This window comes from Malus sylvestris, chromosome 5, assembly GCF_916048215.2.
Source record: "Malus sylvestris chromosome 5, drMalSylv7.2, whole genome shotgun sequence".
Lineage (NCBI taxonomy): Eukaryota > Viridiplantae > Streptophyta > Magnoliopsida > Rosales > Rosaceae > Malus > Malus sylvestris.
Window position 1 is genome coordinate 16545181 of NC_062264.1, and position 70981 is coordinate 16616161.

The 70981-nt window shown below is 39.0% G+C and overlaps 6 protein-coding genes, 2 long non-coding RNA genes and 2 other non-coding genes across 11 annotated transcripts; 4 read left to right on the top strand and 6 right to left on the bottom strand.

The window, feature by feature from the left end:
* The first annotated feature begins 3255 nt into the window (after positions 1-3255).
* Positions 3256-5527, top strand: LOC126623217 (pentatricopeptide repeat-containing protein At2g15690, mitochondrial). Its single transcript, XM_050292013.1, has one exon. It carries the CDS (start codon positions 3329-3331, stop codon positions 5189-5191), a length of 1863 nt encoding a protein of 620 aa, XP_050147970.1. The 5' UTR covers positions 3256-3328; the 3' UTR covers positions 5192-5527.
* Positions 5528-5856: 329 nt separating this feature from the next.
* Positions 5857-6644, bottom strand: LOC126623218 (calmodulin-like protein 30). Its single transcript, XM_050292014.1, has one exon. The coding sequence runs from the start codon at positions 6548-6550 to the stop codon at positions 5996-5998; it is 555 nt and encodes a 184-aa protein (XP_050147971.1). The 5' UTR covers positions 6551-6644; the 3' UTR covers positions 5857-5995.
* Positions 6645-17448: 10804 nt separating this feature from the next.
* Positions 17449-22091, bottom strand: LOC126621060 (putative leucine-rich repeat receptor-like serine/threonine-protein kinase At2g14440). Its single transcript, XM_050289422.1, has 9 exons — positions 21932-22091; positions 20812-21370; positions 19810-20273; positions 19447-19582; positions 19241-19312; positions 19069-19137; positions 18912-18983; positions 18731-18799; positions 17449-17795 (listed from the first exon to the last, which is right to left on the bottom strand). The coding sequence occupies exons 1-9, from the start codon at positions 22005-22007 to the stop codon at positions 17747-17749; spliced, it is 1566 nt and encodes a 521-aa protein (XP_050145379.1). The 5' UTR covers positions 22008-22091; the 3' UTR covers positions 17449-17746.
* A 530-nt stretch (positions 22092-22621) lies between these two features.
* TRNAR-CCU (transfer RNA arginine (anticodon CCU)) lies at positions 22622-22694 on the top strand. The gene has a single exon. It is a non-coding gene; the product is annotated as a tRNA-Arg (tRNA).
* Positions 22667-24513, top strand: LOC126620672 (uncharacterized). The gene is made up of 8 exons (XM_050288897.1): positions 22667-22803; positions 22893-22999; positions 23275-23341; positions 23461-23583; positions 23673-23756; positions 23865-23957; positions 24056-24149; positions 24250-24513. Exons 2-7 carry the CDS (start codon positions 22932-22934, stop codon positions 24140-24142), a joined length of 522 nt encoding a protein of 173 aa, XP_050144854.1. The 5' UTR covers positions 22667-22803; positions 22893-22931; the 3' UTR covers positions 24143-24149; positions 24250-24513.
* A 7949-nt stretch (positions 24514-32462) lies between these two features.
* On the bottom strand, positions 32463-32567 carry LOC126624865 (small nucleolar RNA R71). Its single transcript, XR_007624249.1, has one exon. It is a non-coding gene; the product is annotated as a small nucleolar RNA R71 (small nucleolar RNA).
* Positions 32568-37842: 5275 nt separating this feature from the next.
* On the bottom strand, positions 37843-38847 carry LOC126621188 (uncharacterized). The gene is made up of 3 exons (XR_007622822.1): positions 38753-38847; positions 38106-38180; positions 37843-38018 (listed from the first exon to the last, which is right to left on the bottom strand). It is a non-coding gene; the product is annotated as an uncharacterized LOC126621188 (long non-coding RNA).
* Positions 38848-46512: 7665 nt separating this feature from the next.
* Positions 46513-50618, top strand: LOC126622398 (protein CYPRO4-like). The gene is made up of 2 exons (XM_050291117.1): positions 46513-48287; positions 50031-50618. The coding sequence occupies exons 1-2, from the start codon at positions 46641-46643 to the stop codon at positions 50307-50309; spliced, it is 1926 nt and encodes a 641-aa protein (XP_050147074.1). The 5' UTR covers positions 46513-46640; the 3' UTR covers positions 50310-50618.
* A 16629-nt stretch (positions 50619-67247) lies between these two features.
* On the bottom strand, positions 67248-68955 carry LOC126622401 (uncharacterized). Of its 2 annotated transcripts, none has more exons than XR_007623438.1 (4): positions 68728-68955; positions 68248-68520; positions 67779-67856; positions 67248-67547 (listed from the first exon to the last, which is right to left on the bottom strand). It is a non-coding gene; the product is annotated as an uncharacterized LOC126622401 (long non-coding RNA). The 2 variants fall into 2 exon arrangements; XR_007623439.1 differs by having other exon boundaries at positions 68608-68740.
* Positions 68956-69324: 369 nt separating this feature from the next.
* Positions 69325-69930, bottom strand: LOC126622400 (uncharacterized). Its single transcript, XM_050291118.1, has 2 exons — positions 69742-69930; positions 69325-69653 (listed from the first exon to the last, which is right to left on the bottom strand). The coding sequence occupies exons 1-2, from the start codon at positions 69907-69909 to the stop codon at positions 69483-69485; spliced, it is 339 nt and encodes a 112-aa protein (XP_050147075.1). The 5' UTR covers positions 69910-69930; the 3' UTR covers positions 69325-69482.
* Positions 69931-70981: the final 1051 nt, after the last annotated feature.

The following is a 70981-nucleotide window of genomic DNA, read 5'->3' on the forward strand; positions in this document are numbered from 1 at the left end:
TCGAAAATGCTTACATCACGCGTGTGATGAACGCAATATTGCCCAAACTTATGCTCTGATACCAAACTGACACACCCCGACCCAAAACGTCCACCTGGACTCCAAATCGAGCTGTGCTGGTCAACACCTAGAGGGTGACAAAGCCATAAAGTGTAGTGATGTAGAAATGTGAATAAATTTAAACCTAAAAGTGCCTAAATACAAGAGTGTGCTGTGAGCAGGAATGAACCCAATTCACATGTGATAACAGAGCATAAGTACAGTACAGTACAATAAGGTGAGAAATTATACAATCGAAGGTAACCGTCTACCCCAAGATTTGCCAAGAATCCTTGTCGATATGAAAGCTCAGCTACTAAAACCTAGAGGGGCAAAAAACAAGGGTGAGTGGGCCTGAAAATAAAGTTTTAATAAAAACCTTTGAAAATGTTATAACCCCTCGCCGTAAAACATGTATAGTTTCCAAAATATACATACTATGTATAGTATGAAAATATTTACTGTAGCCTGCAAAACGTAAATAAGGATGACATCCCAAAATTACAAAATCTCAACAGTAATATAAGTAAAATCAGGTGCTCAACAAACTATGTTAGCACAACAGTCAGATTCGCCTAAAGCGACCTGTACGGCTGAACTAATGCTCATCAATCTATGTTAGCACACGAGTCGGAGTCGCCTAATGCGACATGTACAACAGGATTGGATGTAATCATAATATACTCTCTAGTGCTACGATCACGTGAAGACTGGCGATAAATTGCGGTCACCTACGAATTAGAGTCGCCTAATGCGACCTGTACGACAAGACTGGCATCTACTTGGATCCAAGGCGAGCGTGCGGTGCGGAGGTGAACATATACGTGAAGGACTGATCCTGGCTTGGGGCGAGCACTAACACCGGGGTGCATTAATGATGAACAGACTACGTAAATATAAGCATGCCATAACAATTCAATAATTCTAATCAACATAATAAACTTACCTACGCATCTCGTAGGATTATTTAGGCAACATTTCTTATAACATTATTTAATCATGGCATAAAAGATTATAAGCATAATTGTGCATCCCGTAGGATTTATGATAACTTCATAATTTTCAGTAATTTCGCTAATTCTTATATACTTTAGTCTAAACTAGGCGTACATAAGAAATTATTTTCCAAATGCATAAATGGAAACTATCAATCATATATATATATACACTATAAAAAGGGAAAGACCCACACAACTGAAGTCTGCGCTACAACTCCCTAGCACAAATATCGAGACGTCATTAACGATCGTCGCCTATAATAAATATCAAATCATGTCTCATAATTCTTATCGATAGAACACGTAACTTACATAAAACACATCCCCAAGGACGTTCTAGAATGATTTGAAATTTGTTCTAGGCGACGATCGTTAGTGACGCCTCGATATTTGTGCTAAGGAGTTGTAGCACGGATTTCAAGTGAGTGGGTCTTTCCCTTTTTATAGTGTGTATATATATATATATATATATGATTGATAGTTTCCATTTATGCATTTGGAAAAGAATTTCTTACCTACGCCTGGTTTAGACTAAAGTTTATAAGAATTAGCGAAATAATGGAAAATTATGAAGTTATCATAAATCATACGGGATGCACATGTATGCTTATAATCCTTGATGCCATGATTAAATAATGTTATAAGAAATGTTGCACTGTTGCAAAATGCCTAAATAATCCTACGGGATGCGTAGGTAAGTTTATTATGTTGATAAGAATTATTAAATTGTTATGGCATGCTTATATTTACGTAGTCTGCTCATCATTGCTGCACCCCGGTGTTAGTGCTCGCCCCGGGTTAGAGCCAGTTCTTCACGTGTATGTTCACCTCCGCACCGCACACTCGCCTTGGATCCAAGTAGGTGCCAGTCCTGTTGTACAGGTTGTATTAGGCGACTCCGATTCGTAGGTGACCATGATTTATTGCCAGTATTCACGTGATCGTAGCACTAGAGCATATGTTATGATTACACTCAGTCCTATCATACAGGGTCACATTAGGCGATTCCGACTCGTGTGCTAGCCTAGATTGATGAACATTAGTTCTGTTTATACCATATTTAGGGCCTCGTATTTAGATATCGTACAAATACTCGAGGGACTTAAATGTAATTATGTAATAAAGGAATGGGCAAATATGTAATAAGTGAGGAGTCCTTATTCTATAAAAAGGACTCCTCACCCTCACAATGAGGGGATGCCAATTCCTAGGCCCTCTCATCCTCAGAAACTCTCTCATCCTCAATACTTTCAGAAATACATAATCAGTGTGAACGTAGCCCAAACCTTAGGGTGAACCACGATACATCTTGTGTTATTTACATTTCTTGCAGATTCACGATCGGATTTACGTTGTTCCAAGACCTCCGGTTTTGTGCATCAACAAGTTTAGTCGTACATGTCACATTAGGCGACTCTGACTAGTGTGCTAGCATAGTTTGTTGAGCACCTGATTTTACTTATATTACTATTGAGATTTTGTAATTTTGGGATGTCATGCCTTATTTACGTTTTGCAAGCTACGGTAAGTATTTTCATACTATACGTAGTATGTATAATTTGGAAATTATACATGTTTTACGGTGAGGGGTTATAACGTTTTCAAAGGTTTTTATTAAAACTTTATTTTTAGGCCCACTCACCTTTGTGTTTTGCTCCTCCAGGTTTTAGTAGCTGAGCTTGCATATCGATGAAGATTCTTGGGCAAATTTTGGGTAGACGGTTACCTTCGATGGTATAATTTTTTATCATATTTTAGTGTACTGTACTTATGCTTTGTCATCACGTGTGAATTTGGTTCATTCCCGCTCACAGCGTACTCTTGTATTTAGGCACTTTTCGGTTTAAATTTATTCACATTTCTACATTTTAGGTTTAAATTTATTCACAGTTCTACATCACTTTACTTTATGACTTCGTCACCCTCCAAGTGTTGGCCAGCACAATTCGATTCGGAGTCCAGGTAGACATTTCGGGTCGGGGTGTGTTAGAATTTGCTATCCACCAGATTTGAACCTAAGACATCTCACTTCCAAGTAAGGATGAATATCATTAGACCGTAGTACTGAGTGATTTAAAACAAAAAAAAAAAAAAAAAAAAAGATTGAGCAGAGCATTTGTGAAAATAGGTGGCTTAATCTCAACAGTAGGATGATATTGGACTGTCAAGATTAAAAAGGCTTGTATGTACAGTCGAGCACAAACCGAGTCTTATTTAATAAGTTGCGGGTTTTACACACGAGGATTGAGCAGAGCATTTCATTAGGGTTTAAGCTAAAATCTCCCTCAGAAATGGCGTCTCTCATGGCGATTCGACGCGCACGAAGCCCTTTGCTGTCTCCTTTCTTAAAGTTACGGCCTCTTCACCCTTCTCATTTCTCCTCCTTTCACGGCAACAACACCACCGCCATCCCAACCCTAACATCAGCGAAAACCCTAAGCACCTCCGCCGTCCCAAATGAGCACCCGAGGCCTCCTCAGCAACAACCCCCGCCGTCCGATCCTAGGTATTTCAATGACCAGGCGAACCTTAACCAGTGGAGCCCAGAAGGTCAGGGATACGGCAACCCGAACCAGTGGAATTCGCAGACCCAGGGGCCTGGGAATCAGTTCAATTATCAGGGTCAGAACCAGAGCTATTCCAATCGGGGATATCCTAATCAGGGTTCGGACTATCCCAATCGCGGATATCCTAACCAGATTAACCAGAATCAGAGCTACCCACAACGCGGAAACTCGAATCAGTGGAGTCCGGCTCAGGGGCAGGGGAAGGGCACTCCTCAGTATCAAAACCCTAACCAGGTGAATCCTCCCCCTCCGAGCCCCAATTTTCAGCAACCCAGAAGCCCAAATCAGTGGAACAATCCCAATCAAGGATACCCACAACCTGGAAACCGTAATCAGTGGAGCCCACCAGCTCAAAACCCTAACCAGTGGAGCCCCCAATCTCAAAACCCTAATCGGTGGAGCCCACAACCTCAAAACCCTGCTCAGGCTGTGAATCAAACCCCGGAAGTTGTGCCCCGTTCGATCGATGATTTGAGGAGGTTGTGCCAAGAGGGAAAGGCTAAAGAAGCCCTTGAATTGATGGATAAGGAAGGGGTCAAGGCTGATGCTGATTGCTTTCGTTCTTTGTTTGAGTTGTGCGGGAGATTGAAGTCGCTCGAGGACGCAAAAAAGGCTCATGATTTCTTTTTGCAGTCTACCTGCAGGGGTAATCGTGAGTTAATCCATAAAATCATTGAAATGTATAGAAAGTGTGCGAGCATGACTGATGCACGGAGAGTGTTCGATCATATGCTTGAGAAGAATATTGATTCTTGGCATTTAATGATTAATGGGTATGCGGATAATGGGTTAGGAGATGATGGATTGCAGATGTTTGAGATGATGAGGGAGAAAGGGTTGCAACCCAATTCCGAAACTTTCCTTGCAGTATTCTCAGCTTGCGCTAGTGCAGATGCGGTGGAAGAAGCATTTATACATTTTGAGTCGATGAAAACTGAGTATGGAATTTCTCCAGGTGTGGAGCATTATATGGGAGTTTTAGATGTGCTTGGAAAATGTGGTCATCTTTACGAAGCAATTGATTATATTGAGAAGCTCCCATTTGAGCCTACAGCGCCAGTTTGGGAGGCATTGAAAAGTTATGCTCGGATTCATGGAGATATTGATCTTGAAGATCATGCTGAGGAGTTAATGGTTGCTCTTGACCCGTCAAAGGCTGTTGTGAATAAGATCCCAACTCCACCACCGAAAAAGCATACTGCTATTAGCATGCTTGATGGGAAGAGCAGAATTAGTGAGTTTAAAAATCCGACACTCTACAAGGATGATGAGAAGTTAAAGGCTCTTGCTGCGATGAAAGGAGGAGGTTATGTGCCAGACACAAGATATGTCCTTCATGACATTGATCAGGAGGCCAAGGAGCAGGCCTTGCTTTATCACAGTGAGCGATTGGCAATCGCGTATGGTCTCATCAGTACTCCGCCAAGGCAAACTCTTAGGATCATCAAGAACCTCCGCGTGTGCGGTGACTGCCATAATGCCATTAAGATCATGTCGAAGATTGTTGGAAGGGAATTGATCGTCAGGGACAACAAACGATTCCATCATTTCAAGGACGGAAAATGCTCGTGTGGGGATTATTGGTGAAGAGCATATGTCACCTCAGAGCTGTCTAAAGAGTTCTTCCCAGTTGCAGTTTGGTTTGTAAAAATTTCGAACAATGCCGAGCTATATACGGGATCCTTTGCAGACCAGTACCCGTGCTTCTAGTTGGTAGGAGATTAACCATCCACTGCTTGTTTCGACATACGTACTGAGCTATATATGCATTGCATTATCTATTTGTCAAAATGCCAAATCACATTTGCTTATCCTTTTTCGGCCTTCTGATTGCTTTCTTCCTATGAGATGCTATTGGGTTAATGATGTTTTGAAGCTATTAGAACATACTTTCAAAATATGTCAGGATGGTTGTTTCTCTAATTTTATGGTGCACAGATGGTGTTTTGGTATTTAGTTAAATTGCATGAATTTTTTTGGTCTAGCGGTACTTTTTCTGCTCAATATTAGAAGACGTCCCGAATTCGAATTTACCGTCCCCATTTATAAAACAAGAAAAGAGGGACTATGGCATGATAGATGACCAGTGTCCAATTTAGATGATGTTCGTAAGACTTTATTTTTATGAGATTCTTAGCTCTCTCTAGTTGTATATCCCCTTGTGTCTTGATCATGTGATGAGCGAGATAAACACCAGGCAAATTATACCACCAGTTACAGGGCATATTATCTCGAAGAAAATAAGAGAAGCGTTTGTTGTCTTTGGGAAACAACGTAATCTCACATTATGCTACTACCATTCACCATACAAGGCCAATTACACACTAAAATGCTTCACATGGATTTACATAAACACGCACAAACACAAATGAAAATTAGGTCACTATTGCTCTATGCTGGTCTCATGGAACGAGTCATCATGGTCATGAACTCATCTAGGTCAACCATACCATCCCCATCAGTGTCAACCGCTCTCACCATCCGCCGGCAGTCTTCAAGGTTGCACCTCTCCTCCAACCCCCTCAGCACTTCCATAACTTCTTCTGCACTTATCTTTCCATCGCCGTTCAAATCAAACATCCGAAAAGCATTCTGGATGTCCATCGTTCGAATCCCTCCCTTCTTGTGTACTTCCATGAACTCCTTGAAATTGATAAAGCCATCCTCATCCAGATCAACAAACTTGAAAATCTTCGGCACTTCTCCAATCATGTTTCCCTTTCCCAATGCTCTCAGTATCGCCTTGTACTCCGCCTGAGATATCTTCCCGTCTTTGTTGGAGTCAAACTTTTCAAATACTTTCTTCATCTCATTGGGATTTGGCTCGAAAGTAGGTGCTATGCCGGAGTATTGCCTGTCTCGAAAGGAAAACATCTGAGATGGTTTGCGCAGAAACTTCCTCTTTGATAGGTTGTACTGGAAGTCGAGGAAGTTTGCATTCGCCATATCCGCCACAGCTGATCAAGAAGAACTACGAAAATTGAACTTCGATACAACAGTCCAGGTAGCCGTCAATACGAGATTGCGGAAACCGGGTGTCTCCGATCTTTATATACTGAACACAACAATTTGATTCCTTTACCAATTTGTGGTAACTCAAGAACAAAAGATTCCAAGGTGATAACTGACGGAAAAAGCTAGGAATAGATAAGAAAGAATACATTCTTTAGAAAAGCTACAAGCAACTACAATCTCCTTTCTCCTCCTCAAAACTCTCCTTTTGAAGAGTGGTTTACTTTTTTCCCGGTATACCAAACTAATCGTAAAATATTTCCTGGTATACCAAAAAATCTCGTAAGAAATAACTCCGTTTAGCTCATGGTGGTTTTCCGTTATCCAAATCCTCCATCACTTCAATGTCCTTGCGAGCTGTTATCTTCTGTACATATCCTGCAATGGTGAATGTCTCGGTAAGAAGTCGTAGGGTTGTGATTCAAAGCCACAAGGGTTCCGAAAGAATCAGTAAAGTTACAAAGCACGCATTAAACGCAAAAATGAGGACCCGAAGGAATAAGTAAAGTTTCCTTTCGAGCTTTGAACAATCTTTCAAGCCCTTTAAGCATCCTACCCATAAAGGCTTCCTTCATAAAGTAAATATCAAAGTTAACGTTTACACATCATCAAATATCCCCTCATATATCTTCCCTTTTACATTGCAACAAAGAATGGCGCTCAACTGGTTGCCAAACATTGTCCTTGATTCTAGTTTTAGCACTAAACCACCATCCAATAGAAAAGAAAGTTGGCAAAAAAGAGAGGACGACAACAACAACAAAGCCTTATCCCACTAAGTAGTGTCGGTTATATGAATCCTAAAACGTCATTGCCTTCGGTTTTGTGCCATGTCTTCCGTTAGATCCAAGTAGTCCAAGTCTTTTTTAAGAGTCTCTGTCCAATTCTTCCTAAGTCTTCCTCTACCTCTTTGGTCCTGAGCCTCTGTCTCGTAATCGCATCTTTTAACCGCAGCATTTGTAGGTTTTAGTGCAGAAAAAGAGAGAATTGAAAGAAAAAAAAAATTGTACAGACATGCTTATGTTAGTTAATTTAATTCCGTAAATCTTGAGATGATATATTTTGTCCTTCACCTAAGTTGCAAACTTAACTTAAAGAAACATTTGAACGAGAACCTAATTTGAGGACCGGACTCAAAAACTTACACATCAACCAATACTACTCATGATTACTAGAGGAAAATCTCAACCAGCCAACAGGAACTGGTTTCTCGCTTCTAATTGTCTCTATAAATTCTATTGAATATAGTCACAGATGTATAGGTGGTTGAGATTTTCCTTGATTTTCGTGGGATTTTATCACTTATCACTTCTAGAGTTGTTTTTCACTGTTTTTAAGTGTTTTTAGTGTGTTTTGAAAGAAAAATACGAAAATTTGAAAAAAAAAATTAGAAAAAGTTTTGAAAAACCCAAAAAGAGTCGTTTTAGAGTGTTTGTATCTTAGGGTACCTTCCAACACAATGATGAGGATTTGATTTTTAATTGCATGACTGTTAAAGAAAGCTGCAAACATGGGTGAAAGTTTGATATGCTCTTTGGTTAATGCTTAGTTGTAGTTGTCATTAACGAATTCGCATGTAATCACAAAGGAAAAAGATCAGTTTTTGTAACATGCTTGAAGGAAGGAACTCAAATTAGTGCTACAACCCTGAGAGACTTGAGCCTATTCCTTGTTTGGAGAGTTATTAATCTGTGATGTTTTTGTTTTCTAAAGTCGGTGCATGATCTCATTATTTCTTTGCTTGGTTGCTACTTAGAATGCGTTTTCATCATTTTAGTTCCAAATACTAGAAATGATGCCCGTTTCATTCAAAGCTTAAAATTGAGTGCATAACATATAACAAGATGAAGTTGTTTAGTAGTTACCACCAGAGCCAAAAAGCCTTAATCCCTTGCATATGTTTTGTAGGTTTAACCCCTTTGAGCCTAATTTCTTTGTTAGCCACATTATTCTTACCTAGCCTAGAATATGACTATCCATACCCTTGTTCTTGAAGTATAGTGGAGCATGACTTAGAGGGAATTCCTTTTGATCAAACATATTGCAGAAAACAAGTGTGGGGGAAGGTTGTTTCCAACGAAAAAAAAAACGTGAAAAAAGAAGAAAGAAAAAAAAAAGAAGAAGAAGAAGTTGAGAAAAGAAAGGAGAAGAGTTCTAAATAAGTGAGAATGAACTCACAAGTATTTGTTGTTGAAGAAAGGGTTCAAAAGTTTGAATCTGGCCCTAAGTGTTTTGTGAATCTCCCTTGTGTTTAAAGTTGGTTGCTGCATTCAAAAGTGAATTCTAAGTGTCAATTCCATTACTTTGCTTACTATTGCTTTAAGAACCTTTGTTTATCCTTGACCATTCTTTGTTAGCCAATACCTTAGCCCCGTTACAACCCTTAGACTTCAATCTTGATGGTTGTGTGTTCGATAATGTGGAGGTTGGGATTGGTATGAGCATATGGAATCCCTGGTTCTCACGTCTAAGTAGTGATATTCCGTTCATGAGATCATATATATACATGCATTAATAATTCCAGAAAGTGCCTTCTTTGATTATAACATATGTGAGTGCTAGTCTACATGTTTACATCAATCTTCTCACATATACTTAGTATAGGGAGTGTAGTCAGAAAATCTGTGTGAAAATAGAGAGTATATCCGGTGAGGAATTGAGGGAATTCTCTAAGGCATGTTACTACATTCAAAACATTGTTTTAAGTGATTAAATGCGAGCTAGTGAGTAGTGACTGCAATTAAGTGTGTGCTCGAGGGTAAGGATGACTGAAATCTATGTGAGTAGTGATTTTTAATGTGTCATGTTTCATTGGAAATCCCTGAGGCGAATGTTGGAAGGTTTAGGTTATGTTTTGTTTGTTTTGTTTTGCTCGAGGACTAGCAAAAGCTAAGTGTGGGGGAATTTGATAGGAGCATATTTATACGACTTAGTTAGCGTGTTTTCTTGCATTTTCATAGCTATTTTCTATTTATTAGAGTGTTTTAAGCTATTTTCGTGTGTTTTCAGGTTCAAATGACAAAGTTGGCAAGAAAATGCAATTTGGAGCATTTTAGAGCAGTTTTGGGCCAAGAATGGATAGAACATGTATGGAGCAAGGTGGATGAACGTTTTTTGAGTTCAAAAGGCTAGGAATATGCTAAGGAGATGAAGAAAATAAATTCAAGACAAAGAAGATAAGGAATCAGCGAAAAGGAAGGAACATTATCCAAAACATTATCCAACCTTATCTTATCCAAACTAACCTTATCTTATCTTATCCTAACCTAATCTTTTGCTACCTTAATTCCAGCTGCAAGGGGGGATCAATTGCACATTAAATCACCTAAATACCCCTTTCCTATTCCTGATCCTAAGTGATGCCGCACCTTTTATTGTTTTTCTTCTAGAAATCTGCCAGATATCCCCTTCTAGAAGTTTTGTGCGAATTTCCTAGTCCTTTTTCCTTAGGATTGTGTAATCCTTCTCCTCCACAACTTTTGTGCTGAAACCCTAGCCTATAAATACATATTTTCTAACCCTATTTTCGCACCACACACACAAGAGCCAAAACATCAGAAAAATACAATTGTGCCGCAGCATTGCAAGGAAGGAAGGAGAGGAGACCTTTGGAGCCGTGCCTGCCATTCAACGCTTTGGATTGTTGGAGCGTTTCTAGATGTATTCTATCTATTGTTTCAATGTTTAAATTTAATTGTCTTTGTTTAATTGTGAACATGAGGAACTAAATTTGTTTTAGTTAGAGGTGAATTCAAAGCCATGAACATATATGTGATATGAATTGATTTCTTCTAGTTATGATTTCATAAATCATGAATGCAATTTACTTATCTATTTGATTGATAACTTATCTTGTGTGTTGATTGAGGATGCATACTTAGTTTGCATGCATGAATTTGATACTAGGATATAAGGGAATTTCACCTAATCGCTATGAACTTATATTCACGAGTAGTAAAAGTCACTAGTCATGATTGTGTTAAGTGAATTCTTGGTAGGAGTATCATGTAGTTCATAGTTACAAATGCCTTGTCAATACTTATGATTTTCATATAACTTAATGATCTTTGATATGTATCTCTATTATGCTATTCATGTAGGGAACTTGATAAGAATAATTTGGTTGTGTCACTGAGTCCAATTCAATGAATTTACGAAAATCTGAAAGTTAATTTGTGCTTCTCACGATTAATTTGGGGCATTTCATTCATGGTTTATCGGAAGAATAACTGGAAATCGATTTGTATGCATGTGTGTCATGTGTGGAGAAGGACCCTCTAACTAGCCTTACACCCTTAATTCACCCAATTTCATATTATCTTTAATTTGTTTCTGCAAAGTACTTAGTTTTACTTCAAATTCGTCAAAAACCAATTCCCCTTTATATTTCATGTCTTTAGGTTAGAATCTGTCCAAACTAGGTTCTTTTTAGTGTTTTGAGTCTTTCTAGTTCAATTTTGGTCCAAATCACCCTCTAGTTCTTGTTTTGAGTCAATTTAACTTAGTTTTGTGCTATTTGAGTCAGTTTAGTCTATTCTGAGTAGTTTGAGTTTAGTTTTCTGTTTTAGAGTCTAGTTTTGTGTTTTTGAGTTTAATTTGTGTTGATTAGCATCCCTAACTAATCCCCGGCCTAGAATGATCCCTACTTATGCGTACTACAACTATCTTAATAGGGTTTAATTTGTGTGTTAGTTTATATCACATTAATCGCATGGACTCGAATTTAATCGCCAAGAATTTGGGAGCAATGGTAATTAGCAGTTTCAGTCTTCGTTCTTGAAATTGGATTTTCCTAGATTTAGTGAAGGAGATGATCCTTTGAGGTAGATATACAAAGAAGAACATTATTTCGATTTCTTTAACATCGAAGAATCCAATAAAGTGAAAATAGCTTCATTTCACATGGAGGAAGAAGCTTTACAATGGCTTCAATGGGCTCGTTGCTTGAGTAATTACACAAATTTGGAAGGATTTACGATGGTTCTGTATCAAAAAATTTGGTCCTTCTATAACATCTCACATCGCCCAGAGGAGTGAATCCTTTAAGCCTTATATGCATATTCCCATTTCTACCTAGCATGAGGCATTTTCACTGGTTTCGGGTTCCATCGGAACTCTAAAGTTAAGTGAGTTCGCACGAGAGCAATCCCATGATGGGTGACCCATTGGGAAGTTCTGCTCACGTGAGTTCCCAGAAACAAACTGTGAGGACGTGGTCAGGGCCCAAAGCGGACAATATTGTGCTACGATGGAGTCGAGCCCGGGATGTGGTGGGGGTCCGGGCCGGGATGTGACAATTTGGTATCAGAGCCTATCCTTAGCCGGATGTGTGCCAACGAGGACGTCGAGCCCCTAAGGAGGGTGGATTGTAACATCCCACATCGCCCAGGGGAGTGGATCCTATAAGCCTTATATGTATATATTCCCATCTCTACCTAGCACGAGGCCTTTTGGGAGCTCACTAGCTTCGAGTTCCATCAGAACTCTGAAGTTAAGCGAGTTTGCTCGAGAACAATCCAATGATAGGTGACCCACTGGGAAGTTCTGCTCATGTGAGTTTCCAGAAACAAAACCGTGAGGGCGTGGTCGGGGCCCAAAGTGGAAAATATCGTATTACGGCGAAGTCGAGCCCAGGATGTGATGGGGGCACGGGTCGTTATGTGAAACCATTTGGACTTGAAGATTCAGCTGAGAATCTGGTAAAGTTGAAGCAGTTAGGAACTCTCAAGGATTATGTGATCGATTTAAGAAGATTAGCTAATCGAACAAAAGATATCAATCTTGCATTACTAAAATCGTGTTTCATTGGAGGATAAAAGCTAAATTATGACATGATGTAAAGTTAGTGAAACCCAAAAATGTTCTTGAAGCTACAACTTTTGCTCATCAAATTGATGCAAAACTCATAGATCTTAAGGTGAAATCTAAACCTCCATTTTTGCAATCAAATTTTTTATCTCCTCTACAAAACTTGAATACTAATGTTGTGAGTAAAAATCGTCCTAAACCTCCTAATATTAGGCAAGTAACTCTTGAAGAAGTAGATCATTGTAGAAAAAATGGCCTATGTTTTCATTGTAAAGAAAGATTTGTAAAAATGCATACTTGTGAAAGGAAGCAACTTCTTTTGATTGATGTGCAAGAATTTGAGTTTTGTGAAACTGATGACATGGAAAATGAAGAACCAGAGATTACTGCTTGCACCTCCAACAATTCAAACCATGAAGGTTTCTGGTTACTTTAAGAACTGTCATGTGACTATTTTAATTGATTTAGAAAGCTCTCACAATTTCATAGATGTGGGATTAGTCAAGAGGTTGAAAGGTTTTTTAGATAAATGTCATGTTTTTAATGTCAATATAGCTGATGGTGAGAAAGTAGCTACTCAAGGTACATTAGCTCAAGCCCCTATTACCATCCAGAAATTCACTTGTAACTCAGATTTATATGTCATTTCTTTTGGAGGGTGTGATGTTGTATTGGGATTTTTATAAGCTTTATATCCAATTCACAAAATGGTCTGAAACCTTTTGTATCACCAATCCTAATTTTAGACCACATTTAAGAAAATTTATTTTAGTTTTCTTTGATGACATCTTGGTCTATAGCTCTACATGGCAGTTGCATTTAGATCATCTTAGAGTGTATTTGATACATTAAATGAGCATAGTTTGTTTGTCAAGCAATCTATGTGTATATTTAGCAAATCTCAAGTGGAATATTTAGGTCACATTGTATCTAAACAAGGAGTTTCTGCAAATCCTACCAAGTTGGAATCAATTGCAAAATGGCCTATACCAAATTTTGTGAAAGTATTAAGGTAAGATAAGTAGTCCATTGACTGCTTTGACTAAAAAAGATGGTTTAAGTGGTCTTCAGCAGCTATCGAAGCTTTGCTTACTTTGAAAGAGGCAATGTTATCTCCATAAGTGCTTGCATTACCAGATTTTAGTAAACCATTTGTAATTGAGACTGATGCATCTGGTCATGGTATTAGTGCAGTACTCCAGCAAAAGGGTAAACCAATTGCTTTCATTAGCAAGACCTTTTGTCCAAGAAATCAGGTGTTGTCAGCTTATGAGAGGGAAATATTAGCAATTCTTCATGCCATTCATAAGTGGCAGTCATACTTAGTTGGCAACCACTTCATTATTCAAACTGATCATCACAATCTGAAGTATTTTCTTCAAGGAAAAGCACACACTCCCTTTCAATAGAAATGGGTGACTAAACTTCTAGGATTTGACTATGACATCTAGTTTAAGCAAGGGTGCAATAACTCTTCTCTGCAATCTATACAAGAGTTGGAACTTCATGGTATTTCATATCTTTACTCAGAGTGGATGGATGATCTCATAAGGGATTAGAGAATGATCTTAGGGTAATTTAAAAAATCCTTACAATTTTGGTTGTTGATGACAATAATCTCACTGTTTCCAATTTGAAGTTCCAGGTTGATAATGGACTTTTTACGTATAAAAATAGAATTATACTAAGTCTTACTAGTACTTGGAGAGATAAGATCTTCACATAACATCATGCTACTCCTACAGTAGGCCATGAAGGTTTCTTGAAGACATATAAAAGAATTTCTAAGTGCTTTTATTGGGAAGGGATGAAAAAATTTGTTAAAAATTTGGTTGCGTGTTGTCCTACCTGTCAACAAAACAAGTATGAGACACTAGCTCCTCCAAGATTGTTGCAACATTTTCCTATACCAACCAAAATTTGGACTGATATATCCATGAATTTCATTGTAAGTCTTCCTTCTTGCAAGGGTAAGACTATGGTTTGGGTGGTGGTTGATAGACTATCTAAATATGCCCACTTTATTGCTTTGAGTCATCCCTATTTTGAATCTATGGTTGCTCAACTTTTTGTTGACAACATCTTCAAATTACACAGCATGCCTAAGTCAATAAGAAGTGATAAGGATCTAGTTTTCTTAAGCAAAATTTGGAAGGAATTCTTTCACTTTTAGGGCTCTTCTCTTTGTTATAGTTTTGGTTATCACCCACAATCAGATGGTCAAGTAGAAGTATTAAACAAGTGTCTTGAGACATAATTGAGATATTTTTGTAACTTGCAACCCAAGAAATTGGCTCTTTGGCTTTCATGGGCTAAATGGTCTTATAATACCAATTTTCATTTTGCAACAAAGATGACATCTTTTGAGATTATGTATGGTCAAGATCCACCAACAGTTCATGCATATGAAAATGGGTGGATCAATCTTTAAAAGACAAAGATAAAGTTATGGCAATACTTAACAGCAATTTAAAAAATGCTCAGTGCAGGATGAAGGTACAATCTGATAAGCACATGTCTGAAAGAGTATTGAATGCTGGTGACCGGGTTTACTTGAGATTAGTTATATACTAGCACATGTCATTAGCTTCATCCATTCCACAAACTTCAACCAAGATTTTATGGCCTATTCCAAATTTTGTCTAAGGTGGGATTTGTAGCTTACAAATTACAGCTGCTTGAGCATTTTAAAATGCATCATATCTTTCATATATCTTGCCTCATCACATATTCTGGAATTGTGTAGGATGTCCCAATGGCAATTTTAGACCATAGAATGATTAAGAAGAACAATACTGCAATTATCGAGGTGCTAGTCCAATGGCAGAATCATTCGAAGGAGGATGCCATTGAGAAATTGTACTAGGATCTAAAGCTCAAGTTTCTAGAAGTGGTGCATTTGTAATTGTAATGTTGTTCTGTGCTGCATAAATTTTCTCTTAGTTGTATTACTTGTCAATAGTTTTGCACTGCAATTTCTGTTGTTGTTTATTGTTGTTTGTTTTGTTGAGAGGGTACAACTTGTGTTTCAAGCAGGGGGGGTATTGTTAAATGCCAGCTAACATCATCTATTTGTGACAAGTGTACAATGGATATGAATTGGTCATCGGTTGTTAGAGGTAGTTATTTGGTAGTTACTACAAGTAGTGCATTGTAATAGAAGTTGAACGGTTAATGAAAATGTTGTTAGCATTCTATTAAACCATTCTCTGTGCAATTACGAAGATGTAGAGCAATGAATCTATCATATTTCATCATACATAAGGATAATTAGAACATTTCATTCTCTTTGAAAACTATTTTTTCATTCATATGTATCAAAAAACTCGACAATTATGGTAACAAGTGATGAACTCTCAATTCATATGAATGATGAAAAGATCACAAAAACAAGGGCTGTATGAAGACTTGCCCAAAATCTAAGGCGCCAATGTAAGGAAATTGAAACTTCATGGCCTATTTTAAAAATCACAACAAACATAGAGAGTGCAAAATGTGGTTAACCTAAACGATATAGCCCAAGAAAAGAAAAAAAAAAATGAGAGCTCGTTGGATTGGAATTTCCATATTTGCCATTAAAAATTTCGATCTGAAATTGAAATTTTTTTTGAAAAGATTAAATAGAAATTTGAATGCATATAGAGATTAAGAAAAATTACTAATATTCCAACTAAATTTTTCGAAATATTTCAAACTTATTTCGATTGAATATTATATTTTTTTAATTGCTATTTACTAAATTATGTAATTTCTAATTAACTTTGTATTTTATCATGGTCATTGTTAGTTTTAGTTGCATTTAATTCATTGTGTTTATACACTTAAATAAATTAAGAGGATGAGAGGAGGGGATTGAGTTAAGCTGCACAATGGGCTAGCCACTAAGTAGGAATCGAATTCAACACATTATATAATAATACGTCATTACCATTTATGTAAGTCGAACCTGAGACCTCACTCATAAGTGAAAAAATATTGTTAGACTAGATATATAGTACAAGTACAAATATTAGTAAAGAACAATAAATTGTACATAATAAAGTATATGAGAACATGCTTGCTCTTTAGACCTACCACATGGAGATAATAACTACAGAAATATATTCTTCAATAGTAAACGAAGATATATATAATCCATTATATATATTCTCTCTCTAGTTCTTCACATTCTGCTTACACCTAGCAAATCTAATAGAGAGATATATTAAGGATGAAGCGACTGGCTATGCCTCCGCGTTCATATTATGCAGGTTTATAGAAGAGTAACACTTGTGTTCAAACTTCAAAATAGCAAATGACAAGGGAAAAAAAAAAGGAATCTGGATTTTAATGTGATAGAATATGTAAGCTGGTTGTAAGTTGTCTTAGACAGCTTTATTTTAACTATTTGCAAACTTTATATATACTAATCCAATCACTTAACGAGTTATTAGATTACATGTTTAATGCATTGTTTGTTCAAGTTTTACTGTGATGATAGTCAAATTGCACCTTTCTTAAGTTTGAGTTATTTGTTTGTTTAGTTGATTTTCGGAAGATAATGACATCGTGCCTGATCAACAAGATAAAGTGTGAAAGGATTTTGTCTTTACATTTGACATGATTAACAACGCGATGCACGCATGAACTTAAGCTTTTGGAATCCAATGATTTTCAAACATGATTAGCATGCATAGTAATGTTGTTATTCTACTATTCCATCGATATGCCTCTTCATGCACATGACGTCATTGCACATGAAAGAGGGTGTTCGTAGATTCCCTGGCTCTATTAACATTTAACAGCAGCTCTTTTATTTAGTGTTCCAACAGAGTCCCCCGAGATCCTTTGCAACTCTAACATCAATTCATATGATAATTATTCTCATAGTTGTCTCTCCAAGGCCCGACTTTTGGCTGAATCGAATCAGAAATAGGTGTTTCCAATTTCAATCCAAAAAATTTCGGAATGAAATATCATATCCCCGATTTTTTTAAACAATGTAATTTAACAGAACAAAATAAGACTAGCTATCGGGATATCAATAGTTATGCACTTTGCCTTTCATAACGTTCTCATTAGTAATTAAGTAAATTCTGTTCAACATGTTAGTGGTGAATATGTTACTCATATCGCATATGCTGCACTTGGTTTGTTTGTTTTACAATTATGGTCTGACATTTTGAGAAATTAGATGCATGTATAAACATGAAGACCTTCCTCCAACCACATTAGTATTGAAGCGGGGCTCATACATCTCACTCTGCCGTCTCTCCACGTTATGGTGATCCGTTCCTGTCATTCGACTCTTGTAGTCTGATTCCAGCGGCTAATACTTCCCAGTCACATGTTAACTGGAGATTCTGGTTCACTGTCAACCTCATTCTTCAACCTGAAATATTAACCACCATAAGTTGCAAAAGAACCATAGCCTTTTCTTTTAGCAGAATAGAAAATAGGAAAAATTAGTATCCGGTCCCTAGTTTTTATTGTTCATTGACTAACACCTTATTAGTTTTCAAATTTTGATTCAAGTCCTTAGCATTAATGTGATAATGAATTTACATGTTTATTATATAATTTTTTTAATATAAAAATTAGTAATTAATTTAGGGTTTAATACTCACACCTCTATCAAACTTCTAATTAATTTTCAATTCAAACATTTCCAAAATAATAAAAAATTAAATTAAATTAAGTTTGTACCTATTAGTGTTTTTTTATATATAAAAAGATTCTCAATTTTTTAATCTTAAATGTACCCATTCATATAATTTTTCAATTTTTTTAATCTTAAATGTACCCATTCTCAAATATATCAATTTGTTATATGTAAAATGTACCTTTTTTTAATATAAAATCCATTCAAATTTTTTAATCCATGTTTAAACTTATATGGGTACATTCTTTTTCGTTGATTTGAGAATGTATCCATGTTTTGGTACAATAACTTTTTTTGTTAATTTTGGTTAATGTACCCATACATATATATACACACACACACACAATATAATAGAGAGAATAATTTAAATTTTATTATTTTTAATCCCATAAATTATGGGTTTTATTTAAAATCTCATTAATATAAACAATTAAAATTTTCAATTTTTAATTTTTAATTAAAAAAATATAGTAACTTACATTATTACATTAATATCAGGGACCTCAATCAAAAACTAAAAACTAACAAGGTTTCAATCAAAGAATATTGATAGATAGGGACCGCATCCAAAGTGTCCCTTCTTATATGTTCTGAAGATGATAGAATGCATAGAAATTGACCCATTTTGGGGGAAAGAACTAGAGATTAAGGTTGTTGTTTCTTACTGAATGTTTATCTTTGTATTCTGCAGCGTCTCAGGGACATCACCCTCAAGCTTGTTATCCTGAAGGAAACTGTAAAACCAAAGCAGGTCACCAAAGTAGTTAGTTGCTGCCGTAGAATGTCCCGAAAATTGAATGATTTATTATTGGGTAACTATTTGATGATGGAAGACCATATACTCACATCTCGCGCAGTTTTGGAAGTCGGCCTAATGATTCAGGAATTGATCCTTCAAGCTGGTTTTTCTCCAAATGCCTTTATCATAACAACAAAAAACCAGAGTTAAGGTTTAGCTATCTAAAAGAATGAAGAATGAGATAGAACTTTAAATATAACATACAAACTCTGCAACTCCTTCAATGAGCCCATTTCTGGGATGTTGCCTAAAAGTTTGTTCCCCCCAAGCCAACTGTAAGGAAATCATTCCATTAAACACGCAAGTTAGGAAGCGATCGTGACAAGGCAAGCCAGTGAACACTGTTAGTGCGACTAACAAGTGCATGGTTACTTACATATGGTGGAGTGCAGTTAAATTTGCTATGTTTGGTGCCAGTGACCCGGATATTCCAGCGCCGGTTAGATTCCTTCACATAATAGGAAAACATTCGACTGCGAATCAAATTTAAATCCCCTAGCATTAATCATTATCTAGGAAACATCTAATAATTATATTATTATATCTATACTCAGTCGTGCCATAAATCCTTGTGATACTCACAAAGTTAATACTCGAAAAAACTTCCCGCGATCACATGTAACACCAGTCCACGAATTCCCTTCAGGCAGACAAGGATCGCCACTCCAATCGGGAGGTGGGTTGTCAAAGTTTCTTCTCAACTCATTCATTGCCATAACTAAGGAACACCAAAATTAAGGGTCAAAATCAACAAGTGAAGATGGAGTGTTTGATAAAAATGGGTTAGCGATTTTCGCACTCCCGTTTCACCTCCTGCACTCTGCCCTTTGATTCTTTATTCATTTATTCAATCCTAAGGCTATAAAAGGAGGGAGGAGTGCAAGAAGAGAGAAAGGGAGTGCGTAATGACTTCCCTAAAAATAATCTTAGGCTTGAATGAGATACCATCTCTAGGGAGAGTCATTCCTCCAAGAGGCAAGACCTGCAAGATCTCACCAGCACTGATGACAGGCCCGACAGGTACCCCCTGACCTGGAGTCATGACAATCTCAGTCTGCCCGGATAGAGGCCATTTTGGGGCGTAAACTGTCAAACCCCTGGTGGTAACATTGACATTGGAATAGAAGTTCTTGCCGTTGATAGAAACATTGAAGACTCTCCAACTAAATGGACTTGGGTTTCGGTTGTCCTGGAAGTATAATGCAATGTAGTAAGCTGCACTGGGGAGTGGCCAGGATGGCCATTTGACATGCAATTGCTTCCCTCGGCTTGTTGTGATAGAATTGTGGAATGCTTTTGCTGGTGGGACGTTCCAGAAATCGGAGGGAGTTACATTGGCCTTGCATCTCACAATAGGGTTCTGGTCCATTTGTGGTTGCCATAACCGGTTGAACTTGTCATCTGGAAAGCTAAGTTCATATTTTACATATTCAACATCAGACAGTTCAAATTCTTCAGCATGTATATAATTTTCTGGTTAGTTCTTCATTTATATATATATATATCCTACCACTTAGTTCAAAATCCAACATGTAAACTTAGGTTGGTGTAGGATATGTGAGTCACTTATGAATACATGAATCACATTGTAGATTATGTCACTGACATAGGTATCACTCGCCTATATACAATTATTAGACATGTAATCTACAACGCCGATCCATGAAAATGTTGGAACTTCAGACAATTTTATCAGCAAATGTGACACGAGCAGTATCACAAGTACCATATAATTCCAATGAATTTTTTTCGGATAACTTTTTTTTGCCGCATTATCTCTATTAAAGGTGAAACGTGACTCCCAAACTCTCTCACTAGTACGTACCTACACCTAGTCACACTTCCATAAGAGATCTAGTTTACTACGTATAGTCGAATTGCATAGCTCTTAAATCGTAAAAATGCAGCAAAGGAGAGTACTAATTAAATAGGGAGTCGAGTTCCTACCCAATTATGTCACCTTCAGACGTTCCAAAGCTACTCCTAACCACCGTGCTAAGTGCATACTTGCTAAAATCTGTGGTATTGTACACTGAATCATCCAAGTACTCCAGCTCAAGAGCCGAGATAAAGGGGCTAGAATCCGACCCCGTCATGTTATTCCTCGCAAGGCACACACTAAATGTCTTCGACTTGGCATGCACCACAATTTCATAATACGAGCTCAACCCATTGGCATAGTCCTCCGTGGTGTTAACCACACTCCATTTAGTCCCCTCCACAATCTGATCAAATACCGGAGGCTCCTTCCCGCCATCAAAATTGCCATAATAGTACGTGGTGCGCACGAGGTACTTCCCACCTTTGATAACAGGGATAGAGTAGCAGTACTTACGCGCGGACTTGTTGGGGAAATAGCGCAATGTGGCGAGTATGGGGACAAGGTCTTCCTGTTTGATGGTGCTGGTGTTTCCTACCAATATAAAGCCCTCGTCCGTGGTGTACTTTAGGTTCCCTACTGTTACGCTCTCAGACGTCGGCCCAGCTCCACAGTTTAGGAGGTAACCTGCATTTAAAGACATTAATTTGCATGTATAGCTCATAATTTGGGTACTTCAAGTGTATAGTAAGGGTGTGCTTGTTTTATAAAATGTGTGGGATAAAAAGTGTCAACTGCTCTTTTTTCCACATATACAAAAATCTGTTGAATTAGTCGTGTTTAAAATCTGCGGATGTTTTATTTCACTCACATTTTCAATAATACGAAACCAACATACCACTGAAGAAGTAATAAATAAAACATATCAAATTGCATTACCAGAAGTGGGAGTGAAATAAAACCTTAGAAAATATTGAGTTTTGGTTACGTCCAAAAACGTGAGTGAAGAGAGATGATAAAAAATATTTGCAATTCAAAACAACTCCACCCTACAAAAAATTGGATTATGCTTGTTTATAGAGACAATTAATCCTAGCAAAACCCTAATTCTGTCCAATCAACAAGATCACAAAAATGGTAGAGTTGGTTATGTTTGGGATAAAATAATGAACAAGCAAGAACCCTAAAGCCAAAATTAATGAGGAAAATATAGGGTTTCATTAAAAAAGGAGGATGTGTGGTACCAACCTCTAGGGTTAGGTTGAGAGTGGGCGAGGAGAGGGATGGAGACTAGCCATAGGAGGAAGAGGAGGCAGAGGGACATGTTGTCCGGGCAAAACTTTTCACCCAGAAAATAACACAGGACACAAAATTTTGCAAAACGTTTGCCAATTTTTTTTCTTCCTGCTAAAATTGACGAATGGGCGCCAATGGGGGGAGGTTGGGGATTGCCTGGTTTTGGTTGCCACGTGGAAGGCTGTGCTTGAAGATAGACACACAAATGTTGACCAGGTCAACAATTTTCATTTAAAGGTCCGCTTTGACCGTTAAGAGTAAATAATGTGTTCCTTGAGTTTTTGTTTCTATTGGATTCTATCTCATCGTATCATATTCTGATCTACGATATTTGAGAATCATCGTCGACACTTTGACGTAGGTTCGTGATAATCTTTTGTTCCACAGTCTGAGGTTATTTACAACTATCAAATTAAGAATTCTCAAATGTACTAGCAAGTGCATCAAAGATACAATCATCGATTCGCCTGAGAGGCCACGATTAGCGCGAACAAACATATTAATGACGAGGAACACATTTTTGCTATGTTACCAATACTTGTACTTTGTTATTCTGCCCCAGCCTGGCTGAGGAAGAATTATGGGCGTACTATACTTAATTAATTCGTGATAATATAGTTTAGTGGATAGATTGACAAACAAGCGCCTGTAGCTCAGTGGATAGAGCGTCTGTTTCCTAAGCAGAAAGTCGAAGGTTCGACCCCTTCCTGGCGCGCTATTCATATGTTTTGCTCTTTATTTTTTGTTTGTCCTCAATCGAAATCTGGTGCCTCTAAAACCCTAGGAAGTGGCAGAGCAGCAGCCAGGAAATATATCAACTGCTGGTAAAAATCCATCTGCTGATTTTCTTTTTGATTTTTTGTATTCAATTCAGATAAGAAATTTAAGCTTCAATTCAATTGTTGTGTTGCAGATTTGCAGTGCAGAAAGTCCGGAGCTTGAAGACGCAACAATGAAGGAGTTTCAGGTCAATGGGAACACCCTCTCTCTTGCTCTCTTCACTGAAGTCACCAACTCCAAGTACTCTCTCTCTCACTCTCTCTCTCAAGTTTTTAAACTGGCTTAACTGGGTTTTACTTTCTCATGCAAAATTCTCCAACCCCAATTTTGTTCCCCTGGATTTTCCCACCAAAACCTTGTTTAGCTTGAGGGTAAAATTGGGTATTTCGTTACCAAATGCCAGCAGGAAAATTTTGTTTCTTTTTCGGGATCGATGACGGTTTTCATAAACAATTTGAATATGATATCGAATTATCGATGCTATGCCAGGGCCTAATAGAGTCGTTATCCTGCAGGGAGCTTCTTGATTTGATGCAATCAGGGACACTAAACCCGGAAGTTGCATTCCTGAATGCTTCACTTGTATGATTCCGTGTACTTTAACCGCCTTTTGTTTTGCCTTCAATGTTGTGTACTTCTTTCTGCTGAGATGCTTGTTATTGCGTTTCTCTAATGTTTGCCATTGTCCGCAATGGAAGCAGATCCCGGATGTTTTCCCTTTGCTTGCAGCTGCACATAAGACGCTCGTATCTAAGTCTCGAGAGTCACTGACGACGCGCACTCTTCATTCTGAGCTTGTTTACAATTACTCGGGATCCAAGCATGTAATTCTCTACCAATTAACTAGTTTGCTTTATGGTCCATTGCTTCTATTGCTGCAAATATGTAACCCCTAGCTTTGATCGTGGCTTAGATCACAGAGTCCTTGAAAAGATGTGGCATCTCTGAAAGCTCGACTTATGTGCTTGCCGCTCGTTTCAATGCTTCTTCTGAGGAGGTAAGATCGCTGTCTCATGGAAAGCCTGGTAGATCAAGCGTTGCATTGCTTCAGTATGTCAGAAGATTGTTAGCCATTCCGATTTTAATATTGTTCGTGTTATAATAGATAGAACAAAAGGCAGTAGAGAAACTTGTCAATGGAAAAGAGATTGACTTGGAGGAGTTAGCAGCGAGAGCAGATCAAGCCCAAATACAAAAGGTATACATGTATGTTGGTCTCTTTTTATAGTGGCAATGAGTTCCATTGCGATGGTGTTTCTAGTTAGTGATCATCGAAACTATTTTTTTTTCTTCTAGCACTATAAGATAACAAGCGTGGAGCTAGGGATATCGTCACTTGCCGATGCTATTACGTGCAGGATTGCTTCTCGCGATGCCTTGTGAGAAGAAGGTCGAAACTTGTTTATGTTCTATCTGTTTTCCCTCAAGTTTTCTTGTGCCCGACTACTTTGATAGATTACATCTCTGACTAGAATGAGGTTGATGTTCAGGGAATCGAGGGCAGAATCGCAGAGCTATGTTTGTAAGGTGGCAAAGGAAACAGAAAAGCTGTAGCTTATTATTTCTGTTTGGGCAAATTCAACTGTCTGCTGTAATATGTAGAATACTTTTAGGCAAAGCCGAAATTTGGAAGACGTGATTATGATATAGCCTTCATCCGGTAATGTAATCTATGATTAATTTAACCTTAAATTGCAGTGATAATGTGGTTGTAAGTTTTGTGACCTTCTATTAAGTCGCCTGATATTATCAAATGGAAACCTGCAACCAATGGTTCCTTTATGCCGCTTCTACTTGAAACGAGTCAATGAGATTCGTTGTTGCAAGCCTCTCATGATTTGGTCTAGGTTTGTGCAGTTGCCACAATCCGTCCAAGAACGAGTTTTATTCTGCCTATGGCGATTAGAGCTCGACCAACTGCTATAAGATGCAAAGGTAATCTCCCCCTGAATGTCGGCAGTTAGCCCATCTGTGTTCTTTCTTCGTTATTATCATGTTAATGATACTATGGGTACTTGTTTTTCATGTGCTCTAACACACTGAAGGAAATGGTGTCGTCTTATACAATACTCCGCACTCTCTACTCATTCATATGGCTTCTGCTAAGTCGTGGAAATAAAAACATAAAACAATCGTTGGTTGTCAAAGAAATTGGATTGGATAACTCACTAGATTCAATACGTAGTAAGTACATTCGCCTCAGCACTCAAAAGTCATATGTTCAACTTCATCCATCCTGAATATCTCACAAAGTTAAAGTGAGAGATTACGAGGTTCGTCATTCGATCTTTTACATATTTTAAAATTTGAATTTTATTGTCGTGCCAAAACTAGCTTGAACTTGTGTGCAAGGGCCAACACATTACTACGACAAACTATCATGATCCACACTTACCAAGTGTATGATTCTTTATCATTACCGTAACTCATTACTCCACGTTCTCTCAAACTGTAACAACTTCGAGAAGTACCCTTGTCTTCTTTGGCAAACAAATAATAATATATGTTGCTGGACATTTGTGTCCGTTCACGGGTGCGTTTGGTACGTGGGACGGGACGGGACGGAACGGGACGAGGCGTTCCGTCCCGCGTTTGGTGCGCCAAAAATGGGTGGAACGGGCTGTTCCACGGGACAGATTTTGGGTGTTTTTGCGTTCCACCTCCCCCCCTGGGACGGGTTTGTTCTACGTCTGTGGAACACAATGTTTTATCATTTTAAGACAAATATACCCCATGTCTTTTTCAAAAATTACACCTTCGTTCCGTCCCGTTCCGTCCCGTCCCGTCCCGTCTACGTACCAAACGCACCCTAATTGGTATAATTGTTAGGTCATTGATTAAAATTCAAGTTCATGTCAACCCGTAATTGTGCGTAATATCCCATGAAAGTTATGATATTTTCTAATTGCTTATGTGATTTTTATATTTATCATATCGTTTAATTTTTTGCTATTTTGCGAAACCATCACGTTAAGAAGAATCACCATGGTGCATGAACCCCCTTAAATCTAAACTTATGCATATTAAATCGAAAATAGTTGTTTGTGATTTTTGGTGATAAACATGTCTATATCATATGGAGGCTCCAATGATGCCTCAATCTCTATTGCGCAAAATCCTAGCAGCTTTGTTGCAATTGGGCTTCCAGAAGTAAGCCCAACCCGACGGCCAGAAGGGCATCCCCATGCATTCCAGTCAAATGCCAAATTGCCTTTTCTGTCAAGAGCCCAACTCATATTTTAGTCGAATATAAAACCCGCATTCCAGTTGAACGCACAATTTTTTTACTTTCCAGTCAAAACTAAATTCATATTCTAGTCGATTATGTGAATAGCCCAAATAATTCATTCAAGCTACATGAATTGAGTTAATTTGTTTTGAGTTTCAAACTCACTTGACTTTTTACAAATATTTCCAAGTCAAGAAGAAACAAAACACGAGCCCAGTTAAACCCATTAACATGTGCCTCATTATGAGTTCACATCTTTAATCCAAGTTCACACCCTTAAGCTCATATTCACCGAATGAAAATCCGAAATTTTTTTTCCAAACCAAACATTTAATCCGGTTTTTACATCTATTTTGATTAAACTTAAAGTTTTAATCCACCTATTTACTGGCAGAAAAGATGTCAAAATTGAACAAGTTGGACTTTACTACTCTTCATATCTCTGGCACTAATTACCTCAAATGGGCCCAAGATGTCAAGATACACTTCAAGGTGAAGAAGTTGTCAGAAGCAATCCTAGATGATGCAGCTGATGAGTCTTCGAAAGCTAGGGCCCTCATCTTCATTCGGAAACACATTGCAAAAGCCCTGCAAACCAAATTTTTGGTTGAGGAAGACCCGAAGTCCTTATGGGAAGGCCTAATGGACTGTTTGATCACCATAAGCTGTATTCTTGCCTCAATCAAGAAACAATTCGTATAATCTCTGCTTCCATGACTTTAAGATTGTTGACAAGTATGTCTCTGAAGTCTGCCGAATCCAGTCGATTATGAAGTTTTGTGGTAAAAAACTCATTGATTTCAACCTGCTGGAAAAGATCTATTCCATCTTTAGTGCCTCGAATATTGTGCTACAACAATATTATAGAGAGCAGAACAATTAAAGGTTCTCAAACCTCACAACAATTTTTTTCTAGTTGAGAAGGACAACTTGCTGGTGCAAAACTATAACTCTCGACCTACTTGTTCCAATGGTGTTCCATTGCTTGAAGTCAGTGCGAATATTTCCAACGGAAGGACAAGGAATCGAGTCAATGAGAAGGGCTAATTATCCTAAGGTTTGAATAATAACAAGGGGAAAGGCAAGCAAGATTCGAACCAAGGGTCCCAAGCTTGCAAGAAGTCTAGAACATCATCGATAAGGTTAATCGTCTTGAACCAAAGAACAAGCCGAATCTTTAATTTTGTTGTGGTTGAACTGATCACTAGCTAGCACTTGTTGTGCTCTACTGATGTTGTTGATCTCCATAACAACTGTCGTAAAAAAAAACCAAACTTGCTGAGCATGACAACTTGGAAGCCGAAGCTGTGTAAAATGACACGGTTGTAGTCGTTTCAGATTTCATTGAGCAACATGACTGCTAATGAATGTGATTGGCATGTTGCCAACTTAGAGTTTTCCTTAATGTTTTTGGATAATCTCTATTTTACTTTTGGATTATTGGCCCATTTTGGGAAACTATTGGTTTCTTAAGCCCTTTATGGTTATTGTTTTGTTTCTTTTGAAATTTTTATTCTCAAATAGTTTAAGCTGATAAAGTTTACCTTGGAAAACTTGTTGTGTGACTTAACTTAAATTTTCATAGGAATGTCCCACGAAGTTGATTGTTTGGCAGTTAAACAACACACACTGGTTTATGTAACCGCGTTTATTTCCTCAATTTCACGCCTACTGTATCCTGATGACAACAATTGGTGGCCCTATGTAACTAATAGAGGGGCATGGCAAGACCCAACTCATGTTGCCCAATGGTACTTTGCTTACCATTAACGAGGCCTTATATCCTTCCCGTTGCGATCGAACATTGTTGAGTTTTAAGGACATCTGAGCGAAAAATTTCATTGTGAAACAATGGAAGAAAATGGCGTTCTTTATCTTTGCCTCACTTTCACTTCATGCAACCAAAACCTAATCTTAGAGAAGTTGAAAGCACTCTCATTGGGTCTCTATAGGACAACTATCCAAAAGATCGAGGCAAACCTAGTCATTCACCTGAAGCCAATTGATTCGAACACTTTCCAACTCTAGCATGATTGGACACCCTGAAAGGGAGTATGACGTGTCCCATAATTCGTGCATCATCCATTGGTAAAGATGAAATACGTGATCCTGTCAATTACATTATGTGAAGCTTGAAGCCATCTTATGAAAATAGCTATAAAGAGCACACCACTTTCTTAGAAAGGATCCAAGGAGATATTTATGGACCAATGCAACTGCCATGTGGACCTTTCCTCTACTTTATGGTTTTAGTTGATTATCCACAAGGAATGCTGCATTTGCAAGATTTGTTGCCGAGATCATTAAGTTGAGGGCACATCACTTGGATTATCCGATAAAATCTATAAGACTAGATAATGCCATGAAGTTTACATGGAAAACGTTTGACGATTATTGCAAGAGTTTGGATATTGAAGTTGAACATGTAATCACTTCTGTCCACACCCAGAATGGCCTAGCAGAAGCGTTTATCAAACATATCTAGACGATAGGCCAAACCTTGGTAATTGAGGTCCAAGCTTTTGAGTTTTGCTTGGGGTTATGCAATAATGCATGTAGCGAATTTGGTTAGATTGAGGTCCACTAGTACCCAACCTTTTTCTGCGCAATAGTTTGTGATAAGGTACATGCCAAATGTATAATGCGTGTTTGGGTGTCATATATGTGCCAATTGCGCTGACATAACATTCCGAAGTGGGCCCTCAACGGAGGAAATTGATTTATGTTGGTTATGTGTCCCCTTCCATTATCCATTACTTAGAACCCTTAACATTAGATTTAATTACTTCCTAATTGACTAATTGTGACTTTGATGCTTCAATTTCTGTTAGGAGGAGAAGGTCACACTCGTGTTCTAAAAAAACGTCACCAAGCCTACCATAACCACTACCACCACCACAAATGCACAATCCCACCTTACACACCATCCTTACTGTTGCCACAACCAACAAAAATCTAAATTGAAAAATTAATTAAATTGAGGACCTAATAACTAAAATCCCCAAAATGGCAAATCGGGTGACTAACAAGCATAAAAAAGAAATAAAAAAGAAAACAAATTGGGGGATGTTGTAAATATGATGGGTGTCCACACTTGCCGTTAATCCACTAAGCTACAAGTGGGAATAATGTTTGCCAAAGCTTGCCTCATACGATTCTCATTTTCTATAAATACAATCCCACACAACATCAAAAAAGGTGGTGAGGTTTACGGGTGAGAAAGGAAGGAAAAGAAAGAAAGAAAAGAGAGGAAGGAAGAGGAAGAGAGAAAAGAGAGGAAGAGGAAGGGAGATAATAGAGAGAGTTATCTTAATACTCTTATTATTTCAGATTATAATGAAAGCACCACTACTGCCCCGATGACGTACTCCAGTCACACTGACTGTAGAGGAACCTCGTAAATTTTGTGTCTTGTTTCATTTATTCCACTGCACCCACTGTCGATTTTACAACACGTTATCAGCACGAGAAGCTCTCATATCAGTGGAAAGCACAACGCCACAAATCCTGTTCACCTCCTTTAGCTGGAATCTCACAGATAAGAAAACTTTTTCATTTCATCTTCAAATATCAGTACAATTGATTTTCTTGAAGCAACTATATATATTTTTGTATGACTGTATATCATCCTTTGTAGAAGCAAAAGAGTACAGACTCAAAATTCGTAGAGAATTTGACAGCCATGTAAACAGCATTGGAACTCTAACTTACGGACCTCAGATTGAAATACTTTCTTCTTGAAAGTTGTTTGTTTGCTCAGTATCTACAACATATCAAAATTTCAGAAAACTTTAACGGTGCGATCGTCGCAGATGTCTGAAATACCAAACCAATTTCCAATTTTCGGCAGAAAACTGGACAGCCACCTTATGAGTACCAAAACTCCATTTCAGTAGCTCAAATCGAAATTGTTTTTTCACGAAAGTTATTTGGTATCTTCTTATCCATATCATACTAAAATTTGAGCTAAATCTAACGGTTTGATCTTCTCATAAGTTGCAGACACTCTTGACTCCAAAACTTATGGGAACCGTTTCGACTTTTTTGAAACTCACCGGAGGAGGAACACCAATTGGAATATATTGTTACTATTATTTCCTGAATAATCAAAATGACTTCAGAACTGTGAAATAAAAATAAAAATAAAAGGAATAAGACAAAAGAAGTGGCAGACCAAGAAAAAGAAAAAGCAAAAGATGAGGACTTAATCATTGCATTTTCTGTTTTGGCATATTTATGTGCATGGTGTTGGTTTAAATCCCATGTCACAAGTTCTATTTATTTAAAGCAATTTATTTACAGTGGGTAGAATTATTACCCTTTGCTTTAAAGCTTTGATATTTATGTGCATGGTGTTGGTTTAAAGCCCATGTCACAAGTTCTATTTATTTAAAGCAGTTTATTTACAGTGAGTAGAATTATTACCCTTTGCTTTAAAACTTTGATATTTATGTGAATGGTGCTGAATCAAAGCCCTTGTCACAAGCTTTATTTATTTTAAAGAAATTTATTTACCATGGACAGTTTTACTGCTTATTGCTTTAAGTTTTGATGGTACTGAATTAAAGTCTTTGTCACAAGCTTTATTTACTTAAATGCAATTTATTCATTATGGCTGGAATTACCGCCTATTGCTTTAATTTATTTATTGTACTTACCTTTTGTTACGATAAGTATATATAAGGCTCAAACTTCCTTGATCAGATCAGAACCTGAAGTTTCTTAATCCTCGTCATATAAAATGATCGGAAGTTCCATCACGCAAAAAGATCAGGTATGAAGTCCCTTCATCCTGAAGATCAGGACATGAAATTCCTTGATGAGTATCGTAAGTTTGATGTGACGCAGTGCCTCACCTTAATTCTAATAAAAGCCATAAGAGTCTCAATCTACAGACTATTTAATAAGGACCAGAAGTTCCTTATGTCCATACTCTTTGCAGAAGCATTTATTAAGAGGATGAAATTGATTACCCGCGCTCTGCTCATGAAAACAATATTGCCAGTTTTGACATGGGGACATGTCATTTTACATAATTCATTATTAAGTTTGGTTGAGACCAGTTACCAACCATCGATATTTCTCAGTACAACTCGTGTTTAGGCACCAGCCAAACATTACACATTTACGAGTTTTTGATTGTGTTATCTATGTGCCTATTGCACTACCACAACGTACTAAAATGAGGAATCATCGCTGATTGGGCATTGATGTTGATCACCATCTATCATTCAATATTTGGAACCCTTGACTAGGGATATGTTTACCGCATGGTTTGCGAACTGTCAGTTTGATAAGACAATATTCCCGCCGTTAGGGGGAGAAAATATCGTTCCAAAAGAATGATAAGAAAATATCATTCCAGAAGAATGATGAGAAAATATCATTCCAGAAGAATGATGAGAAAAGACCGATCTAGAAGAACAAAGAGAATTTGTCTTTTGATTCACGAAGCAATCAATGAGAAAATGAAATTTGAATAATTGAATGATGCAACGAAAGTGATGAAATCATATATACTTGCTGCAAATGTGCCTACAAGAATTGATGTCTCTGTTGGACAAAATAATGAGACAATAAATGATTTATCTGTTGCACGCCTGAAGTGTGGCAGACTTTTAGACTCAAAAGGTTTAGTCATTTGAAAGAAGAAGAATATGGCACTACTATACTATTACATTCCCGAAGCATAATTGTTGCATGCCAGAAGCATGACAGTCGCCACATGGATACACGTCCTAGATAGGACAATCCACAGACATGGGAATATTGATGTCTCATGCATGGAGCATGATAGACGTATAGGTTCCAATGACTCAACTCCCGAAAGTGGAGATTAAAATCCAAGCTCTATAACGCTCTAGAAGAGGTTATGATCCGCATTCTCTAAATTACGACTATCCTGGAAGAGATAGTGTAATGCCCTTAAAGAGGCAATGGATATCCAAAGAAATAAAAAGCTTTTATGCATGCGCATTGATGAGTAGATTTTATATTATATATTGTACCCTAATCTGAGTATATTTTGGTTAATATATTGGAAGAATTTTGATACTTTGAATTGTATTTTCAATATAGGACTTTCGACTTCCTCTGGAGCAAAACAGGACCAAATGGACGAATTTTGGAGTAATTCCAGTTGGAGGACGTTCGTTAGTCACTTAGCGTGATCGTATCAAAATTTGGGATTTTTCCACCAAACGGTTATTTTCTGGTATGTTGAATATTCTACCTACATTTCATGGGTTATCATCTGATGATCCTAACATGCACGTTGCAGAATTTTTAATGGGGTGCAAAAACATTTTGGCGAGGGGATTTTCAGCCGAATCTATTAAGCTGCGTTTATTTCCATACACCCTAAAAGATCAAGCAAGGAGATGGCTCCTCACACTCCCATCTGGAAGCATTAGTACTTGGGCCCAACTCAGTGAAATTTTTTTAAACAAGTATTATCCGGCTTCTAAGACTCTTGACATGAGAACTCAGATTTTATCTTTTGCCAAAAAACCAAATGAGGAGTTTCATGAGGCGTGGGAGCGGTTTAAAGAGTTGATTAGAAAATGTCCACATTCGGGTATTAACACTACTGATCAAATGCATATATTTTTCAGAAGGTTGAATATGACTACAAAAACTCTTGTCAACGCTTCATGCGGAGGTTCGTACAAAGACAAAAATGCACAAGAGGTTTGTTTGTTATTTGAAAAAATGGCAGCAGATACACAGCAGTGGGCAGTTGAGCAGCCACAATCTAGGTCAGCTTTTGAGATGTCTACTGGTTCTTCGTATGTTACAGCACAAATTGAAAAAATGGAGAAAAGGCTTGATGCAAAATTTGACATGTTATTACAGAGAATACCAAGTTCCCAGGTTGCTGTATAGCAGCCCTTACAAGCTGCCTGCAACATTGCAACATGATAACTCAGGATTTTATGAGCTGCCCACATAAAGATGTTTCTCCAGATTTTACAGCAGAGCAGGTTAATGCATTTAACAATTTCTAGCGCCCCCGATATGACCTGTATTCTAATTTCTACAACCCAGGTTGGAGAGATCATCCTAATCTAAGGTGGGACAAGGAACAGCACACTAGGCCTCAATTTCAACAGCAGGTACAACAATCTGCTGCACCTAAGGCTGCTTGGGAGGTTGCAATTGAAAAATTGGCAAATACTACCACTCAAGAAATTCAAAATCTACAGTCAACAGTGAAAAACATGGAAAAACAGATGGGGCAGATTGCTTTGCAAGTTTCTGGAAGGGCACCAAGTACATTTCCCAGCCAAACCGAATCAAATCCAAGGGGAGGTGCAGATTGCAAGGTAGTTAGAGTTCTACGTTCCGGTAAAAGTTTTGATAACAGGGATGAAAATTGCGTTCAAAATTCGCGGGTGGCTTCGCAGCCAAAAACAGATTCAGGGAATGTTGAAAAATCTGCCAATTCGAAAGATTCTGAACACTCCTTGAACAGTTCCGAAAATGGTGCAAATATTGTTGCGGATCGCGTGTATGAGCCACCTATGCCTTATCCCGAAAGGTTGAAGCCTAAAGTTAAAGATCAACAATTGACAGATTTTATGAAGACTTTGTCTAAGGTTCAGATTAATCTACCGTTAATTGATGCCATCAAGAACATTCCATCTTATGCCAAGTTTTTAAAGGATGTTTGCACAAAGAAAAAGAAGCTCTTTGATTTTGAGAAAGTGATTCTTACAGAACATGCATCGCTGTTCTACTACACAAGTTGCCCCCAAAGAAACAAGATCCAGGGAGTTTTACAATTTTATACACAATTGAAAATTCTAATTTTAAACGTGCTTTAATTGATTTAGGTGCTAGTATTAATTTAATGCCTTTTTCTGTTTTTCAGAGATTGGGACAAGGAGAAATCAAGCCTACATTAGTTATTCTACAACTAGCGGACCGTTCAGTTGCTTATCCTAGGGGAATTATTGAAGACCTAATTATTAAAGTGGAGAATCTTTATCTTCCTGCAGATTTTGTGATTTTGGATATGGATAAAGATATGCAAACACCAATTATTTTGGGACGTCCCTTCAAGGCAACAGCTAGAACATTAATTGATGTAGATGCTGGAACACTTACACTTAGAGTGCAAGATCAATCTGTTGTGTTCAGTTTATTTGAAGCTACTAAAAGGCCAGGTGATGTGCAAGACTGTATGCGTGTTGATGTGCTTGACAACATATTACATGCTGAAATTATGCCACGTTTGACATTTGATCCACTGTTAAATGTGTTGCATGGGTTTGAGAATAAAAATACAGAAGATGAAGAAGTTTTTGAGTATGTTTCAGCTTTGGAAAGTGTTCCTTTTCAACCCCCACGTTGGAGGCATGTTTTTGAGAGTTTGGGGGAACCCAAAAAGCTGTTGCAGCCTTTTAAGGTACAGCCACCTAAACTGGAGTTAAAGGTGCTTCCAAAACACTTGAAATATGCTTATTTGGGTGCATATTCTTCGCTGCCAGTTATTATAGTTGCTGATTTATCATCAACAGAAGAAGATAAATTGTTGCGCATTTTAAGGAGTCATCAAGATGCAATTGGCTGGACTATAGCTGACATTAAGGGGATCAGCCCTACAATTTGTATGCACAAAAATTTGATGGAGGATGGAGTAAAACCTGCTATTGACGCTCAACGTCGTTTGAATCCAATTATGAAAGAAGTTGTTCGTAATGAAGTTATGAAGCTTTTAGATGCTGGGATGATCTATCCCATTTCAGATAATAAGTGGATTAGTCCAACTCAAGTGGTGCCAAAGCGTTCTGGTATTACAGTTGTGAAGAATGATAATAATGAACTTGTGCCTACTCGTTTGACTATTGGGTGGCGTATGTGTGTTGATTACAGAAAGATCAATGCAGGTACAAGAAAAGATCATTTTCCATTGTCATTCATTGATCAAATGTTGGAAAGGTTGGTTGGTCGTGCTTTCTATTGTTTCTTGGATGGCTATTCAGGGTACAACTAGATTCCAGCTGCCCCTGAGGATCAAGAAAAGACAACCTTTACTTGTCCTTTTGGGACTTTCGCATATAGAAGAATGCATTTTGGTTTGTGCAACGCGCCTGCCACGTTTCAGCGTTGCATGATGAGCATATTTACCGGGTTAGTTGAACATGTAGTTGAGGTCTTTATGGATGACTTTTCTATTTTTGGGGATTCTTTTGACCAATGTTTGCGGAATTTATCTCTAGTTCTTGAAAGGTGCATTAAGACCAACCTAGTGTTAAATTGGGAAAAGTGTCATTTCATGGTTAAGCAGGGAATTGTCTTAGGCCACTTGATTTCTAACAGGGGTATTGAAGTTGATAAGGCTAAAATTGATGCAATTGAAAAGTTGCCACCCCCAACAACTGTTAAGAGTGTTCGATCTTTTCTAGGCCATGCCAGGTTTTATAGACGGTTCATTAAAGATTTCTCCAAGATTAGCCGACCATTGTGTAATTTATTGGCTAGTGATGCACCTTTTGTTTTTTATGAGGCTTGTTTGGAGGCTTTCAAGAAGTTAAAGACACTCCTCACTACAGTACCCATTATTGCAGCTCCTAATTGGAGCCTACCTTTTGAATTGATGTGTGACGCATCAAAGTATGCAGTGGGAGCAGTTCTTGGACAGCGGAAAGATAAGCTTCCCCAAGTTATATATTATGCTAGTCGAACCCTCAATGATGCACAACTAAACTATGCTACCACAGAGAATGAATTGTTGGCAGTTGTTTTTGCATTGGGAAAATTTCGTTCGTATTTAGTTGGGGCTAAAGTGATTGTTTATACAGATCATGCAGCTCTGAAATATTTGTTGTCTAAAAAAGATGCTAAGCCACGATTAATTCGTTAGATTCTTTTATTGCAAGAGTTTGACTTAGAAATCAAAGATAAAAGGGTTGTGAAAATGTGGTGGCGGACCATTTATCTAGATTAATTATTCCCACAACTTCCGAAGAGGATTCCCTACCATTAAGGGAGAGTTTTCCAGATGAACAGCTATTTGCAGTCCAATTCTGTACACCATGGTTTGCTGATATTGTTAATTATTTGGTTAAAGGTGTAGTGCATCCAGATTTAATGTTGCAGCAAAAAAAGAAGTTTTTATCTGATGTCAAGCATTATTTCTGGGATGAGCCATACCTATTTAAGTATTGCCCAGACCAGATTATTCGCAGGTGTATTCCTGAAGCCGAACAGGAAAGTGTTTTAAAGTTTGCTCATCATTTTGCTTGTGGGGGACATTTTGGGCAGAAAAGAACAACATAAAAGTTTTTGCAGAGTGGGTTATTTTGGCCTACACTTTTTAAAGATGCATATAATTGGTGCAAGGTTTGTGATAGATGTCAAAGAGTCGGCAACTAGTCCAAAAGGAATGAGATGCCCCAGCAAAGTATATTAATTGTTGAATTATTTGATGTTTGGGGTATTGATTTCATGGGACCATTTCCATCTTCCCATGGGAACCACTATATTTTAGTTGCTGTGGAATATGTTTCTAAGTGGGTCGAGGCCATTGCAGCACCAACTAATCAGGGATCAGTGGTCATGAAGTTCCTCCAAGGGGTGATATTTCCACGTTTTGGAATTCCACGCGTTATTCTTAGTGATGGGGGGAAGCATTTTATTAATAAACCATTTGCTAATTTGTTGGCAAAATATGGGATTAATCATCGTGTGGCTACACCTTATCATCCACAGACATCTGGTCAAGTGGAAGTTTCAAACAGAGAATTAAAACGCATTTTGGAGAAAACAGTTGGTTCAACACGTAAAGATTGGAGTTCAAAATTAAATGATGCATTGTGGGCCTACAGGACAGCTTATAAGACTCCTATTGGGATGTCACCATTTCGACTCGTTTATGGGAAAACATGTCATCTACCTATGGAGCTTGAGCATAAGGCTTACTGGGCAATTAAAGAGTTAAATTTTTCGTATGACTCAGCTGGGGAACAACGTAAATTGCAGCTCAATGAGCTGGAGGAAATTCGTCAGGGTGCTTATGAAAGTTCTCGCATCTACAAGGAAAGAACTAAGGCATTTCATGATAGTCAAATTTTACAGAAAGAATTTCAGCCAGGGCAAAAGGTGTTGCTATTCAGTTCACGGCTAAAGTTGTTTCCAGGGAAATTGAAATCTCGCTGGACTGGGCCATATCTGGTTACTAAAGTCTTTTCTCATGGGGCAGTTGAAATAACTAATGAAGCTTAAGGTAACGCATTCAAGGTGAATGGGCACAGGCTGAACCATACGTGGAGTCACCCTTTGATACTGCATACGAGTTTTTGACTCTAAAGGAACCAATGATCTAGCCACCGGACTTCCGCAACGTCTAGCTACAGACTTAAAATAAAGCGCTAATTGGGAGGCAACCCAACTTTTCTAAACTTTTTCCTAATTTTAATTTTCGTTTGATTTTCTCTTTAATATAAAAAAAAAAGACGAAAATTCAAAAATGGAAAATTGCAGGTTGATTTTATTTACCCAGTTTGTTTATATATATATATATATATATATATATATATATATATATATATATATATATATTTTTTTTTTTAACGCATATTGGTTAATTGCAGGTTGCGAACATGGAAAAATAAAGCGCGTCCTATGCTGGAATCCTGCACCCAGCAGCAAGTCTACCGTTACATCAACCACATCTACACTATGCTGGGAATTTAAAGCAGTCAACATAAACAATCATTCACAGATGCAAGTTTGGGGGAGATTGTTGCAGATCCAGCACATAGACATAATTTTGAGCAGTTAAATTTCTGCAGCTCAGTTTTGCAATGCATGGAGAAGCACAGTTAAATCGCAGATCCATACACCACAGAATTGAGTACATATATTATTACCAGATCTACAACAATTCAACTTGCAAGGATATGAAATTTTACCTCCCAGATTCACCGATCTGGGCTCTTGGAAGCTTGTGCCGTTTTTGTCTATTGAAGCTGATGTTTGTCCATCCACTTTACTTCCCCTGGATCTATCAGTGATCCACCTTTACTGCACAGAGCAACACAATGAAACCATACTGGGACATAAATATCATTTTTACATATCAAAACACATCACAACCCGGACTAGTTTTACCTTCGTATAGGAGGTGGATCTGTGATGTCCGAGCTGTCCTGTTTTCTTCCTTTGTTCCGGGACCAGATTGTTGTCCTGCACAGTTCACAACAGAAAGACTAATGACACTTTGATTTTCATGATCCAGGTTATGTATCACTTAAAACACACAACATTGTGAAAGTCATTCTAGGTCTGCAGGTATTATCCTTTTTGTTTATTTGTTCATCAAATCTGGAGTCCTCCACGTTTTATGTTTTCCCTTTTTCTTGGTTATATGAATTGTTTTTATTTCTTATTCCTTTAAGTCCACCTTCGTCCTATTAATTTTAGTCCGTATGTTGTTAGTTTAATCCATGGTAAAACAAGAATATACATGATAGGGTTTTTGCTAACATTTTTGGAAGAACTTTTGATGAAATTACTACTGACATTCAAACAAGCATAGGGATGCATGTTATACCTTCAATATCGACAGATCAAGACGTTCACGATGTGCCATGCTTTCTGTCCAGCAACTTTTCAGTTTGAAGAATTCTTTCTCTTGGATCTGTCATGGATCCGCTTGTTCTGCGCAAAATACCACACCGGTCTAATTACATGCAGGCATAATGAAGCAACGGTCTCACAGAATGGAACCCATCATGAACGAAGTACAAGATCGTTACTTTCCTTATTTGCAGAGGCCGAGATATTTGTCATTTATGCTGCCTTCAGGGACCACTGGACCGGAAGCTCAAGGTTGTTGTCTCTCGGTTGTACACTGGAGTTGAGGGTCATTTTTCAGTCACAATAGTGGTTATTATTCAAGTAATAGATCATAGTCAATCAATCAAAAGGGTTACGGTTTCTACCTAAAAATTTGTAGACCCATGAGGCTTGGGAGACACATGGTTTGGTTGAGAAGAGATGGCGACTCAGGTCATTTTCCTTGTGTTGTTTGTCTCGGATTTGACACTATTGGGGGTCTTCAAACAGATAACACGACATGCATGTGTTAGATTTTGTTCCATTTCTCTAACACAAATAAATCTGAACAGAAAATCAAAAGATTTGAGCCTGATTTACCCTTCACACTGCAGCTTTTCAGATTTCCCACCACGGCCAAGTACTCACGGAGGTGTGTTGTTGCTGGGTCATGGAAGGCTATGGATGCATCACTTATAGAGGTTGAAGGAGTTGTTGTGAACTGGAGGTTTGAATGGATGGTTGAGCTTGAGAGTTTTGAAAATGGGAAGAAATCCGAGAGAGTCTATTTGGTTTGTCTAAAGATAGAGAAGGTTTTTGCGTTTTTGGGAGTAATGAAGGAGAGAGAGCAGAGATATGGGGTCTGAGAGAAAAGAAAGAAGGAGTAGAGATGAAATGGGGAAATGAGAGAAAAATGTGAGAGAAAGAGAGGTCTTTTCAATTTAGAGAGAAATGGTTTATGAGACAAATGGAACATAATGGAGCTTTTCAGTTGGAATCCTAAGGCCCTCACCACCTGGATGCACGACACGTGTGCAAAATCTGAACGTGTCCTTTATCTGCCGAGAGGGGGTTTTGAAATGACTCTGAAATGGAGCCGTTTGGCTCTAGACTAGGTGAAAAGAGAAGAGCCGTTCAGCTCGGTACTCAAGATTTGCAGGAATCCAATGTATTCAAATAATGGTGCATGCTTTTACGTGGCGTTCATGACTGACAACCTTTCAACTTGCATGCCAGCTGCATGCCTTTCAAAGCAGGGCATCCAATGTTTTCCACTGTTGGTGCATGGGTATTGCTACACATGTGCCGTGCACATGGACTTGGTGTGTGGTCCGGATTCTCAATGCAATGGCCTCGTGTAGATGTTTTCAAAGTTTTTGTTTTAGGCTGCCATCAATCATGGCTTATTGTTCAGCGCCTCTTGCGCGTCTTCCATGTCCCGGGTTCGAAGCACATTCAAGGACGTTTTTGTTTTGCATTTCAGCGGTTTTTGTTCCTCATCCTCCTGAGTTCGACTCCCAGGTGTGTCCAGTTCCTTTCCTTTTATCTTATTTTCTGTTTTATTTGTTTTATTTGTTATTTGTTACGTTTATTTTTCTTTGTCATTTTCTTATAGTCTTTTTACGTTTCCTAGGATTTAGTTTCTATGTTATTTTTTATTTATTTATTTATTTTTTTTCCTTTTCTTCTTCTATTTATTTTCCACACCTTGAGGACAAAGTGTGAAATAAGTTTGGGGGTGGGAAAATAACATTTTAGGTTTTTAATTTTTGTGTCGGTTAAAAGTTTTCATTCGTGTTAAGTTAATATCCATAGATTATTTTAAACGTTAGAACAAATGGACATGGTGAAGGTTAATCCCACATTAGAGTCTTTGCTATTTATCGTTGCTTAGACACTAATTCATAAATTATACTTTGAACTTTGCACATCACACCAACATGGTTTGTGGGGAGTGAGATTGAAACACTTGCTTTTAGTCTAAGTTTATTTTTAATTTTTGTAAAGTCAGTTATTATTGTGAATAAAGTAATAATTGTCTCACCCGAGGTTTTGCCTAGTAACCGGGCCAGTCCTGCCTAATCAGCAATGATTCTCGCGTCAAACGGTAGAGTTATGGCATGGGGTAGGGTGGTTAGTTGGTTTCGTAGCCTTTTCAGCTCGGGTTAATAAGTCCTTAGGGGTGTTCTACACCTAGTGCCCTAAAACCCTAGTGGTTTGGGAGTCATTGACCTAAAGCTCGCTACATGGGTTGGATTGAAAGTTTAAGTGAACCGACATTGCACGACCGCTACTGTTACTGAAAAAATAAAAAAAAATAAAAAATTGAAAAGAAAAAGAAAAAGAAAAATAGTTATACTTAAAGTTAGTATGTGTGAAATAAAGAAGGACGAGAGGTAAGGATTTTAGTTGAGTCTCCTTAACTATGTGGTTCACTTTACACCAGGGGAAGTTTGTGAATTCTTTTCTAATTGATTCTAAATGGCTTAGACTCTGTGGTGGGATTAGTTGGAACTTTTGAAAAGATGTTCTAGTTTTTAAAATTTGCTATGGATTGCAACTTGAAGGTAGAAGTTTTGTCTTGGTTGAGTTTTAGCTAGTTGTCTAGTTTGTTAAGTTTTTATTTTTGTTTGAGTCTTGTTTTGCTTGAGGACAAGCAAAAAGTTAAGTTTGGGGGTATTTGATGAGTAGATTTTATATTATATATTTTACCCTAATCTGAGTATATTTTGGTTAATATATTGGAAGAATTTTGATACTTTGAATTGTATTTTTAATATAGGACTTTCGACTTCCTCTGGAAAAAAACAGGACCAAATGGACGAATTTTGGAGTAATTCCAGTTGGAGGACATTCGTTAGTCACTTAGCGTGATCGTATCAAAATTTGGGATTTTTCCACCAAGCGGTTATTTTCTGGCGATAAAATAAAGAAGCAGTGCGCAGTGTTGGAAAATGACGTTTTTGGGCTTAAATTACGTTTTTGGAGCCCAAGATGACCTCGGATGGGTTCGTGGCCTTCTGAAAAAGTGTTCAGAATATCCCAAACATTAAATCCAGCTATATTGGGCCAGTTTTGGAGTAGCTTATGGGTCAAAACATGGCTGTTCAGATTTTAGACGAATTTTATCATTTAATTTAGGGTTATGTTTCCTAAGTTTTGAGGGGATTTGGATTAATTTTGGTTTCCTAGGGTTTGTGTGGGAGGCTGGGCAGAGATATTGCTTGGCCGTCTACCATATTTCTTTACGCTTTCTTTTATGCAATTTTGGAGACAGAGAATTGTTAGGGTTTTGAAGACTTTTTACTTGAAGGTGCTTTCAATCCTTTTCTTGAATATATTTTCTATGATTTCAATTATGAATATGCGGAACTAATTTCTTTTGCTAGGGCGAAACCTTGAGCCTTAGCATGAATATGTGATTTTTATTTAATTTCTTATGATTGATTGCATGCATACTTTGAATTATTAATCACCGGGATAAAAACTATCTAATTGTCTTAATGCCTGATCACCATTAGGATCTTTAGAAAAGTAATTTGATGTAATTTTGGTCGGAAGGTTCCCTGAAATTGACGCTGGCTTCTTGTGATTAATAATTGTAATTTCACTTAGGATGAATATCACGTCTTAAGGATTGCATGGTTTTTCAAAGGATTTTCATAAAACATAATGAGTCTTTCATGTTCAGATTTGATCTGAACATCCGGACGGGTTGCATGTTGGATATACGTTTTATGTTGGAGGTTCCAAGTAGAATATGAATTAGGAAAATTTAACCTTCAAAGTGGCATGTATAGATCATAAGTAATGGGTAAAAATTCATAGGATTGCTAGGTGATGGTGGAACCCTAGTGCTTTCTTAATTTTATTCTCCCAAAACTGTTTTCTTTTCTATCTAGCTCTAATATTGCAGATTGTTTATTTTAATTCATTAATTTCGTTTTTATTTTAATTAGGTTATAAAATCAATCACCTCAATTTCTACTTTACACTAATTAAATAGAATCTGATTAGTTTCGAATTATTTAATAGTCCCTGTGGATACGACCTTGCGAGATCCGTTTATACTACAATAACCTTGTGATTCTTGCAAGTAAAATAGGAGATTTAAGCCTGTTCACATGAGTAGTAAAAATCCTATCACGCATGCACATGAGAATATGAGATCACGGATTGATGATAATCAATGGTAATTTTGGTTTTTACAAGTAGCTACTAAAATTCATCAATGAGCTGTGTTAATATTGAGTCACGTTCTTTTGTTCGTCGACAAAAGGAAAATTATTGGCCAAAAAATGGAGAAAGGCAATTCCATTACAATTTTGTAAGAACGTGGAAAAATGGACCTATATACTTGAACAATACAAATAGCCAAAATATGTTGAACCAATGAGGTTACATATGGGCATTTGTAATATAGTGAATTACACTCACATGATATGACACAAGATTACTAATTGAAACCTGAAATTATACTCTTGTAAACAAGTTCATATGAATGGAGAATTATATACGAAGGGTTGTGAGTCGCCCACATTATATCTCCATAAGTAAATCCCTCAAGTATACATGGGAGCAAATTGCTCTATATAAATTCCAAAGGAAAATGTGTCATGAAGTGTAGAAAATCATTGAAGGATTCAAATTGCTTGAAGTAAGCCCCCGAGAGGTAAAACATAAATTATGTACTTAATACCAATGGATGGTATAAATTGCCTTAGTGAGTACTATCATTATGATATTGTTGCAACATACTAAAATCTCTTGCAAGAGTCAATGACATTAAATTAGAACTCCTGAAGAGTTGATGATATTAAATTGAGACTCCTGAAGAGTTAAGAAAGATTATAAATTGTTGAGAGAAATATTATCTCGAGCTGCAGATCGAACAATCTACCAACACGAATCTTATACATGATGCTTATGATATTAAAAGAACCATATGGATCGAAGATTATGAGTTGAATACTCAAATGATGTAGATACTAAGAAAGATCATTTATCTTTGTGAGGGTAAAGATAAATTAATATTTGGTCCAGAAGTATCACATCTTAGTGAAGTATATGCTTTATTGTATTTGGCACAATACATTGAATGAAATAAAACTTATCTATTAATATCTCCAAGAAATTATAGATATGTACATGCACATGAGTTAAAACAAACAAATAGGATGGAGCCTTTACAAAGGTTGCTTATGTGAAGCCTCAGTACTCGGAAGTACCCCAGATGGGGGAGGCACTGGAGATTGATCATGTGGTACCCCAGTACTTAGCAAAACACCAGAAGGGGAAGACATCAGTTGCTTTCGAAATCTAGCAACGAACCTCTGGTGATCACTTTGAATCGGACTTTTAGATTCCTGCAGCTGGTCGAGCTTTCTTATCATGCTCGTCGAGTAATTATTTGCAAGCACGTGTAACACCCTATTCTTGTGCTTGAGCCCTTTGATCTCTTGTTTAAAGCTTGCCACCTCATCCATCAATGATTCAACTTGGCGAGTTTGAGCAAGTAGGCGTTGACTTATATTGGATATAGAGCCCACACATTGAATACTGAGAGCCAATGAGTCTTGAACGGCCAACTCGTCAGACCGTTTTGAAAGGATTCTGTTATCCTTTGGAGTGAGAAAATTCCTAGCTACCACAATAGTGGTTATGTTATTCTTCATCACAGAGTCCGCAATCGTAAGATGACCATTAAAAGATAAGAAGGACGGGCGCCATATGTTATCCTGACGCTGCTTGTTTATATCACTCCTAAGACTCAAATCTAAGCAAATGTTAGATGGGCAAGTCATTTTCAAAAATGATGAAGGAAAAATGAGGTCAAATAAAATTTCAGAAGTGCAAGAATGAGGAAATTTCTCAGGCAGCAATTTTCTAAGCATACTCTTGAACACAATTGATGTCTCTATAAAAGAAGAGGCAATAAAACCACTCATTCAGAGATCAAAGAGGCATCGCTCTCCGAATTTCAAAAGCCAGATTTTCCTGAATAAAGTTCGTTGGCATTTTTCAGACGCAATCTCAACTGTTTTGGATATCGCGTGCAACTTTGTCAAAGATCTCTGACAAAGTTGAAAACACTTAAATCTTATTGTTCTATTTACACCACAGTTGCTGACAAGAGTAAAAGCACATCGCCACCACTTGCTATTAGGAAATCTCTATATATGTAGACCTCTGTTCTCCATAACAAGGCAGACTTGCAAGAATGTCCAACTCTTCCTCATCTTCGAGAATGCATCTTCAATAAAGCATTTCGAAATACTCAGTTTTCTTCCTCTCCGAGAATACCTCTTTAAAACAAGTCATACCAGAGCAAGAGTACGTCATATCATCAAGGACGAGAGCAAGACTATCTCATATCATGCAATCTCCCTGTCCTTTCCTTTGTCATTGTTCTTACCTGCAAAAACAAGGATAAAGAAAGCAATATGTCGGAACCTCTACTCAAACTTCCAGTCAGGAACCGACTGCCTGGAACCTTTGCCTGGTTGCTTACCTTGCATTACCCTCGAGTACTCATCTTCAGGGTAAGGGTTGCATTTCACTCCTGCATCAGTGGACAAATACTACAAGAGAAGATGCCACGCAAACATGAGGGAAAACCAGGGAAAATACCACTTATGCAAGGGGAGCAAGTAAGGCAAGTGAAAATAATAAATTGAAGCATGTGGAGATAAGCACAACAAAACATGTGCCAATTCATCCTAACGGAGCCGAAAATCACTTGTTACATGGGGCTGCTCATAGTTCCATTTCATTCAAGAATAAGTCCCAAAGCTCTTGAATGAATCACATGTCCGATTCAAGATCAAGTGTCCACTACCCTTGAATCAAATTCAGCTCTAAATAAAATGAGTAAATTCAGACCTTTAGATTAAGTATAGCAGAAGGTCCTCCAGCCCAGTTCAAGAACAAGCCTGTGGAAAGTTAACAACAAGTAAAGCACCTCTTTCAGCAACTCTTCTCGCTAAGAGATTGAAGTAGAATGATCAACGATCAGCCTAAATGATTTGAAATCAGAGGGAGATACTCATCAGGGGGAGCATCAAAGACAGATCAAGATATTAATAAGACAATCGAAGACTTGTGGCCATCCAAGGGGAAGTGTTGTAAATATGGTGGATGTCCACACTTGCCACTAATCCACTAAGCTACAAGTGGGAATAATGTTTGCCAAAGCTTGCCTCATACGATTCTCATTTTCTATAAATACAATCCCACACAACATAAAAAAAGGTGGTGAGGTTCACGGGTGAGAGAGGAAGGAAAAGAAAGAAAGAAAAGAGAGGAAGGAAGAGGAAGAGAAAAAAAGAAAGGAAGAGGAGAGGAGATAATAGAGAGAGTTATCTTAGTACTCTTATTATTTCAGATTATAATGAAAGCACCACTGCTGCCCCAAGGACGTACTCCAGTCACACTGACTGTAGAGAAACCTCGTAAATTTTGTGTCTTGTTTCATTTATTCCACTGCACCCACCGTCGATTTTACAACAGGAAAAATGTGTTGTGCCCCTGCATGATGACGTGGGTTCGAACCCCGTCGGTAGCTAACTCTGTTGGTGGCTAAACTAGAAGGAGCATCTGACATGGATTTCTGAGTCGAGTCTGATTATTTAATCGAGCAAAGGGATCATCGTAAGAATTTAAGCAAATAATTATAAAAGGGGTGTACTATCTAACACTCTCACGCACTTTTTATTAATTTCTGTTATTTAATTTTTTTTCAATTCATTTGATCCGATTATAGAAAATTAAAAGGATGCGTGATCCTTGAACAACGGTATACATCAGCACTCAAAAGAAAACAACATAGAACATATACGTGGCATGTGTCTCACGAAATGAGAGATGGACAACACCACAGCCAATTCTTTCCTTACCCAAGAAGCAATCGCCACGTCAAATCAACGCTACGCGGAAAGCAAAGCTTATATAAGGCAGATTCCACCGAGTCAGCATACAGCGCTGCACTCACTCCTACAAAATCATAACCTCTAAAAGCTCTCGCATCTCTCGATTTCTCCATCTCTCCATCTCTCCGACAAAATTCGGATTTCGAATTTCCAAAAATTCATGGGAACCGCTCAGAGCCGGGAGGATCACATCACCGACTCCGACGACTACGAGTCGGAGGAGGAGGAGGAACAGAAATCGGAGGACGAAGACCAGTACGACGACGCAGAGGACAACTACCAGCCACCGCAAACCGCTTCTTCGAACCCCAAGTCCAAAACCCTAGAGTCCTCCGTCGATGACGTCGATGCCAGGCTCAAGGCCCTCAAGCTCAAGTACGGCTCTTCTTCCTCCTCTTCCTCCGCCTCCGCCGCTCAATGCCAGAACGCCGTCAAGCTCTACCTCCATGTCGGTGGCAACACTCCCAAGGCTAAGTGGATCGTCTCCGAGAAGACGGCCTACTCCTTCGTCAAGACCTGTAATGTCGACGGCGACGGTGATTACGACGACGACGGAAGGATGGACCGCGAGGGGGAGTGGGTTCTGAAAGTCGGGTCGAAAGTCCGAGCTAGGGTTTCCACCGACCTGCAATTGAAGATGTTCGGCGATCAGCGCCGTGTCGATTTCGTGTCCAAGGGCGTCTGGGCTCTGAAGTTTTACACCGACGAGCAGTACCGGAGGTTCGTGACGGAGTTTCAGGACTACTTGTTCGAGAACGTGTACGGAGTCAAGGCCACGGAGGAGAACAAGGTCAAGGTCTACGGCAAGGAGTTTCTCGGGTGGGTTAAGCCGGAGGCGGCGGATGATTCGGCCTGGGACTATGAGGATTCCGAGAAAAGCCCAAAGTCGGCCACGCCGGTGCGGCCCAGCCACGACTTGATGGAGGAGTTCGAGGAGGCCGCCAATGGAGGGGTCCAGAGCTTAACTCTCGGCGCATTGGACAATAGCTACTTGGTGAACGAGAATGGTGTTCAGTTTTACAGGAATTTCAACCATGGGATTCATGGGAAGGGAGTGTGTGCGAAATTCGATACCGGAGGTTCAAGTTTGGGGAAATCGACACCCAAGAAGGCTTTGTTAATGAGGGCTGAGACTAATATGCTACTTATGAGTCCATTTAAGGAAGGCAAGCCTCAAGCTAATGGGCTGCAGCAGCTCGATATTGAGACGGGCAAGATTGTCACTGAATGGAAGTTTCAAAAGGATGGAACAGATATTACGATGAGGGATATCACTAATGACACTAAAGGGTCCCAATTGGATCCTTCTGAATCGACCTTTTTGGGTTTGGATGATAACAGGCTTTGTCAGTGGGATATGCGTGACCGTGCTGGAATGGTTCAGAACATTGCTAATGCGAATTCCCCGGTCCTGCATTGGACTCAGGGGCATCAGTTTTCTCGAGGGACCAATTTTCAGTGCTTTGCTACTACTGGAGATGGGTCTATTGTTGTTGGGGGTCTGGAAGGGAAGATAAGGTTGTATTCCAAGACCTCCATGAGGCAGGCAAAGACTGCTTTTCCGGGGCTCGGTTCTCCCATTACGCATATTGATGTAACTTATGATGGGAAGTGGGTGTTAGGTACCACTGATACTTATTTGGTACTTATTTGCACTCTGTTCACTGACAAAGATGGAAAGACCAAGACTGGATTTAGTGGTAGAGCGGGAAACAAGATACCGGCTCCCAGGCTGTTGAAGCTCACCCCTTTGGACTCACATTTGGCTGGCACAGACAACAAATTTCAACGGGGGCATTTCTCATGGGTAAGCATACTTATTCTCCTTTTAAATGCTGCAATAATTAGATTGTTTAAAAGTATATTCATCTAGAATAAAACCTTGGAAGGTACAATACATCGTTTTTCTGTAATTGGAAATTTTGTTCCGTGACGTGTATTTAGGTTTGACTAAATGGTGTAAAATGACCGTTGAATGATTCTCTCGGGTGTTAATAAGTTGTTATTCAGTTCAGTTTCATACGTGTTTGTTAAATTACATGTCCATCTATGTTATCGAGTCTTGAATGAGATTTTTTGGGTGTTCATGCTTTCCATGTTTATCATTCAGCTTTGTGTTCTACCTCTAGTTTTTCTAGATCTTGTATTGCCTGGATAATTTATTTACATTCACGATATATCCATCAATAAGTGCTTTATTGTTTTGATTCTGGTAATAGCTGTACCTTTTTTTCGTACTATCATTCCTCTTTTTCGTACTATCATTTAACCATGTATATGCATGCTATAACGAAACCATGTCTTAACTAGTGTATACACTAAACTGAGAGAATAAAATCTCAAGAACACCATGTGATCATTCAATGCCAATTAGGCAACATAAAAAAGGTACACATTGGTGAAACTTTGATGCTTTTGAATATATTTTTATGGAAAAAGATTTTGACTCGTTTATGCCGGATGGATTTCATGACTAGTCATTGCAGATTCATATTGCTGGAAAAGATTTTGTACACGTAGCACAATGTCATAAATGTGTGTAGCCAGAGAGTGCATTTCCTTTCCTCTCTAAATTTGTTGGTGATACTTAAACTTTCATGTCTTCTTTAAACAAAGCTTGGATTTTTCTCTGTCAATATGTTGTGGGTTTTATTTCAAAGTGTTTAGAATCTTAAGATGCAAATTAGATCATGAATTGAGCACCCACAACACAAAAGCAACTAACTTGGCACATAGGTAACTAAACAGAAAACAGAGGGACAAACAGAAGCCAGTTCTAACTGCTTCTCAATTCGTATGATATTCACTCTTAAGTAGGGCCGATGGCTTGTTTTACAGTGCATCATACTGTAAGAAAAATCATATTGGTTTTATAACTATAGGTTCTGCACTAGCATAGAGTTGCCCTGCATTATCTCGTTTCTCAATGGTAGACTTGTTTCAGTAGATATAGATGTGAGATGTAAATCATTCAATTTAGTTTGTGTAACTGATTCACGCCCATGAATTGCTTCAGTGAACATCGATACAATCTTACACTGAGCTTGCTGTGGTTCAAATGAATTTTTATGGTTCTGGTTCTGATTCTTGAGAAGATGACCTCAAGCATTGATTGAACTAGTTTTAATATGCATCTATTAGCTTACAATTGTGCATTAAATGGGAAGTTTTGAGGTATGCTACTACTTACAAGTAAATGGTATTGGCTTTAGAAGTGCAGAACTAGGTCTAAGTTCTGCATTTGCATAGATTTACGCTGGATTTTGTGTTTCTTCTCGGATGGTCCTGTTTTGTTCTCCGAGAAGTAGACCTGTGGCAAACACTGTAGATAACTCATCCATTGTTGTTCTGAAGGTGTTCGCATAGAATGTTCAGTTATGTAGCTCTTTGAAATTGATAGGAATAGGAGCAGAAAAATCTCACTTATCTGAATAAGTACGAAACAGTAATGCACTGATTTGGGAAATAGAAAACGTAAATTGGATTCTTGATGAAAACTGTCTTTATTGAAAAATTCCTTGTGTTGAAAATGCTTAATTTCTGTTTACAGGTCACTGAGAACGGTAAACAAGAGCGCCACCTAGTAGCAACAGTTGGAAAATTCAGTGTGGTATGGGATTTCCAGCAGGTGAAGAACAGTGCTCATGATTGTTACAGGAATCAGCAAGGCCTCAAGAGTTGTTACTGTTACAAGATTCTGTTGAAGGATGAATCCATCGTTGAGAGTCGCTTTATGCACGACAATTATGGTACCAACTCCCCCGAAGCTCCACTGGTGGTGGCAACCCCGATGAAAGTGAGCTCAATCAGTCTCTCCGGCAAACGATGATCTTCGCCCCCCCCCACCTTTGTATATGAGAGTTAACTTCGTCTTGAATCTGGTGCATCTGGGATTTGTTCTTTGCGTGTTTTTATGTTTTTTCCTGTCTTGTACTTAGCTTGTGTTTGTGTCCATGTACATGTTAGTTGTTCTAACTGGTGTTTGCGTACAAAAGTTCCAAAATTTGGTTGCAACTGATTTGTTCATAAGTTGGATACTTGATTTTCTAGATTTGTGACTGGTTTGTTCTAATTTATCCCTTGGGACTTTCAGTATGTATTTCTGCTTTATATTTTGAACTTAAAAGAGTTATAATCATTCTTGTACAATTCAAATTTTCCGGCTCCATGTAAAGCGCTATTGGTTCCTATAAGATTAGAATCAAGTCCAACTCTCTGGGCCACCGATGAAGGCCTAGGGACTTGAAAATCATGGGTTTGCCTTGTTGACCCAAAACTGATAGAGATGACTTTTTCTCACTCATTCGACTTGTCATAAACATTTCTTTATTTTGACCGTTAGATTGAATAAATTAAAATAAAACAATAAGCATGATTTCTTTATTTTGACCGTTAGATTGAATAAATTAAAATAAAACAATAAGCATGATTGAACATAGTTGTGTGAAAGACTAAAAAGATTGTATGTATCATTTTCAACTAATAAATAAATAAAGACAATAGGTAACTCATTTTTATAGATACAAATGTATTCTGATACATTTAGTGTTTTTCATTTAGGTACATTAATTCATTTAATGAGTTAGGATCAATGGACAAATATTTTTACACTCTTTTTGAGCCATTAGATTATATAACATTCATAGGCCATGATTGCTATAAAATCCAAGGGTTCTTGTCTATTCATTCAATGTCATAAATACTTATGTGGATCTTAACTATGTTAAAATTAAAAATGAAATTGAAAAAATAAAAATCTGGAAGAAAATTAAAACTAAATTAAAAAGGGAAAAATCCTAACTATAATCGTGAAAATAAGAAAGGAGCTTATTACAAGGTTTGGAGAACGTAACGGTAAATTTCGTGCATAGGGAAGCAAATAATGTTGCCCATCGTTTGGTTCGCGTGGGACTGGGATGTTTGGCCAAGACGCGATGGAATGGAGACCCACCTGATTTAATTTGAGATGCCCTGTTAGAAGACAATCATTTGTAACGTTTTCTTTTTGTTGTCATGGAGGATAGTTATTTGCGCGATACTCTTTTTACTTTCGACATGGTTGAAATTCCCAGCAAGATTTTTATTGAGGCCTATATATGTACCCTATCCTCATATGTACGCATTCTACTCAATCCTGAATGAATATCATATTTTTTCTATAGAAAAGAAAAAAAAAAAGAAAAAGAAAAAAGGAGGTCTGCAACCTTCACCTCCCCCAGGTCTGCAACTTCCATGTCTTGAATCTTCATTAGGTAAGCAAAATAAAACCCTAAACCCTAAAATACTATATATATATATATATGCAAATATGGAAAACCAAATGAGAAAAATTGTAGGAATAGTCCCTCAATTTGAACCCAATGGAAAAATAGTCCCTTAACTTTAATCGAATTGGAGCAATGGTCCCTCAACTGTAATCAAATTATAGCAATGGTCCTTCCAAAATGACTCATTTCGATGGAAGTTCTAATGGAGTTGACGAAAAGAACTATAGCTGCACGTTTTGATGAGTTAAGGGACCAATGTTCATGGATTTTTAGTTGAGGGACCATTACTTCGATTGTGTTAAAATTAAGGGACCTTTACTACAATTTCCTCAAAATTGATCTACATGTTTAAATGATTTGCAGTTGAGAAATTGAAAACAGAATGAAACTTACCGAGTCACACACTCATATTTTGAAAAGGGAAAATTAGGTTCACATTATTCTTTTTGTTACTCCATTGTTTAAATTCCTATTCATTTTCAATTTTTTTTATCAAGGTCATTGGATATTAATAACATCATTAATTATTTGAATAATAAAATATTTTTATTTTTAAATATATTCCTTTAGTGTTAAAAATGTTACAATTAGTATATTTATATTTATGGCTAAATTTTTTATCATATATTTTTATTTTTAGTTTGTACCTATTTTTAATTTGCAAATATTTTTTAATTTGTACCAATTTTCTTTTCATTTTTAATTTGTACCCATATATTAGTTTCTTTTTGTGCCCATATTTTTTAAAGTTTTATTTGTGTTTGCACCCATGTGTATACCGTCACGTGATATTGTATATTTAATCAATGATAGAAAAATTACATATGGTATATTTATGTTTTATGCCTAAACTTTGTATCATATATTTATATTTTTAGTTTGTACCCACTTTTAATTTGCAACATTTTTTTTAAATTTGTAGTATTTTCTTTTTAGTTTTATTTTGTACCATGTATTAATTTCTTTTAGCGCCTATATTTTTAAAAAATTCATTTGTACTCATAATTTTTTAATCTTTTATCTGTACCCTAATTTATTTATAGTGTACCCATTCTTCTTTATTAATGTACCACTTTGTTATATGTGAAATTGTTTGGGCCCAAAATGTTGGTTTGGGCCGAGTTTTATTCTCAGCCCGGAAGGTCTTACGAAAAGGTTATCGTGGATCGTCTAGTTCATGGGGTTCCTAGCCTAGGTCAGCCAAGTCTTGCTGCAAGAACGAGTAATTGAATCCTGGCACAATAAGAAGTTTCGGCAATATAAAGATATTGATAACCCGGAAGTGAATGTGGCTTGATAAAGACTGGGTTCAAAGTCGTAGTGAAAATAGGACTGGTCGAGATAATGTTTGACCAAAATAAGAAGTCCTAATCCGAGTAGGGTTTTAACTCGATCCAGAGAAGACCTGCTGCTATAAATATGGAGGGAAGACATCGAAACAAGCCCCTCCAATTCAACATACAACTGCCCTGCGCAAATTCTCTCAACAACCTTGAGATTTTTTTTCTTTTCTTTTCGCCAACATACCTTCAGTTTGGCTAAATAGCACTGTGAAGGCAACCAGTGATATCTTCAGTTGGCATAAACAACATTGTCGTCGTAGAATTAGTTGATCTCGCAGCATCTTCAGTTGGCATAAACAGCACTGCGTTGAGGGCGACTGGTTATCTATCCAAGTCTCGATCGAGAAGGACTTTCGAATCCTTATTGGTCGAGGTCATCTCATCAGCCTTCTTGGCGAAGTGAGGTGTTACAGTTTACTGGGCTCGGCACATTGTACGCCGAGTTATTTTATGATTGGATACTCATAAGTGGGATTTTGAATTCGGCATTCCGACAGGCGAACCACGTTTTCTGTTAAGACTTATATCCGCTTTGAGTATTTGTGCCCTTATACTTTGGTGTCGATTTGGCGTGAGTTTACTCTGACGAATACCATCACTGTGACCGAATCCGACGACGACGATTTGTGAACTTCGTAAGAATAGTAGCCTTGTCTTTAGGTTCGAGAACCCAAGAGGCCGAGACGTGTTCCTTCCTCGGTCAGAATCGCAAGACGAAGTCAGCCGCACGCTCAACGCAACTTCAACACATTTTACTCATCGGTCGAGCTCGGCCGTTGAGTTGGCATGCCCTGCATTCAACCGAATGACGTAGTTAGCTCATAGATTACTCGGTCTGCCCGCCACGTAGGCTTGGTAGTTTTTAGGGTCAACATTTTAGCGCGCCCAGTGGGAGCCAGTGCTAAAACTACGAAGTTCATGCCAATTAAGACATGATCGGTTAAAAAGAAAACAGCAATGGGAAAATCAACAACCGATTTGTCAATTCAGAACATAGGACAAAATGTACCATAGGCACAGAATCCCCTTAGCGCCGTGACACCTGAGTCCACAAGCGTAACTCGTCGAGAAAAGAAAGTTGGTCTCAGCGGTCAACTTCGCAGTCTAGAAATCCCTAACAAAAACACCTGCGTTCTCAATGAAGGGACAGTGGAGGACTATAATGAGGATGGTGGTGAAGGCTCGGATCCACCAACAAGATCGTTTCTTCGAAGACGACTTGACGAACAATCTCGGATGGTTGAACAGACATTTAGTCGAGGAATCAATAAACTGCACGATGTGATACGCAATACCAGTGAGACACAAACCAGATTGCTTGAAATGCTAGTTAGCAAGGTTTGCGACGACAGGTCATTCGAGTTTTCCCAGCAATTGCCAGCAAGAAATAATCTGTTACCAATAGTACAGGCCGAGCCAATCCCTGCTCGGCTCAAACCAATTGACTTAGAAAAAAGAGGAAGATCAAGTAGTCGATCAGACGGATTCGACCAAAGGATCGAAACATCTGTTGATATAATAGAGGTCCAAAGGATGATTGATTCGGCCTTGATAAAAGGATCGAAATTCCCAAAATTCATCTATCCATACCCGGCCTATGTGGAGAAATTTGAATATCCCAAAGGTTTCAAAATTCTGAATTTTAGCCTTTTTGCGGGAGAATCATCCTTGTTTTCATTAGAGCACATCGCTCGATTTACAGTGCAATACGGAGATGTTAATAGTGATTTTCATAAGTTGCGGCTATTTAACTTCTCGTTGACAGGCTCGGCATTCGCGTGGTATATTAACCTCCATTTTAACTCTATCCAAAGTTGGGAGGAACTAGTCGAAAAATTCCATAAACAGTTATATCGACCAGGAATGGAAATGTTAGTTTCCTTATTAGCCAGAATGGCTCAAACGACTGATGAGTCGCCCATGGATTACCTCACACGGTTCAAGTCAGCTCAAAATTGGTGCCGAGTACTTCTCCCCGAGGTCGAGTTTGTCAAGCTTGCCTTGAACGGGGTTGAATGTAGAATATAAAAAGAAATTCTTAGGGGCAAATTTTCGGGATATGTATGTGTTTGTACCATGCTTAGAGTCTTCGTATTTAGACCTCGTATAAATACTCAGGGGACTCAAATGTAATTATGTAATAAAGGAAGGGGCAAATATGTAATAAGTGAGGAGCCCTTATTCTATAAAAGGGACTCCTCACCCTCACAAAGCTCATCTCTCTCAAGCTTTCATGCTCACAAACAAAGAGCCCTCTCAAACTCTCTCTTTTTTCTGGGGGACTTCCCCTCATCCTTGTAATCCATACATACAGTCAGAAATAAATATCAGTGTGGACGTAGCCCAAACCTTGGGGTGAACCACGATACATCTTGTCTTATTTACTTTCTTGCAGATTCACGGTCAAATTTACGTTGTTCCAAGACCTCCGATTTTGTGCATCAATAGTATGAATTGGCTCAACACGTCGAGCAGTATGATTATCTACTCCGAGAAGAAAAGACTTCAAAGTCTCCAACCCGAGGAACAATCTACAAGAACCCTTCGATCAGTTATGCATCGACCGAATGAGAAGACTCCCAATATGCCAGTATAGATGCGGCCGAAATTGTCATAGATAAACCGTACATATGCAAGGAATTAGTTCATCCTAACTCCACAGATCCTAAAAGTCGTTCGACCTCTGAAGAAACCACAATCAAAACATAAAAAATTTATACTTTTGATATCACCAAGGCCGATGCAATTTTCAACCAGTTGTTGCTTGCGAGGATTATCAAACTTCGGCCAGGACATAACATCCTTAAGGCCAAAGAATTGAAAGGGAAGATATATTGCAAGTACCATAACTCGAACAAGCACACGACAAATAACTGTGTCGTGTTTCGAGATGCCGTCCAAAGCTGGATTGATAACCGCAAACTCAGATTTCCAGAATAGAAAATGGGTGTTGATACCAACCCATTTCCCACGGCAACAGTAAATATGGTAGATGCTTGCCTACCTAGGGACAAAGGAAAAGGGAAAGTCGAGTTCGTTACAATGCAACACATTTTGAAGCAGAATTCTCGGCCACAGTTCAATATTGATTTTTGTTCAAACAAGCCACCCACAGCTCTTTCGGATTATTTAGTGTCAAGCCCATGATAGATTCTAGCACCGATGAAGAGGACGGGTCGGTGGTTTTATGCAGACAGTGTAAAGCAAATGTCAATGCCGAGCCAAAGGAAAAGCTATCTCAGGCTTTGATAAAGCAACCTATGGCCGCAACACATCAACAGGTCTTTGATAGGCTCGGCCTTAAAGCACGGTTTGAAGAGAAACCTTCAGTCAGATGGCGCCTCGACTTCGATGCACCATTTTATAACGAGGACTATTACGCACGTAATTCTAGCAGCTCGGGTTCTTCGCTGAGCCAGAAAACTTTCAAACCTCCCGAACCTCGAGATTAGCATTGGTATACTTATCACTCTTCTAAAGGTGTATACACTGCACTGTCCAAATCCCAGAAGCGTAAGCACCAAAGAATAGATTGCATGGCCCGTCGACGAGCAGCCCAGGAAACTTCGGTCTCTAAGTGGCGACCGAAAGAAAAAATTGGCAATGATGATGAATGACCATCCCCAACCATTATGACAGAGTTGGTTCAAGGAAAACAGCCAGTCAATCATGATTTTGAAATTACATTTGAGGAGGCCGACAAGCGGATTCAACTTCTTCTTCGACCAGGGGAAATGAAGGCATGCCTTGATCACTTCAGGGAGGAAGCTGAAAGCAAACTTTCCCCGCTAACCCCACAGGAACCTTTAATCAAAATTGGACAGAATTTACATCCACCATTCCTCGGGGAGGCCTTGGAATACATGCGAGAGTTCCATAAAAAGCATTCGGGTAATGATTTATACGGTTTGCAGAAAGCATGTCAAGATACAATTGATCTATTTCTAACTTGTCTAGATGCTGAACGAATTATTCAAAAGACCTCAGATCCAGGGTTGAAAGCTAGGGTTCCAGCACATACGGGAAGCTTGACTCCTCGGCTTGGAAGTTGACCTATACACTGATATCGACGTGGCATACCTTTCTTTCTCGTTCGAGGAGCTTCGGTATTTACGATACCACTTCGAAGTTTTTTTTGTCGTTTCTCTCTTCGGCCTTACGGCCAATGAAATGGAACGTGTCGCACGATTGAATGCCTATCTTGACACCATGGATGCCCGCATCATGTACCAGGAGCAAGCTCATCTCTCGCCACGAGTCCCAGGCTCAATTCCGGTTCCAGGCGCACTTCAGGCCAATAAACATAACGAGAAGGCTTCTGAAGAGACATCACGGGAACATACCATCGAAATAGGGAAAGACAATACTTTCAATACAAATCCAACGGAAAGAGGTTCCATAGAAGGTGGCCAGGAATGAGAGGAGCCCAAAGAAGAATATCGTAACCCGATGGGTCATTTGGTCCTTGATAACATGGAAATCAGTATGGTCCATGTTTTGCCGGCCGACTTTCAACCGAGCACATTCCAACTGAATTTCCTGGATGGCGACGTAGTTATTGAGGAAGTTATTCACGTTGACTTTGTAACTGTTGCCGAAGCTGAGTCAACAACGAAAGATGACAACCTCAAGGCAGTTATGGCCGAATTATTTCCTTGATCATCGTCGACCAATCTCCATCATCTAAAGCCGTTGTATGTAACGACTCATATCAAAGGATACCCAGTCTCTAAAATTTTTGTTAACTTTGGAGCAACTGTTAATATCATGCCTGTAACCATCATGAAAGCGTTACGTCACTCTAACAACAAACTTATTCCATCAGGGATCACCATGAACAATTTCATCAGGGACAAATCCCAAACCAAAGGGGTGCTTCCACTAGAAGTGAACATCGTCGGTCGTACTTTTTCATCGTCGACTCCAAGACCGAGTATAATGCACTGCTCGGTCGAGATTGGATTCATCCAACAAGCTGTATTCCCTCATCATTGTATCAAGTTCTCATCTTTTGGGACGGAAAATTGGTTATTGTTCATCCGGCCAATGCTCAACCCTTTGAAGCTAACATGATCCAAGCACGATATTATGATGACCACGTCGGCTACATCACCTTACAAGGTTTCAATGATGAAGGAAGACCAACTCAAATATCTGTTCAGAAGGCCATCGAGGTTGGCGCCGAAATCGTTCATCAGGATTCGGTGAGACTCGGATTGGCTAGCTTCATTTTTTATCCCAATGTCTGACACCAGTCAAACCAAACGCCAAGCCGCAGTTTCATCGACCATGGAATGATTGCTGGCTCATTGGTATGCGATCTCTAAACAATCGAATTCGGGTGTTTACCTCGTAGAGTTCCTCGCCGAATGAGACAATGGTCCTATTTTATCTCTTGACAAAGTTCAAGCCGCCCCAGCCGAACTCGAAGACAGTCGGCCTCAAGTCAAAGATCCGTTGGAAGAAATAATTGTTGGGATGGTTGATAACCTTCGACCATTATTTATTAGTGCTTTGTTGCCCTGTTCGATCAGATCTAAACTTTGTAACTTACTCGGCGAGTTTAAAGACTATTTTGCTTGGAGCTATCATGAGATGCCTGGCCTTGACCGAACCCTTGTTGGGCATGAATTACGTATCAAACCTGGTTGCAAGCCATTTTGACAACCTCATTGACGGTTCTCGACCAAAGTACAGCTTGGCATAAAAGATGAAATTATTTTACTTTTAAATGCCGAGTTTATCCGAACTGCTCGATACATCGAATGGTTGGCGAATATCGTACCAGTGTTAAAGAAAAATGGGGCCATACGCATTTGCATTGATTTTTGAAATTTGAATCTGGCAACACCCAAGGATGCATATCCCATGCCAATTTCAGATTTGCTAATCGACACCGCGGCTAATCATGACATGCTGTCATTCATGGATGGACATGCCAGTTATAACCAGATATTTATTACCGAGGTCGATGTTCATAAAACTGCTTTCCGCCGCCCGGGGGCACTTGGAACCTATGAGTAGGTAGTCATGCCATTCGGTCACAAAAATGCTAGTGCCACATATCAACGCGTGATGAACACTATTTTTCATGACTTGATCGGTACAACCATAAAAGTGTATATTGATGACGTCGTGGTCAAATCGAAAAGTCGCCGAACGCATATTGATGATATTCGGCAAGCTTTCCTTCGCATACGTCGACATAACCTTAAGATAAACCCGGCCAAATGCGCCTTTGGTGTGTCGGTCAGTAATTTCTTAGGTTTTCTTGTCCACCATCGCGGCATCGAGGTAGACGAGAACAAAGCTCGTGCGATTATTGACGCCCCACCCCCGACGACCAAAAAACAACTCCAGTCCTTACTCAGGAAAATAAATTTTCTTCGTCGCTTCATCGCTTATTCTGCTGGCAAAATGATGGCATTTTCTATGCTTTTGAAACTTAAGGACTCAGATAAGTTTGAATGGCGTGAAGAACATCGAGCGGCTTTCACACAAATCAAGGTTGCTTTTGCAACTCCGCCCATCCTCGTACCGCCTTGACGTGATAAACCCCTTAAGCTTTACATTTTAACGGTCGAAGAATCAATCGATTGCCTCCTCGCGCAAGATACTGATGCTGGGCGAGAACAAACTATTTTCTATCTCCATACCAACATCGTTGGTTCTTTTCCCTCAAGTTGGATTTCGATTATACCAACAATCAGGCCGAATATGAAGCCCTTGTTATCGGCCTTAGCGTGCTTCATGATTTGTGCGCCGCTCGTGTCCTCGTCTTCGGTGATTCAGAGCTTGTGATTAACCAACTCAATGGAACTTTTCGGTGCATGAGTTGCACTCTGGTGCCCTATCACTTGGTTGCCAATTACTTGGCCGAGTCATTCGACGGTATCACATTCAATCATATTTCTTGTGTTCGGAACACCATCGCAGACGAACTCGCTCAAATAGCCTCCAGAGCACAACTCCTAGGGGCGAGTTTGGCCGAATGATACCTGTTTTACGGCAATCGTATCCGACTTTGGTTAATTAACAAGTCCTGCAACACGACCAAGTCATCCATACACGAGTAATATCCTTACCTTCATTGTTGGAACGGGAGGATCCTGTAGATGTTTGCGAAGTCGAGACGATACCAAACGACTGAAGAAGGCCAATTATGCAATACCTTGATAATCCCAGAGACAAACACGACCGAAAGACAAGGGTCCATGCCACAAACTACGTCTCGTACCAGAATAAGTTGTATCGAAAGGGCGAGGATGGTTTATTGCTGTTATGCCTTAGCCTGTAAGAAGCCGCCCAAGCAATCACAGAGATACACGAAGGAATTTGCAAAGCCCATCAATCAGGACGTAAGATGCGTTGGCTACTTCATCGGCACGGTTACTTCTAGCCAAGCATATTGAAAGATTGCACTGAGTATGCATGAGGATGCGTCCAGTGTTAGATTCATGGATACCTTGGTCGTTCAAAGGATGGGCAATAGACGTGATCGGCAAAATTACGCCATCTTCTGAAGCAGCGAAACATGCATGGATACTCGTGGCAACTGATTATTTCACTAAATGGGTCGAAGCAAAGTCATACGCCGAATTAACATCCAAGGAGGTTTGTGATTTTGTGGAGGAACATATTGTGACCAAATTCGGCATACCAGAAACAATCATAACTGATAATGGCACAATCTTCATAGTCGAAAGGTTCAAAGATATACGGCGAGAATAAAAATTCAGCTTCAGCAGTACACACCATACTATCCACAAGCGAATGGACAAGCCAAAGCAAGTAATAAGGTTTTGATCGGCATTCTCAAAAAAATGATAAAAGAAAGACCTGGCATATGGCATTTAAAATTGAATGAAGCCTTATGGGCATACCGGACTTCACCCCGGTCGGCAACGAGGACCACATCATATGCGTTAACCTATGGACATGACGTGATGTTACCAGTCGAGCTAAGTGTAAATTCTTTACGCGTGATTGATCAGAGTAGTTTGTCCAACGCCGAATACAACCAGGCCATGTTACAAGAGTTAGAAGATTTGGAAGAAGATCGGCTTGACACTTACAATCTTCTAGTGGCATAAAAAAAAATTACCGAGCGAGCTTATAATCAAAGAGTCAAACAAAAAACGTTCGGCAAGGGAGAGTTAGTTTGGCAAACTGTGCTACCCGTGGGAATTAAAGATCCCAGGTTCAGCAAATGGTCGCCGAATTGGGAAAGACCATTTGTCTTCCATAAAGTCCTTGGTAAGGGGGCATACCATCTTAGAGATCGAACCGGTATTATTCACAAGTTGCCAATCAATGGAAAGTTCATAAAAAAATACTACCCAGTCACATGGGAGATGCAAGAATAAAAGCTTGTTTCATTTCATTGATAAGTCGGTTTACAGTCAAATAATTTTAGGGTGATGAAGGAAGAAGAGTTCCAAGAAGGGCCTTCAGCTCCAACCACCTCACCTCGCCCATTACGACCTCGGCTTGCCGGTTCTTCTTGTCCATCTTCAGCTGCTCGACTCGCTTCGTGTTCACTGCGTATTCTGTTAAACAAGATTTTCCGCTCGACTCAAAGTCCCTCGCAAGCTCAGAAGCTATGGCCGACCTCCGTTTTGCCAGTTCAGCCATTTGACGGTCGAGGTCGGCCAGGGCCTCCATTTTCACCTTTAAAGCGTCGATCTTTGGACGAATAGTGTCTTGAATGGCCATTGCAGCTTTCAAGTCATCGTCAGCTCGAAGAGCGTTCTCGAAAATACTGAAGGATTCCCGAATTCACTCCAAGGTGGACGACGCCTGAACAATAGCTTCGGCGCTTAATTGACCATCAGTTCCGAGGTCGTTCAGGCATGCACCCAACAAATCAAGACCTTTGCATTCGAGGACTTGTGACGCTGAGAGAGACAGAACTTCTTGCAATCGAACCAGATCAGCTGATTCGGCAGGTTCAGTCGTAGTTGCCGAAGGACCAGCCGCTCCAAAAGTGCTTGATAAAAGAGCATCAAACTTGACTTTCTATGAAGGCTGCACACGAAAATTGTTTAAGCGTAAGGAAATCACGAAAGAATATAGCAAGAAGGTTTTTGTTTTAAACTTGCTGAGATGAGACTTCGGCCATATCTTCGGGTTCATTGCTCGAACCTAAAGAACTTAATGGCCAAGCCCAGTATCTTAGACTGCTTCTTGGTTCACGCGGCCCATGAAGGTTATCTACGTTCGATGGCCACTGAGGCGGCCAAGAAATATAGATAACACCCTTCAGCGCGTAGAATTTTCGATGAAAAGAATGGGTAGGCACCTGACATTTAGTATCTTTCTGGTTTAGAATTCTAAGGCAGAAAAGTAACCAAAGAGAAGCAGTAGAGGTACTTACAAAGGTCGAAGTGGCTTCTTGGGGAGGAATGTTGAGGTCCTAAGCCTGCGGGTGAACGGGCGTTTCTGCCGTCTCTTCTGGCTCTACGGCAGGTTGTTTTCCATGATTGGCCGCAGGAGGGCCGACTTGAACAACAGCCTCGGACACGGGGGGAGGTCGATTACGTGGTTGAGGGTGACTCGTCAATGGAATCTCGTCGTTCCCATCGCTCTCTTCTAGAACGACTGTCGTTTGTTTTGGATTTTCGGGAAGATTTTTCTTGGCCGAGGGGATTGCCCCTTCCAAGATGGGCGCAGCAGCTGACCCCGAAGCTGCAGATGCCTCGACCAGTGGAGCAACAACTGGTTCGATAACTTTAGCAACAGGCCGGACTTGGGTTGTTTCTTTGGCCGGAAATGGCCGTTTCTTTGTCGAGGCTTGGACTACGGGGGCAGAATGGGAAACACTAGGAGTCGTCGCTCTCATAGTCTGGCAAGAGATAACATGAATCTCCCGTTCTCCTTTCTTCGCCAGCTTATTGACCCGTTTTACGTGGCGAGGGGGTTCGATAGCCGTCTCGGTCTCTTGACGAGGCTGTTTGCTTAGCAGGGCATGCGCGGTAGTCTTAGTCCTCTTGGAGATAATAAATTTTTTTCCCAGCCGCAGCGACAGCGATCACTTCTGCCTTTTTCAGTGACCGACTACCTGAGAAAGCAAAAGCAAATTAGTAGAGTTCAAAGTCGAAGGAATAAGGTAGAAATAGACCATTACCTTGGGATTGGGGGCAAAGCTTTATTAGGTTGATCGCTAAAGATCTTGTTCAGGACGTCTTCGACTGGAGCGCTAAAAAATTTTTGGGTATACTCTTCCCACCAGTCACCGAAAGTATCAGTGCTAAGAGATTCTGGAACGGTTGGTCGAAGGCGGAATTTTTGGCATCGTTCCAGAAACTCCCTTTTGGCATCTTGCAATCTTTTTCTGAAGAGCCAGATAGGCGTCCTCGGCTTAGCATAAAGCGAAAGGTAAGAAGAGGCACTGGGCAACCTTGAAGATAACCGAGTTATCAAGTAGTGAAGTGGGGGTGATATACCTCCCAACTTGCTCAGTGAGCGTCACACCCAAGAGGAAGGTCACGGGTAAGCACAAACGATCCTCAGAATTGACAAAGATCAGCATCATCATATGCACTCCATGCTGATGTGGGGAGTTTGATCGATAAAGGATACTCTCGACGATAGCAGATCAAGAATTCGTCGTCGGAAAGGACATCAAGGCCAAAGAAGTATCTAAACACGTATTCAGCCTGGTGAGGAGGTGCTGGTCGAGAAGCCAGCTAAATGTCGAGTGCTTCAGTAGGTGAGAAGCTGGCGAGTTTTGGCCGAAGAGTGACAAAATAAACCTGCAGCCCGAGTTGGAATACCCAGAAGGGGCCACTCTGGTGTAGGTCGATCTTGTGGAGGGTCATCTCGCCCAAACAGCGTAGGAGATGGGCAAGAATGGCTGCACTAAGCGCCAGGGTGTGACCGCTAGCTAGGGTTTCGGCCACCGGCATGTTCTCGACCAAGCATTTATTGGACTTGGTACAACAAATGAATTTGTTATACCAATAGAAAATGAAGGCTTCGTGTTCCTCCCGTCATAGGTTTTCCTCTCCTCGGCCGACAAAGTGGAGGTAAAGGGTGTCGTAGTTAAGGAAGTTCTTATAAAGTTTCTGAACGTCTTCCTTTGAGGGTTCTTGACCTTCTCCGCTCAGCGTTTCGATGGCCCGATTGTTGAAAAACGATTTTAGGTCGATGTTTGACGGGTACCTGGAGAGGGTAGCGTCAACTAGGATGCCAAAAGGGGAAGTCCCTAGGATCGCGGTAATGTCAATGATAGTGGGGCCAATGGGGCAGAATGGGAGGACCATAGTGTTGGTGGCTGAGCACCAGAAGCTTGAGGCTACCATAAGAAGCTCCTTGTCCACGACAAGCTCCATAGACGAAAGGTGAATTGCATCGTAAATGCCAAGAGCTTTCCATTGCTCATCGAAAATCTTTTCCATTCGTGCAACCCAGGTCGCAGTGGTCGAAGGCCAGGAGCCATGAGATTTTGCTGAATCCCATTTCGATAATTCAAACCCTTGCAGTAGGGGTGTTAGGCAGTGATCCTTGAAGAGTTTGGTGATGGCTAGTGGCACTGTGTCCTTAAAAAGTGGACCAAGGATCTGGTGGGTGGTGCTCATGTCGCTCTCAAAGTGCAAAGTCTTGATTGAGCGTTGGTTGATGATTGCCCCATATTCGTCACATTCCTTAGAAAGCTTGGAGATGAAGGAGGCCATTAGAAATGGTTTTGAAGGTTTTCTGGGAAGAATTCAGGGGGTTTTCTTTGGTTTTCTGAACAGGAGAGATTTTGGAGAATTTGAAAATGTAAAGAATGAATAATAGAAGTCTGGGTATTTATAGACTTGTGGAAGGAAAGATCAAGCGAGGATTTTTAAAAGTTAGGATGAGAGTGATCGGGAAGATCGCTAATAATTATGGAGTGACAGAGAGTATTAACAGACCTAGGAGAAAGAACTGAAAAACTCGCAGATTGAGGATTCATGATGATATCGTGACGACGTTCTTTTATGAAGAAATGACGTTTCGGTGTTCGCACGATCTCGAGGGTACCGAAAGATTTACAAATTAAGATTGCACGATGGCATGCGGTGACAGGTATAATGATTTTTAGACGTCTGGACATCTACACCTCTTGAGAAATCCAAAAATCTCGCAGATCAAAAGGGTAATGATGAAAGGACATTTCAAGTCATGCTGAGAAGAGGACACTTGGTGAGATATCTAACGAGATCAAGATCGTGCAATCGTGCAATCGTGCTTCATAAATGCACCTCGGGAGATGGAGTCTGGTTTCGCTTCTTCAAGGTCAGGGCTCGGCTAGAGATTTCAGGCTGAAAAAGCCTCATAAACGAGGAGGCAATGTTTGGGCCCAAAATGTTGGTTTGGGCCAAGTTTTATTCTCGGCCCAAAAGGCCTTACGAAAAGGTTATCGTGGATCGTCTAGTTCATAGGGTTCCTAGCCTAGGTCAGCCAAGTCTTGATGTGAGAACGAGTAATTGAATCCTGGCACAATAAGGAGTTTCGGCAAGATAAAGATATTGATAACCCGGAAATGAATGCGACGATAAAGGACTGGGTTCAAAGTCGTAGTGAAAATAGGACTGGTCGAGATAGTGTTTGACCAGAATAAGAAGTCCTAATCCGAGTAGGGTTTTAACTCGATCCAGAGAAGACCTACTGCTATAAATAGGGAGGGAAGACATCAAAACAAGCCCCTTCAATTCAACACATAACTGCCTTGTGCAAATTCTCTCAACAACCTTGAGAATTTTTTCTTTTCTTTTCGCCGACATACCTTCAGTTTGGATAAACAGCACTGTGAAGGCAACCGGTGATATCTTCAGTTGGTATAAACAACACTATCGCCATAGAATCAGTCAATCTCGCAGCATCTTCAGTTGGCATAAACAGCACTGCATCAAGGGTGACTGGTTATCTATCCAAGTCTTAGTCGAGAAGGATTTCCGAATCCTTATTGGTTGAGGTTATCTCATCAGCCTTCTCGGCGAAGTGAGGTGTTACAGTTTACTGGGCTCGGCACATTGCACGCCGAGTTATTTTATGATTGGATACTCACAAGTGGGATTTAGAATTCGGCATTCCGACAACCGAACCACGTTTACTGTTAAGACTTATATCCGCTTTGAGTATTTGTGCCCTTACACTTTGGTGTCGATTCGGCGTGAGTTTACTCTGACGAATACCATCACTATGACCGAATCCGACGATGACGATTTGTGAACTTCTTAAGAATAGTAGCCTTGTCTTCAGGTTCGAGAACCCAAGAGGCCAAGACGTGTTTCTTCCTCAGTCGGAATTGCAAGACAAAGTCAGTCGCACGCTCAACGCAACGTCAACACATTTTACTCATCAGCCGAGCTCAGCCGACGAGTTGGCACACCCCGCATTCAACTGAAGGACGTAGTTAGCTCTTGATTACTCGGCCTACGTGCCATGTAGGCTTGGTAATTTTTAGGGTCAACAGAAGTGTACCAATTTTTTTAACACTATGGATACTTTCTTTCGCCATTTCTTATTTTTACATAATTTTTATCCATTTATTCAATCAAAATGTTTGAATTTTTTAATTGTAACCGTTTCTAATAGTATTAGAATGAGGGATTTTAAATTTATAGGATTATAAATCTCATAAAATATCAAACAATTAATGTCAAAACTATAAAAATATAAATATTAATAGTAATATAATGAGGTGTACAAAGTCAAGGGAGTTTGATCAAACTTTGAATACTATTAAGGTTTTAATAAAAAAATGTTAAGAATTAGGGACCGCATCCAAAGTATTCCTTTCGAAAAATACAGAAACATGGAAATTCCATGATCCAATTAATTAACAAAATTTCCCTTCAATACACGTCGCAGAATCACAGCCATCATTAGTAGAAAAAAGCTCATCTACCACGGTGGATGTCTGTGATAAATTGCAATCTACCACGAACATCGTGCCCGTTAGTATTCTGGATGTGATAAAAAGTCTCTATTTCTACCACGGGCTATGTTCGTTGTCAAATGCAATGTAACCACAAATTGTGTTCGTGGTATATTGGAATTCAATACCACGTGTTTTGGCCATTGTGGATTACAAATTGATCACGGCTATTGCCCGTTGTATAAAATTTTCTGAAAATTAAAAAAAAAATTAATCAATAAACAAATATATATATATATATAAAGATATTTATTTACAAGATTGCATATTTACTTTATAAAAATTCACATATTCAAATATTAAACTAAAAGCTAACAACAAAATGAGTAGTTATATTAAGAAAACCAAATCACTGAGTTATGCTACAGTAGTGTACCAAAACATGTAGACTTTGTTTCACTCTAAAACAAACTCAAGTCCTGGTTCCATCCTTGGTCCTCCAATGATATTCATCTTTTCTGCAATCCTTTCTTCAAGCCAATCACAATTCAAATTTGCATAGTTGATATTTGAATTATAAACCCTCATGAAGTAGAACCACCAACCACCTATGAGACAAACAAGGAAAAATATACAGCTTAGAAATCAAAACTCATCACTTAAGGACATCATACACAAAACAATTCAAATTCACAAAGTCAATTAGATAAAAGGCAAGTAATCATGATCCAAGTGAGTACATGGTGCATGTCAAAAAAGTACCTAAGACACCTGAAATTATAAGGACCAAAGAGTCAAGGAACATTGAAACTTCATTTAGCATTAGATACAGTACATACCAATACTTGTTCAACATCCAGCAAAGGAATCATCTTTAATTCTCCTTTTCCATATAACACTTAGGTAGTCAACTCGTCCTGTACGCCATGATAGAAATATCATTTACTACAGTTCAAACAAGAGAGATAGCAATACCTTATGACCCAATTCTTCCAACCAAAACCTTTCTTTGATCCTGAAATTCAATGTGGCAGTATAACAAAACATAAAGAAACTTACACCACGCATAGCAGACTCTCGAGTTTGTTCTTTTACTCTTATAATTCAAACATAATTATGCAGGAACACTAAACTCCCATTATGCAATTTGTTTAAATCAATGCCCCAAAATTAATTTCATCACAATTCATTAGACAATGATAAATTAATCCCACCAATTTAGGAACCCAACAATTTTCTTCATCATTTCAACAAGTTACCATAACCAGAGACTTAAAACAATAAAATAAAAAAATGAAGCTTAATTACCCCAAGTGAAAAGCAACCTATCTGAGGCAGCAGAGGCGGTGTGCTCGCAATCGCAAGCAATGTCCAGCCACCACCAATTAGCCCTGGCCATGCACCTAAAAAGCCCTGGAGAGCTACTTCGGGATCCTTAACTGCTACTCCTTCCCATTCCAACCCGTCTGCTCGGACATGCAATATCCTCACATGTAAATCGCCCTTTTCGTCGGAATGCTCACCGGCCGGTTACGACCCAGAAGCTCATCAATGTCAATTTCCATAAATTCCCTTCACAAACTGAACCACAAAGTTGCAAGTCAACGAATTTGACAAAAAAAATTAACAAATTTTAATCCAATTGAAGGAGAAAGTTGGGAGCTTTACAAAATGAGTTCTCTATTTGGTTATTGGGGAAATGGAATAGTGGTGAATTGGGATTTTATCGGTAGCCAAACAGAGGGGAGAGAGGGAGAGAGAGAGAGAGAGAGAGAGTAGCGAAGATACTTGAGGACTCAAGGTGGACGAGGAAGAAAGGAGAAAACTGAAAAATGATTGTTGTTGGTGAAATGTTAAGAGAGAGGAGAGTGACAGAGATCAGTTTAATTTCTCACGATTTGGGGAGGGGGAGTTTTGCGGTTACTAGCTGATGGGATGAGATAAACCAATAAATGAAATTTGAGAAGTGTGCAGAAGTGCTGTGAAATTTTCAAATTTCAAAGATGTTAGAAATTTTGCAAAATTCTTGTCCCGCCTCCTCTAAATTTTTTAGTTAAGTGTGTGATTCCACCACATATTATGTCCGTGATGGATAACAAAAAAACGATGTGGGGGTTAACAATAATAACCACAAGCATTGTCCGCGGTGGTTTTAGTATATTTATAACGTGCAATTTTGCGAGTGGTCATTCATTGCTATTTTACAACAAGCTAAGATTTGTACGTGATAAAATATTGTTATTACTACGTGCTTATTATGCCCGTGGTAAATTTGTACTTTTTATAACGAGCTCATAAAGTCTGTGATAAAATTATCGTGGTAGATGAGTTGTTGTGTTGTAGTGCATCAACAGAGAAAATATACGCAAATATGCAAATCGATAGAACTATTTTCAGCTTCTTCTAGTTGACGAAGCTTCTCCAATGAGCTTTTCGCTCGAGCCAGGAACGCCCACAGGCGACATTCCTGCCCGAACACAAGGGAAAACAGTTGTGGCTGTCTTTTTAACCCCGAAAGCAGTGTTTTACGTTGGCGAGATATCTCAAGAGTACTTCACCAGTGGAATGCTCGCAGAAGGTGCCATCCAAACCAAGGAGTCTCTTAAGTCGGAGTCTCTAGCACCCGATGGAGAAAGAATCCTTAGCTCAAGTTCCTTGACGTTACGCAACGGTGAAGAGCACGTCTTTCTGAAATCTTCCGGGAAAATGAGAGCCTGCACACCAGTCGTTGAGTCAACAAATTAAGGCACAACTTGAAATACAGAACAGCATTACAAACTAATTAAAGAGATGGCTACTTACCACAACATCGTGAACAAAGAGGGCTACTTTTTCAGAGCAAGCAAAATTATGGAGAAAATCGCTCAGGGTAGAAAAATGATTCCATGACCAGTCGATGGCAGGTTCTGAATCCCGAAGTTGGATTCTAACCTCCGAGAGATTTGGAGATTCGACTGAAATGTTGTTCATAGACCTCAAATGACCAATAAAAATGAATCAGAGTTGATTTGGAGCAGTGATGGTGGCCTTCACCGTATCTTGGCATCCATCTCTTAATACAAATTTTTGCAGGTGCCGAGCATGGATGTTAAAATATCTTAAGTTGCGTGCGGCATTCAGACAAAAAAATTCCCACAAGGAGTGGATATTCTGAGACAAATCGTAATGATTCCAGATTCATAGCTTCAACTGTCATACAGGGCAAACTATCCACTTCGTTCCTCTCAGACCAGCAATGCATAACTTCCAAGGATTTGAGACTGGAGCTTGAAACTCTAATTGAGCTAATATAACATGAAGTTAATGACAAATAGTCAATCGAAGGGCATGCCTTAATTATGTAGGAGAGAGGACATTCCTTGGATATGTGCACCGATTTGAGGGACAGTTTTTAAAAAGGGATTTGAGGGACTTAGGCCCCGTTTGGGATTGAGGTGATTTTAAAAAAAGCCAGTTGTGAAAAAAAGCTGAGGGTCATTTTTGTGTTTGGTAAACTGAAAAAAAAAGGCTTATTTTGGAAGCTGCTGTGAAAATAAGCTGAAAATCAAAGGAAAAGCTGAAGCTGCTATTTGCTGCTTTGAAAAAAAGCCAGTTTTTTCAAAGCACACAGAGCTACAATGCTCCTTTAATGAAAAGACACACTATCATCCTGATTTTTTTTCCAAAAGCACTTTCACAAAAAAGTTTACCAAACACTCTACTGGCTTTATTTCACAGCCGCTTATTCTCACAGCACAGCCGCTTATTCTCACAGCAGCTTTTTTTCAAAGCACAGCAATACCAAACCAGCCCTTAGTCTTTCGAACTGGTAATATAAGGTTACATGCTCCAAATTCAAAGCAGCTATACTTTTGAAGGGATGCATACAAAGAAAAGAAATAAACTAGATACAACAAGGTTAAATATTTTAGTCTATGTCCAATCCAATGCAAGGATCTTGAACAAGAAGAATTTAGTCTATCATCCAAGAATCCTCCTCATTATGATTTTATGCTTATTGTTTTTTAAATATTTAACTTTATGGATGTATATACTTTGTGTA

Coding starts and splice junctions, on each gene's coding strand:
- LOC126622398 (XM_050291117.1), top strand. CDS start 46,641: ATGGGAACCGCTCAGAGCCGGGAGGATCACATCACCGACTCCGACGAC. Junction 48,288..50,030: donor AACGGGGGCATTTCTCATGG/GTAAGCATACTT, acceptor TTCTGTTTACAG/GTCACTGAGAACGGTAAACA.
- LOC126622400 (XM_050291118.1), bottom strand. CDS start 69,909: ATGAACAACATTTCAGTCGAATCTCCAAATCTCTCGGAGGTTAGAATC. Junction 69,654..69,741: donor TCTTTGTTCACGATGTTGTG/GTAAGTAGCCAT, acceptor ACTGGTGTGCAG/GCTCTCATTTTCCCGGAAGA.
- LOC126620672 (XM_050288897.1), top strand. CDS start 22,932: ATGAAGGAGTTTCAGGTCAATGGGAACACCCTCTCTCTTGCTCTCTTC. Junction 23,000..23,274: donor ACTGAAGTCACCAACTCCAA/GTACTCTCTCTC, acceptor GTTATCCTGCAG/GGAGCTTCTTGATTTGATGC. Junction 23,757..23,864: donor TCAATGCTTCTTCTGAGGAG/GTAAGATCGCTG, acceptor GTGTTATAATAG/ATAGAACAAAAGGCAGTAGA.
- LOC126623218 (XM_050292014.1), bottom strand. CDS start 6,550: ATGGCGAATGCAAACTTCCTCGACTTCCAGTACAACCTATCAAAGAGG.
- LOC126623217 (XM_050292013.1), top strand. CDS start 3,329: ATGGCGTCTCTCATGGCGATTCGACGCGCACGAAGCCCTTTGCTGTCT.
- LOC126621060 (XM_050289422.1), bottom strand. CDS start 22,007: ATGTCCCTCTGCCTCCTCTTCCTCCTATGGCTAGTCTCCATCCCTCTC. Junction 20,274..20,811: donor TCTGAAGGTGACATAATTGG/GTAGGAACTCGA, acceptor ATATGAACTTAG/CTTTCCAGATGACAAGTTCA. Junction 17,796..18,730: donor AATACAAAGATAAACATTCA/GTAAGAAACAAC, acceptor TTAATATTTCAG/GTTGAAGAATGAGGTTGACA.